Source organism: Lonchura striata, chromosome 2 (genome assembly GCF_050655825.1).
Source record: "Lonchura striata isolate lonStrDom1 chromosome 2, ASM5065582v1, whole genome shotgun sequence".
Classification (NCBI taxonomy): domain Eukaryota; kingdom Metazoa; phylum Chordata; class Aves; order Passeriformes; family Estrildidae; genus Lonchura; species Lonchura striata.
In genome coordinates, this window is record NC_140704.1 from 125879953 (window position 1) to 125952041 (window position 72089).

The window sequence follows — 72089 nt, forward strand, 5'->3', positions numbered from 1 at the left end:
AACATCTCTACTAAGCTACCTACCTCAAGTGTTCCTAGTAAGAAGTTGTAAATAATTTCTATTAGATGCTGTCACATTAATAGTCAGCACATTTGCTAATGAAGCAGAAACCACATTCCAGGTATGACTATTTGACCTTGTGTTAGGAATATGTGTTCTGAAATTGTCACTTCAATTCACATAATTAACAAATGGATTATTTGTGCTATTGCTGATAACTAGGTCTAAATAAGGTTATTGAAACAAATTGACTCTGCTGTGTGAGGAGAGTGAAAACGATGCTTTCCAGTGAAAACATTAATAAGTAATGAAAGGACAGAATAAGACTTAATTAAAAAGGCATATAAAAGAAGGCAGAAAGCCAGAATAAAAAGACAGAGAAATAGTACTAACTAATAAATACAAATGAGGTGTTGTATTCAGCAGTCCAGGAAGAAAAAGAGACAGACAGAAACAAGAGTGTTTCACTTATTTTCAACTACAAGGAATTACAAACTATAATACAGCCCTGACATGGAGTAAAATATTTTTTGTTGTAGGCATGAAAAGATGACAATGCAATTAATGGTTTTCCATTAAAGTGCTTAAAAGTAGGCAAACTGTAAGTCCAGATTTGATTAACAGTTTTCTGATAAATCCAATTAATTCCCAAAAATCAAGTGTCTGTCTCAAACTAGATCTGCAGAGATCTAGGATAGTCTTTTAAGTAAGGAGGATTATTTTACTAACAAAATATTATTACAGGCTTTCTTTTAATGGGAAAAAACAATGAGGTTCATTAAAATCACTTTCCTCACCAGGAAATCTTGGCTTACAAATAATGTAATTTAATTAATTATGGGTTGTTTTCATCAACTTCTTTTTCATCAGCTCATCAATTTACCTGTGCTGCATCAATGTTTCTTTTAGTGGATTGAAATGCTTACCAAAGTATTACATTTTTTATCAATCATGTTTTCAGAGCTTGGTAAGACATCTAGGGACTTTCTTCAGAGACAAATCAGATTTAAAATGGTTACAATTAAATGGCATACCTGAAACTCAAAGCAATAGAAACATTACAACAAACATCAGTTTGTTACGCTCTGTGTATTTCAGAGAGAGTAACAGATAATTTCAGACAATGAAGAGAAAATGTGGAAAAACCAAGGTAGACTACATTTTTCAGTTCCTTACAGAGAAGTTAAATGCTTTTGGTAGTTCTTCACTCACTGATATTCTGTAGTATGTTTAATAACCATAAATTAACCAATTAATTAATCAATCAGTCAAGGACCGTAAAGTTCAGATCCATATTGTATTCTGTAGCCAAGTGAGAGACTGAGGAGATGGGACTGTCACATGACAGTGTGACAGTCCTAAAATCCTTTTTGTTTGTTTGGTCTATGAGCACCCCAGGAAAGCTGAGACCCTTGTGGCTGATCCGTGTGTGTCCTGTTATGGGCACACTCCACTGCTGGATCAGAGAGTGGTTTGAATAATATGTTCAGGGTCACAGCATAAGAGGCACTCCTCCATGGTCTCCCCTCTCAGTTGAGTATGTCACCCACTGCCAGCCACTGCCATGAGCACTCACCGTGCGTGGAATAACACATTGTTATTTTTATTTATACACACTGTTAACAGGAAATTGAGACAGGTTTGAAAATTTGAAAATTTGAAAAGGTTTGAAAACATTTGGAAAGGTGATAGTATGTGACTGTAAAAATGTATTCAAAGTATAAAAACATGCTCTAATCACCAATGAAAGTTATCTCAAGGTAATAATTTAGCAAGCATAGAATATGGTTCTTACCCAATAGACATCCCAATGGGGGAGAAGACAGGTTCAGCCCATCAAATGATCCCAGAAGTTAGAATGGATTCTTCCCTTTCTTCTCCCCATTCTTAACTTACTCTTATGCATTTTCTTTACGTTAGTTGGAGGTTGAGGGGCTCTAGTCATGCATACCTTTGTTAATGATGGGTGTAAAATTCTCTCGCTTCACTCTTAAAATGATAATCAACAAAATATAGAGCGTGTGCTCAGTGAAATGTGGTCGAACCTTCAATGAAGGCAATTTGGGATTAGTCTAACAATTAGATTATAATGAACCTAGTTCATCCAAGGAGACCCATTTCACCCCACTTTCTGGTTCAGCTCCATACCCTCCCTACATACTGTGAAGCGTCTACTTCTGCTCCAGTAACTATTTTGTAGCAGTGATATTCAATTGGCATTGTACCGTATTGCTACTTGAAGGGTAAAGATAAATGCAGACATTGAAAAAAAGAAAATACAGGCACTTGCCATTTAATAATCAAATTTTTTCTGAAAATTTGATCTGTGCAACAGGACCCAGCTGTCTTCTATCATTCCTATATTTGGCATTTACAGCAAGAGGGTTTTCCTCAGTCTCATCCAATGGTGTAGCCTGACCTACCATGTCAGGCTGGTGGAGTATGAGGAAAAGACAGATGGCGAGAAGATGAAAAAATGAAGTCAAGGAAAGGGAAAACAATTGTTAAGAAGTTGAAGGAATAGAGACAAAGAAACAGATGTCTGCTCTATTCCAAGAATGAAAAGAAAAAGACAGTGAACATAAGAAAGGTGACAGGGAAGAGTTCAGGCTTGTAAAACAAACTCTGGAATGAAATAGACTGAGAAAATTCATTATAGCAGGCAAGAACTGTCTGGAACAATATTGTGGTGAGCAAATAGTGGGAAATATTTTAAAAGGGCTAACTGGAGAAAAATATGGAATGTGAATAAAGATGGTTGTAAGTGCACAAAGTATAGTGTATAATACTGAACACTGCACACACACAATAAATGCATTCCAGTAAAACTGAGAGGATTCTTTGTATTCAGTAGATGGTATGTAACTATTTATGAGTTATTTATACAGGCCCTCTGGAAAGGCTTCAAAATGTATCAGTCCTGGTTAGACCTGTTTTAGGTTCTATCAAGGACAGATGGTTGTCCATAAGACCTGACCTGGCAGATGACCTTCCTGGGGGTTCTCCAGGACAACTTTATACTTTCTGTTTTCCTAGGAAATGCAGTTGCAGGAGGCAGTGTCTTGGCTTGTCTTGGCTTGTGTTACCAAATGTACCATGAGACTAGGGAAAATGTTGAGCCATCAGAAGTCCAAAGCATGATCTGAGGAATATCTGCAGTCCAAGGATGAATCAAGGCTTCCCAAAGAGATTTGGAAGTAACATATCATGCAGAAGAAAAGGTTGGGTGCAGGCACAGAAGTACCTCTATGAACTGACAAAGGCACTGCACTGAGAGCAGCATCCTGGAAGGGTATGAAAGTTGAATAAGGAGTTGGTTATGGGAAATGTGAAATAGAATAGAAATATTTTCACTATGATATTTTAAATAACTCTTCTACATGTGAAAATATATACATTATAATTAAAGCTACTTATTACGAGCTTTATAATTAGGAGGACTTTGGGCTTTAGTTTCCTTACAGAAATTCCTATAGACATTACCATTCCAAAACATCTTTCTGCACTTAATGCTGTTTATTTTACATGCCTTTGTACCTTAAACTGTCTTAAATGTTGGAAGAAACTGCTTTCTTAGCATTTTTTTAAATAAGCATGATATTTGTTATACATCTGGAAATAATGCATTATATAGCTCCCTCAGTACATTTTTTTCTAAAGGGTATTTTGGGAACCTTATAAATTTCAGTTATTTTTATCATAATTTGTTAAGTATAGATGTTGAGTCTTGCTGACAGGTCATTTTTCAAAACTTTATCATATGTCAATGGGTGGGTGGTCCTAATGTCAGGAAGTGATTGTGGAGGGAAAGCTGGCTGAGGTGAGAAAACATGTAAAGTTAAAATCTGCCCAGAGGCGGGTGGGTCACCACATTAATGCTGTATAGCTTTTCATTGTGATAGTAATATTTTGAGTATGTGATAAGCTATCATTCATACATAGTAATTCCATTGTAAATTAATGTGATATGAAATATTTAGGAGAAAAAGGCCACAATACATAAAACATGTCATCCAAAAGTTTTCACCAAAACCACAGGGATCAGTTTTCACAATCTTCCAAAAAATTTTTCTACTTCTGAGAATAATCTGAGAAGTATTTACCCCAGGCCAAAGCACCTTTTAAGAAAACCTCCTTAATATGCACCCTGACAACTTTGCACTTAAGTGGAAACATTTTACCATTTTTACTATTTTTCAAAGTGTTTTGATGAGACTTAAAAAAAGCATAAGCCCAAACCAAACTGCTGTACACCTCTCACAGAATATATTACAAACCCCCAAGTATTAAAATGTCACTGTCCTAGTAACAGACCAGAGACCAGAAATTTTGTGCTATTCTATTATGAGACTGACAAGCAATAGCAAAAGACAAAAACACAGCAGTATTTTGATTTGCTAACTGCAAGGGACATACAGACTATCAGCAATATGCATGAGATAGCTCCTTTTTCCTTCTCTTACTGAGTCAATACGATTTGCACAGAGGAAATGAAGAAATCAAACCTTCTCCTTTTAACCATGCACTCACATGTGGGGAAGTTGCACATCTGGTGATATCAGCAGCAGATGGTGATATCTTTCCCAAGCAGCCCAAATGTCCCACTCCATGACATTTCCAGGTACACATCTCCATAGCACAATCATATTGTGACAGCCACAGATACTTCAGCATCCTCTTTGATGTGTGGCAAAAGGCTGATGTGAATAAGCCTTTCAAATCCCTGTCTCCTGCAAGACCCAGACCATGAGGATCTTGAGTCCTACCATAGTTTGAACATTTCACACCTCCTCTCTCAAATAGTACCAACTAATTAAAATAAAGCCACATCAAGTTTCTTTCCTAAAGGAAGCAGGCTTTGAGTAAATGTTTTTATGTTGCTTCGACTTGGCTGCACTGAATTGTATAGCATCCTTTGGAGGATCATTTGCAAAAGACCATATGGCTCACAAAGTTTTTCATCAGATTGGTCAGGTACTTATGCAAAGATGGCAAGATCCCAAAGATCTCCTCATCAGGAAAGACCTGTCCCTTTCCCCCTTTTTTCATGGCAAGAAGGATCTGTGGTGTGTAAATATTGCTGTCCATACCCTCTGTAACAGTCTTGTTTGCACATATGAATACTGCTGCTTTAAGAAAAACAGACACTGGCACCAGTGTAAGAATGTATGTTTTAATATTTGCACACATACAGATATCGGTCTGTTTAGAGCAAAAAGGCTGAAGAACAGGCACACACAACTGGCACAAAAGGGGAGCTGACCTTTCAGTGTTTACCCTGGTGGTGTTTGCAGTGGCACCTACCTGGCTGACGTTGGCGACGCCGTTTTGGAAAGCACCAATAGACTTTGCAAACCTGAAAGCTTCTTTGCAAAGCTTGTACTACACTGCTTGCTTGAACTTCCTCTGCTGAGGCCCCACATTCTGTAAGCAGCTAATTATGTTTTATAACATAAACAGGTCAGTATTTTGATGTGTATATCCTGCTCTCCTTTAAAGGTTCTATTCCTTTAAAGCAGCAGCTCAAATCCTCACATACCCTCCTGTTGCTGAGCAGTAGCAGCAGCTGTGGATGCAGCATTTTCCCCAGTCCTTGGATGTGGTGCTCTGTTTTAACAGTGGGCTGGAGGAAAGAGGAAGTTTGGATTATGGGATGCAGAACATCAGAATATGGAAGACTGATGAAATGGGAGATTCCTAGGAAAAAGCAGCTCTCTAATAAATATTCCTTTATATTTTTCATCCACCTGTATACCCAGGCCCATACTGTTTCTGAATGTAGGATTTTTTATTGCAGAGCAATTGACTGTATGTATATGCTATACAGTCAAAAGAGGTGGTAAATAAATGACATACCTATTTTGAAATGTGCACAGTTATTCTGAGTGGTGAGGTAGGAAGTTAAGGAATTGTAAAGACATTGCTCCTGAGGAGTAGTCAGATTTCCCAATATGAGGCAGGTAAGTAAATGCAGTAACAAAATTGAAGAGGCATAAAATAAAGGGCTGGGTCTTTCTGTGAGAGTACAGAGTCTTGGTGATTGTAGGTGGAATGCACAGCAGATATAGGGAGGGAGGAGGAAGTGTGGGACTGGGAAGGAAGTAGAGTGGAGAGATGGCTGATTTCCTTCTATTAACATTTGACACTGTTTAGTTTAAAGGAGAAATGAGGGAAGAATGGTTCTTCCTGCACCACCTGCACTGGAGGCACAGAGCTGAAAGCTGCTGCTGCTGCTGCTGAGGGTGGTTTGCCCATCCACATCATGGTAGCCTTGCAATGGTTTTATTCTTCCATGTTCATATCTGTATCTCCTTGAGACAACCAAATGTGCCACATGGATCAATTTCCAAAGCCATCTTTGCCTCAAAAAAGACACGGCAGCAGACACCTTTTCCTGTTGCTGGAAAATAATTTACCCAGCATGAGGAATGAGTATTTAGAGGTGCTAACAGTCAGGGCTATGCATGGAATTGTAAATGACTGGCAAATAAGCTATTAATTAAAATAGAAATTGATTCCATCTTGTGGGATTTAAGGAGAAATAAGATTCTCACAAGGTCCCTTTTGAGTGCTCTTTTAGTACAGCTGAAGGCAGTATTTTAATTTTCAAATAATCCAACACCATAATTAAAGTTACATTTTTTGCCACAAATTTTAAAATATTAATGAAACTTGAATAAGTCTGGCTGAAGTGCTCCCGGGCAAAATATAGAAATATGCTAATGACCGCCTTCTTCAAAGATCTGTTTTGAAAGAGTCATATTCCTTTATGAAAGAGTCATATTCCTACTGACAAAGTTCATTGCATTCATTGTCCTTCATAATTCTAATTAAAACTTCCTTTATAAATCAATTTTAAACCATTCTTTCCTCTTGTGAGCTTTCGGAAACTTACATTTAATTACACTTATCTAGAAATTTACAGGGAATACAATAATAATAAAAACTAATAATATTAAAATCTTTGTTTTAAACATTGTGTTGATATTTTGTCATTTAGAATGAGTTGGTATTAAAAACTGAGGTGATATGTTGGATGACATAAATTAATTCTTAATAAGTTGACCATAACTGCCGATACTGGTATAATTTAAAATGACCGTTTTGCACAGCAGGTTATGAGTGCTTTATACAGAAGGAAAAAAAAGGATTGATAACAACCCATAATAGTAGAATTAGCATGCTTATTCATGCCAACAAAAAATCAGAATTTAATATTCTTACTGATTTTGCCCACATTGAAGAGACACATGATTAAGACCAAGCAAGGCTTGAGACTTGTAAATCATACTGGTTTTTACTGCCTGATCTGATAATGAATATCTGTACCTACAGAGATGTGCTGGATGTATGAGATCTCTAGAAGGGTGCTGCCAAACAGACACTCACTAGGGTGGCATGGCTGGTGTGAGATGTTACAGGTGCTAATGCAGATGATTCTGTATTGGCACCTGAACATGCTTCTCCCATGAAGAGGCTCTGCTGGTGTCACTGTCAGCTTAGTTTGTTGTTCTCTTTCAGGTGCAGGAAGTTTGACCTAGGTAGGTGGGCAGGCTCTTCTCCACTTCCTATCCTCACCATGGCACACAGATTTTAAGAACCAGGATGATGCTGGAAGAAGATGAATCCAATACAGGAGCACAGACATGGCAGAGTCTCTCCTGGGGTAAAAATGTGTTCTTTAGAGAAAGATTACTCCTTACTAGTCAAGACATCTGAAATCTTCTGATTATTCTGCAGGAAACTGTGGGTAAAGAAGAGCACCCCATGTAGAAACAGTTCTATAGGTCCTTTTCCATATGTGTTTGATTTAAAAAACAAACAAATGACACTTAGGGACATGTTCTAGTGGTGGACTTGGCAGTACAACGTTAACAGTTGGCTTGATGATCTTAAGGATCTTCCCCAACCAATGATTCCATGATTCTGTGAGTATGTACATAACAGGGACAAAAGCACTTCTGTCAGCAGGAAACATTTATGCCTTGCACCATTTCTAGCTCTGGGGAAGGGCAGTGCCATTTCCTATACTTCTCATCACCTCACCCATGCATCTCTCCCAGCTTAATTATAAGAGCTCTGAACCTGCAGGGTTTGGAGCACTGATATCAGTTCAAGGTACATCACAGTGCTGGTCATTCCAGTGCTGTGTAAGTGCTGCTTTTGACAGAGACAGGATGATAGTGCTGCTGAAATCACACAAATTCACATGAAGTTATAGTTTGTAACCATCTGCCTCACTGCTACCATGAAGGACAAAGCACACAAAAAATAATAGGACATCAAGTGAGACACCAATACATCTTCACCTTCCTTCCAAATAGCAAAATGCATAGTTCACATGCAGTCACACAGTAAAGGTCAACCTTGAATTTGCTGGCAATATACTATTGCCTAAGATATTAGAATCTTAAGATGGTGGCTTCTAGATATCCACAGCATCTTCTTCACTGTCAGTGGGAACCTCTAGTTTGTTCAGTGGTTGAAGTAGTTCAGCACAGATGCCTGTATAATTTTTCCCACACAATAAAGATCACCAGCCATTTGTCCTCCAATATTCCCAACCATTTTCAACATGGAGTAGAGACGAGGCCCTGTGAGGTGTTAGATCACCATGGATAACACATGGGAGGCTGATATTTGCAGGCTGTGTGTGCCATGGCTGTGCACAGTTTGAGCAGTACAGGCCATGCTGGAAGCACTCCCAAAGAGGCTACACCTCTTCCTGGCAAGTTGCTCTTGCAGAACTGTTCACTGGGTTGAACGATCAGTCTCTTCACATTTAATATAAAATATAAGAAAAATAATGACATCTGACATTAGGTTTTGTTCCAAACTTATCCTGACAAAATTCCTTTGTTGAAGTACAAGTTAGTTTTGGGCAAAATGCTCCAGTCCTGTCTCTGCAGCAACACTGTGCACAAGAGCAACGCTTAATTCAGTTAATTTTACAGGACAAATAGCTGGAGACAATAACCTCCAACATAGTTCTCAGTTGTATTCCAAATCAATCAGTGGCAAAGGGATTTAGAACAAAATGTTTCTGCGCTTAAGGCTTGAATTTATTGAAGCTGTCTGGGTGTATCTGTCTAGGCAGAAAAAACAACATTCTCATAAGTACCCTATTCCCCCAAAACAAAAAAAGCATATGGTTGTGAGCTTGAGAGTGAGCATAAATGTGAGACTACATCAATAAGAATATATATGGTACCATAAACCTGCCACAATTAGTTCTTTATTTCATGTAGATTAAATGTAAATATTGGTTTTCAGTGTGACTTCATTTCCCCAGAAGTGCCCTCATCACTGGGTTACAGAAGTGTTGCTACACATCCTTCTGGCTCAGAGTATACTTGATTATTTTGTGAAATAGAAATGACAGAGAGAATGTTGTTCTGACTCACTCTAATGCACAGGCTGGGGAAATTAATCATGGGCAATAAGGCTCAAATTCTTTTAGAGAGGGGTGGAAATGCAAACCTACTCCTTCAGATGCTGGCTGATGATCTCTTGTGATACTGTGTATAGGAAAAGACAGTATGTGTCTTTTATTTTATGAACAGCCATATTGAAATAATAATTCTATGTGCTAAAATCTAATATCTGAGACTATTTCAAAGGAGTCCAATTCTTCTTTATTTCAAGAGCTTTTTTGTTTGATAAACAAAATACTTTTTGATCTTGATGCACTTAAGAGGCAAGTGGAGTAAATTAATCAGTTATATAATAAACTACAGTTCAGAAATCAGAAGAATTTCCTGAATTTTTCTTTTAAAATGTATCTTCAGAGTAATTTAAATAATGACATTTTTCTATTTAATAATATCCTGCCTTCCATTCACACCAGCTCCCCTGTGGCCTGCAGCTCTGACATTTCTCCATTGGTTATAATCTTTATTGGATTTCATATCAGTTGAAGAATCTTAATTGATGATAACTTTTGTTCATTGTTAGTCTTAGTCAAAATCAAATCAAAAAAAGAAACAGTTCTTAGTCTCAATTAGAAGCAGAGTAGAAGCTCCCCTTGGTAGAAATAATTGCTTCCAATCCCTGTAAATACACAGGAATGCCTTTTTCAAAGTGATACAATGATATAAAATAATAGTTCTGTCCTCATGCAATCATTGTATTAAAATTTTGAAGTGAAACGTTTAAAACTAGTAACAAAAAAGTAAAATTTTAATTCCATCTATTAATAACAAGGATAAAATATTGTGTTTAAATAATTGTTCTAGCAATCATTGCATGACTTTATTTCAGAGATTTCATGTATCTTTATATATATTTATATCTATATTTATATTTGAATATTTACTTTTAGAGATTTTTATTATTACTTTTCCAGTTATGTTTGTGAAATACCTGGTGAGGATGGTGCAGAAAAACATTTCTGCCAATCTTGCTCTTTATCTTAGCAATGGATAGTACATAATACTAGATATGGCTACTTTTCCTGAAGGCAAGGAATTGTGATGTGCTACAAGGATCTGGTAAATGCAGTTCTTTTAAATAGTTTTCTGAGAGACCAATGTGAACTCTGCTGGTATACCACCAAAAGCAATGGATACAAAGTTTTCTCCATGATGTGACAATGTCTAAAGATGACCAACACTTGAATGAACATCATGTAGCACAAACTTTACTAGGGAATGTACAGTAGTACTGAAAGGAAAAGGTATGGAAGATAAAGAAAAATGCATGGAAATGCTCTCTGGTAAATGCAATATGTCCAGGCACTCATACAACTGCTGATAGATGGCACAGGAACTTAATGAATCTTTTTATTCTGGTAAATCTAAATCCTCAACAATGGATGTGCCCAAGATATCTGTGTCTGAAATAATCCATCTATCAAAAGATTTTTGCAGCACAGTAATAATGTTGCGCAGTATTGTAATCACACCCAGAAGAGCAGAGATACTGACACCCATCATCTCTTTACTTCATTTGCTGTAAAAGACCTCCTCCCCAGAGTTCTTTTGCCTTTGTTTTTTTTTATTTTTAATCTGAGCAGAAAATTAAAAAAAAAAAACAAAACACAAAAACCAACAAAACAAAACAATTTTGAACAGTTTAGGCAAAAGCTTAAACCAAGGCTTTGAGCAGAGTTCATCCATTTTAGTCATCAACTTTCTCATGGATATATTTACCTTCTATAGCTCTATGAGTATTTAATTGTAGGAAAAAAAAAAAAAAAGAACAGATTAAACAAGGGTCACCAAAACCAAAATCAATTCAGACCACTCAGCAGCATGGCAGGCATATTAGATTTCAGCAAAGGAGCATTCAAGAACCTGCTCCACATTAGGAAGAGACTAAATCTGAAAACTGGTCTCACCATATAGACATCTCTCTTGAAATGTCTCCTGCTTGGCCATTTTTGTGTGAGTCTGAAACAATTGGCCACATTGCTAGTCCAGACTGGCAGATGGGGATTCTGATTTGGGAGTCAGTGGAGCTTATGTATCTGATAGCAGGTTTGTGATATACACAGCAATGTACACTTCCAGGGGTTAAACATCAGGAGTACAGCAGATCTTTCTGTCAAAAAAAAAAACAAAAACCAAAACCATTCCAATAAGTATTAGTTGCCTTTTTAGTCACCCTCAGGACCAGGTAACAACTAAACACTGTTTTTGTGAGTCTAATTTTTCAGTAAAAAACAAGATGTTTCCAAATTGCTGTAATGGATCAGACTTTTTCATGGCTATTTTAGTCAATACAGTGCTGTGATGTTATGCCATCAAGCAGAAAATCACAAGGTGGATTAACTAAGGACACCTAACATCAACAGAAAAATGGCCTGGATTCGGATTCTTCAGTTTTAAATTAAATTCCAGCTTTTACAATTCAGCAGATTTGTTAAATATCCTTTATATGTATTACAGTCTTTCCTTGTCTTCCTTAATTGGTGGTGTCACTATTTCTTAGCCCAATTATCCCTATTTGAATACTCCACGTATTTTTTCTATTATGAAACTTGATGATGAAGTATCTTTCGTTCATAACCTTGTCTATTTACAATGACTGCTGGAACTTACTGTCATCAAATGCAGAAAGATTCAGTCAGCAGAAGATTCTTTTTCTAGGATTTTCTTAGTGCTATATTGTCTGTGTTTGTGCAGCATGTACCTGGTGACTATTATGATTTCTTCAAGTGGGTTTTTGATTGCAATTTTTGTTGTTGCTGTTACAACTATTCAGAAAACAGTTATTCAGTCCATCTATTTGCACTGTCTGCAAGTGCCTTTGATAAGGGAGGATACTTAGTTTTAGTTTCAGGAGATGTAATGGGACTTAACTGTTTGTTATAATAATTTTAAATTGTGCATGGCAGTTATATATCCAGTGGCAGAGGTTTAAATCAATCCAGAAAAACAAAAAAAAGGAGAAAAGGGCCTCTCCCATTCTGATTCAGAAAGGAGATCCAGCAATGTTTAATTATATTAATACGCAAATATTAGTGGATGTGTCAAAATATTATTTGTCAAAATCATAACACTTTTATGTGGCCACAAACCATACAACCATAAATCAAACTCAAAGGGCACAGTCATGGAGTACAAAGGGTTTATTCATTTGCTGAAAAATTAATTGATAACCAACAAAAAAAAAATTAAATGAGGCCTATCTTTTTTTGCATTAGTATTTATTTTAATGAATCTGAAACTTGCATCATAAAACAATGTCTTCAATTTGACAAAGACCAAATATGATCAAGTACTTTCAGGAAAAGTATGATGAATACTCAAAATCAAAGACAGTAAGTGATATTTGATGTATATTCTCTTTGAAGCCCAGCAACTATCCAGTGCTGATGGAAAGGGGCAACTAGTGCAATTTCAAATTGATGTGAACCCCATAAATATCCTCACTCTTTTAAAATTCAGTTTCTTATGTGCAAGAATTACTGGGTTTAATAATACTGCTATTCTGCTGCTTTATAATGAAATAACACTTATGCCCATACACAGAATTAGAGATGCTTTACTAGGTGATAATGTTAAGCTATGCCTTGATGGTACAGAATCTGCATCTTGGCCTCCAGAGACCTAAAGAGGATGGAAACAAGATTTAGCAATACAAAGGTGATGTGAGTTAAAAAAAAACATCCAGATGTGATATAAAGACTCCAGCAAATGCTTCTAATACTTTTTTTTCTTCCTGTTTCTTTAAACTCTTCTGCATGCCCAGTCTGTAAGTATGGCTCACTATTCTGTACCCAAAATGACAAGTGATAAGTTATCCTGGTGCATAAACACTCAAAAAACTTGCATCTAGTCTGTCTGTGTATGCAGCTGCAGAATGGTGTTTTACCTCACAGTTTTGTTATAAAAAACGTTTAATGCCCAATACTTGAGCACAGAAATCCAATTCCAGTATTGCAAAAAAAAAAAAAAAAAAAAAAAAAGTTATATAGATCAACCAATATGGAGCATAAGCACTTCAGAATACCATAGTGTATAAGAGCACCTATAGCATCCAGCACTTAGTTCCAAAGTCTTTAGGGAAATCATAACTAAAACTGAGAAAGAGAGAGCACAAGAAGCAGCAGTGTGTTACTTGCATGGCATTGTTTCTCTTGGGCTCATGAAATTTGGAAGCATTTATAGAGCTGGTCTAAAGCCAGCTGGATTCTGATGAATTTTAACCTCAGCCTCTCAGTTTCTGAAAATGAAAATATAGAAAACTTTTGGAAGCTGATACAGCAGTCCTGTGAAGACTGGAAGTTGGTCAATTCAGCCGTTAGCTCAATATAACAAATTATACTAAGTAAATGAAATGTCAACCCCATCAGCTTGCAAAAAAATTTCAGTCTAGAAGACTTCAATACAACAAAAAGTATGTATCTGATGCCTATTCTTGCTTGGCACAGAATGAGCGGTTACAAACTTTTAAATTCTACTTTGTGAAGAGAAGTCTCATGTGGCTGTATTGAATCCACAATAAAATTCCTGTCCCGATACCTCCAGGCATATTCACATGTTCAGGACTTTTGCGGAGCTCACAGCTTTTACTCTTTCCTGTGTCTCAGCAGGAGCAGGCCGGCTTAGCATCCTCTTGCCTGCTGCCAAGGATGGAGGCGGTCGGGGACGGGGCCCCCCTCGACTTGGCGATAGCTTTTGCAGGACCGCGGCCAGCTTTTCTTGAGGCTGCGGAGCCCTGGCTGCCCGCCGGATTCCAGGTATCGCCCCCGGGTGCCGATGGCGGTGCCGGGCGAGGGTGCGGGGGCCGGGGCCAGGGGCGGGCGCGGTGCCCGGAGCGCGGCCGTCCCGCCCCGCGGGATGCCGGGGAGGGGTGTCCACCGCACGTCACGGCCGCCCGCGATAAATGCCCGGCGGGGCGGGAGCCGCGGGGAGAAGCGTGGAGCGACTCGGGGCGGTGGTGGCGACCCGGAGGCGGGCGGGGGAGGCTGCGGCGGCGGCTCCGCTGCTGGACACGACCGCGCCGCTCCCAGCGCTGCTCCGCCGCAGCCGGCGGGGCGAGGCCGTGCCCGCAGCCCCCGGCCCGGCGCGGGCGTGGCGAGAGGAGGCGGGCGGCGGAGCGAAGCTGGCTGCGGGGAGAGCGGGCAGCCGCCGCCGGAGGGGTAAGGGCAGTGGCGGGGGCAGCGTCCTCCCCGCAGCATCCTCCCCGCGGCCGCGGGAGGACGGGCGGCGGCGGCAGGCCCGGCGGTCGGGTCGGCTGCGCTCGGAGCGCGGGGCCGGGCGGGGCGGCGGCGCTGGGGAGCGCTCGGCTCGCTCTGCCCTGCGCCTCTTTGTGTTTCCCTCCACGGGCTGGGTCCGGCGTGGCGGGATTCGCGCACTCACCCAGGCTGAGGAGCGACCTCGGCTGTCCTGCCTAAAGCGCTCAGTCGTGTAGGAGCCGTTGTTGGAATATCGCATTCTTGGAAGCGGTGCTACTCTTTCTGAGAGTTTTCAGTGCTTTCCTTTGCTTAGTGACTAGAAAAACACCGTCTCCCCTGTTTTCGTGTCCGTTGAACACATTTAGCTTCATTAGGGTTTTGGAAATCGTGGAAGTCGTAAAACAAAAGCTGTAATCAAGGTCATATTTTGAAATTCACTAAGAGGGCATACTTTGTATCAAGTTAATTGTGGATTTCAGTTTACACTTTGGCAATGACTGGAATCCTTTAACCTTCTTTTGTTAAGTTTCAATACTGGAAGACCTTATCTACAGTCTAATCTTCATTGATGTCTGGCTCCTTTTAAGTAGATATGAAAAGCATGCTTTTTGCATGCAGGCATTGAAATGTGCTTGTCAATGTAATATATAAAACCACTTGAACAAACTGAAGTCATAAGGCTGAAGATAAGCTATCTTCCCAAATCAACAGTGTGCACTTTTAGAGTAAAAAACGCAGCATCCTGCTTTCTCCCCCTAGAACAACAGTTACAAAATCTGTGTGAACTAGAGATTTAGTTGCTTAGTAAGTCCATACAGGCCAGTCCTTCAGTTTACAAATTACATTACTCTCTCTTATGCATTTACAGCCAGCAAACCTGGAAGAAAGACTTTGTCTTGGAGTTAACTCCTGAGCATTTTGAGATCATTCATCATGAAGTATGTAGTACAGGAATGGCTCAGAGTAACTACCTTGCTATTCATAGCTCAAGCAGTTTCTGCAATGGTTCTTCCCAATGCCACGCTCTTAGAGGAACTTTTGGAAAAGTACATGGATGAAGATGGTGAGTGGTGGATCGCCAAGCAGAGAGGGAAAAGGGCTATCACAGACAGTGATATGCAAAGTATCTTGGATCTTCATAATAAATTACGGGGTCAGGTGTATCCACCAGCTTCCAATATGGAATATATGGTAAGGAAAAACGGATAGTGACATGCAGAAAAAAATGTTCTTAGAATAGTTGCTATCACTTTATAAAACAGCATACTTTCAGTCTTAGTTTGCTTGTTTTCTTATTTAAAACTTGTGACTTGTTTGTCTTTTTTTTTTTTTTTTTTTTTTTGTACAGGTATGAACTGTGAGATAAAAATGCCTGTTTGTGGATCAAGTGTCATGCTCTACTTACATTAATGTGTTTAATCTTGTATAGCTCTCCTAAATTTAAATGACTTCTTCAGTTAGGGGCCAGTTTCCAAAATTACAGTACTCAATAAAGGTGATTGTAATTGTGGCCTAAAAAGTTACCATCTGAGAAGAGTACTGAACTATGAAATTTCAAGATAGCATGTATGTTTTCTTTCCCATGCTTCTAGGATGGAATTTCTGAGCAAAATGAAGGTCTTACAAGAAGAAAGTCTTCTATTTAAGTTGGCACATGTTACTGGAGTGCTGTATACTTCTGTATTCAAATTAATAATGTAATTTCTGATTATTATTTTTCTTTAAGAAGCCTCTATATTTAGATTATTATTAGTGGCATTAAGTCACATGTTTCTGAACTTTGTTTTTATGCCATAGTTCAAGGCTAATTCTATCTCTTCTTGCTAAGTAGATGAAATCAGGACATTAGAGCTTTTAAGAAGTCTAGAGGTTTGACAAAAATGGGCAACTTTTCTTTTTTCTGCACTTTTTTCCTCTGTCCACATGGTATATTGTTGGCTTATCTTTCTCTGGTTCATGCACCAGAGAAAGAGTTTTGGTATAGGTTGAGTTGTATCAAATATTGTACAGGTTTCTTGACACTTTCCATGACAGAGGTTTATATTAACACACTTCCAGATCAAAATATCTTTCCTAGACTGGAGTGATGTCTTTCAGGTTGGACATCTGTTTGAACAAAGCATATATGGGTCCTGGAGAAACCATGCTTGCTTAAACCATCAGTACAACCATAGGATGATTTGGGTTGGAGGGGACTTTTAAAGGTTCTCTAGTCCATCCCTCATTAAAGGCAGTTTAACTTAAGCTTACCTATGTGAGTGTTACTGTATTAGACTAAGAGCCATCAGAGAATTAGTTCATGGAATCACAGGAGGTATTGCCACATATCATCTCAGAAAAATGATAATACCTGAAACCCCTTTAACCTGCTCAGTTAAAATTGTCTCCACATATTCATGAATTTTGTTTCCTGTTGTGACTTCTTCACACTTTGCTACAACAGAGGTTAACATTTTGTTCCCAGTCACTCAGGCTGACTTTTTTCTGGAAAGCTCAAGAACAAGCTATTAAGCTTTTTTGTAAAATAATAATTGGGACAACTGTTGCTTTCCCTTGTTAAAATACTGCAAGACTTTTTCTTGAGATTCTGTGAAAATGTAGGTGATTTGTAGTTATGCACCTTTTTCCATTCGTAATGCCATACTGCATTTGCCTGTGTTATATATCTTGGAAAGAAGAATTTGGATATCCTCACAGAAGTAAGGTTTTTGACAGCTTTATTCAAAGATTCCTCCAGCACTGCACACACTTGGGCTTCGACTGTGTGTTAGGTCTACATCTGGAACAAGTTTTTTTGGTTTTGTTGTTTTTTCTGTGCTTTCCAATGATGCCTGAGCCAGAGAGTACAAGTAGCATGGAAAAGCAATTACCCAATTTTAACATCAAGGATGTTACTCAGAACAAGGCAGCAGCTTTCAAGAGGGTGGGACTCAATTTTGGTGTAATATCCAAAAGAATGAGGGATTAGGATAGGCAAAGGTTTGAGATCTGTGAAGGCAAAGAGTCTGTGTAAAGTGTGTGGGCAGAGAGATAGATGCTGTGGAGGGACAGGGACCCATGAGAAGGGTGTGGAGAGGGCCTGAGTGGTCCAGAAGGTGTTGAGAAATCATTGTGGAGAGAAAGAGCATTTGAGAAATAGAGATGGTTAAGCTAAGACCTGTGACTGTGATTTGGATCAGAAGCTTATGGAAGGAGGTTAAGAACACAAACCTTTGCCAAGAGGCTATTTGAAAAGTCTAAACCTATTAGTAAGTGGGGAGGAAGAGTGTATTTAGAGGAAGCAGGTGAGAGTTGGTATTGGGAATGGAGAGAGGAGGGTTTAGAAGACAGTGGGAACCACATGCTGCTTGAACAGAACAAGGAAAGGACAGAACTGCTGATTGTTTGCACCTTTATTTTTATGGTACTCAGAGATTTTCCTTTCAGTGCTTAGAAATATAATTATTAGTGCTCCAGGAAAGGGAAACCATCCATGTAAATGCTTGCCTGATGTTTAGTGAGATAGATGAGTGCAGCTGAAATACTTTTGTATACATTTGATTTATTAATATAGACAAACAGGATTTATTAATACAGGCAAACAGATCTCCTGCTATTGGCACAGTCATGTCCCTGAAAACTGCCCTTTGTATCAGTATATCCTTGTGAAGAGAGCTAGTTCTGCTTGGGGGAGAGAAGTTTTATGTCTCACTGAACCTGAATGGAGATTAGCAAGGTTCAGGTGCCTCCCTGATAAACCTGTATCTCTATAAATCTGTGATATAGTTGACAAGTTTATGACATCTAAGAGTGCTTGGAGCTGGGAGAAGTATGTGGGGGCTGCATGCTTTCACTGCACTGTTGGGTTACCTAAGATGTTCCAGCCTAAAAGGCAGCTCTGGCTGAAGTGCCTCTGTCCTGCTCCTGCCAATGGAACACTCCTGAGTTGATGATGAGACTGATTCAAGTACTTAAAGAATCAGATTTTATTTTAAAAAAATGTAATTTAATTTTTTTTTCATTCTGAGTCATGACACTACCTCCCTGTGTGGCAGAATCAGATGAGTACTGGTGCTGATAAAAGAACATTGGAATACATAACAAAGGAATGGGTGGGATGGAGAACCACATGGGGTAGGAGCTATTGGTTTTGTTATTCACTTAAAGTCCAGCCTTACCTTTGAGAGAAGGTCTGCAGCATAAGATCTTGGTTCTATTAAAAACAAACAAAAATCCCAGAAAAACAAACAAACAAAACCAAAACAAACAAACAAACAAAACCAAACCCAAAAACCCCAAGGAAAATGAAAAAATTGCATTACTGAGCTGTACACTCTTTCCATGTGCTTTGAAAAAGCAAACATTACTGGGCTGTCATAGTTCAGAGACCTAAAGTTACAGTGCAGTAAGATTCAGTAGCAAGGTCTAATGAACAAAGTGTTCTCATGGCTCTCTGGCTGAACTTACTGGATGAAAAGTTCATCTTCCCAAGTACTGAGTCTCTGGTGGTGAGCAGTAATGGATTCCTAAGATAGGAGGATAAGAATAAAGCATGTGAAAAGAGAAACTTCTGCAATGAAGCACTCCAGCTTCCAGCAAACAGCAGCTTAGGGACTTCCTCAATCTGCTGTTGTACTTTTTGCATCAGATGGAATATTGTCACATGGAATTTTCTTTATGAATCTGAAAGCTTCTGAGTCCACTTGTATTGTTTGAATCTATGGCATCAATTTGCAGAGCTCTATAAATTTAATTATGCAGTGGGTGAAAAAGTATATTTGTTTTCCTTTAAACTTGGCCTTCTCTTTGATTCCTCGTTTTTCTTTATTGTGAGAAATAATTATTTCCTCAGTGATCACAAGGCTTTGAGCTGAACAATTCTAATTCCTTTACTTGAAAACTGTTTTGTCTGAAAAGCTGTTCCATTTTGCTATGGTTCTTCTATTTTCCTTTTAATGTAAAGGGGACAAATCAAACTGTGGATAGTTATGGCATACTGCAAATTGTTATAGTTGTATTTATTTTCTTCTCTCCCTAATAATTTCTAACATTCTTTTACTTTTTGACCTAGTGTCCTGCAGCTGACATGTTTCATAGAGTTATTCACAATGACTTCAAGATCTTTCTAATGTGCTATGAGGTCATTTACTACACTACTGTGTATATATATTTGGCTTTTATGTCCAGCAATGTTCCTATTACTTTGTATTCATTCACTTTGAATGCTATAAATAATTTTGTCTTCCAATCACTTAGCATTAAGGAGTGTCCTGTCTTTATATTTTATTTTTTCCTATCTTGTTTTTACCTATCTTAAATAGTGAATACTCTATTACATTCTCTTTTCTTGGGCTATTGTGGAGAAAATGTGCTTCAGAGACCATGGACACATCTTGTGAGGAAACCGAAAAATGATTTTGTATTCTTAAATCCCTTTGCTGTCATTTATCACTTCTTCCTTTATGTTATGATAGCTTAATTTTATTTGTTTGTCAATTTTTAACTAACTTAGGAACTCTGTGGAAAACTTAACTGTGCTTAACCCTTTTGTTGACACCTTCAAGGTGCAATATATGTGCGAGTAATTGTCTATATATTTCATATTTTTTTAACTTATCCTATAAAATCAGCCCAGTGGAAATTGGATTTTAGTCTGTGGTTTCTCAGGATCTTCTAGAAGCTTTTAAAAACATTATCAACCGTGTGCTGGTTTTTGTTAATGTGATAACAAGAGAGATCGTGTACTACACAGCAATTAGAAGTATAATGAGCAAGTTCTTCCAGGTTTTTGAAGGATATTGTTTGGTCCTGGCAATTTGATGCTGTCAGTATTTTCAGTTGAGGATTTTGTTTCTTAAGGCTGATTTATATCCTCCACCTCACCTTCTCTTTCTTTTTCTGTATGGAAGAATTGTGGTGTGAGAATATCCATAAGCTCCTCTGTAGGGAACAGTATTGCAAAAATTCGTTAAACTCCTCTGCAGTGGCCTTATATGACCTTATGACTGCATGTTAGATCATTCTTTCCTAGACCTCCTCCTTCAAAGCTGAGAGAGTTTTTGGGTTGTTGACATTATGATTTAAATAGAAAAAAAAATTCTTTTTTTGATGTTATGATGAACAGTGTGTTATAAAGATGCATGGCAAATGCATGTTGTATATTTTTTTATCTGGATTGCTTCTTTTTAAAGAAGGATGGAAGGAACATTTTCTTTTTGTTACGCACATGAATTTAACAGCACTGGAAAGAGAGGAGAGAGGAATGAGGTTTCCCTGCTCCCCTTCTAAAGCACCTGAACAGAGCTTAGAGCACTGTGTCATGCTTTCAGCGTGTCCCCCCGGGCTGTTCCACCAGCGTGGCCTTCACACCATGTGTGCACTTGGGGTACATCCATAGGAAGAGACATACCGGGAGCTGTGGCCAAGAGCTGCTGGCGCCGTTCAGTCTGACCAGAGCAGGGGGGCTGCAGCTCTGCTGCTCTGCAGCTGCTCAGGTGTCCTTGCCTGGTCCTCTGCTGGGCTGGAGCTGCCTGTGCCTGCCCATCCTCTCTTGCCAAAGGCCTATCCTGTAAGGAAAAAATGGGAACCATCATGATTTGTCATATACTTGTCAATGTGGATTCATGAGATGTAGTCCTCTTATTCAGTTAGAAAGGGTTTGCTGCATCTTAACCAATTCTTACTAAATTTTAAAGGCTTAATAAAAGTTAAAAAACTTCCTGAACTCCTAATATTTTTTTTTCTGGAAGCATTAGTTGTGTATCATGAACTGAAATTGGGAAAACTTGTTCCCCAATAACTTCATTGGTAATCGTGCACCTTAGTAAATCTGAGTACATTAATGAAAATTTATTTCTTTCATGATCATTGCAGTCAAGGCTATAAAAATAGTCATTATTCTTTGGATAGTAGAAGTTGTTAATTCCTCTGTATTCCTAACAGTTGTAGCTTGCAAAATAAAATAATTCACCAAGAATAATATTCACAAAAGTCATTTTGGTTAATGAATTTATATGCACTCTATTTTTAAACCATTCTTTCAGTATTCATTCCTTGACTTCATACATATTTTCCCAGACAAAGAAGTCAAATGTTTAATGTGAGATCCTCATGCCATGCATGTAGCTTTGCTGTACTTAGGAGTATTCAGGTTTCAGCTTGATAGATAGCAGAGCATTTCAACCTGGTATTTCTTGGTCCCGAGCCATGCACTGCATTTTGTATTACTGTAATTGGAGACACCAGTGTCTTATAGGGCAAGGAAGCCTTTGCTTACTTTATCTCTAGTCTTTTGGCCAGATCCTGCCAATAAATACCAGGGATGTCATTGCAAAACCCATAACATTCTTCTATAAAGTTTTACTTCAGAAGACTTGTGAGGAAACTACAAAGTTCTAGAGGTGCTTTTAAAACCAGTTCAGATTAGAATATTAATTTGTGTATAGCTGTACATATTTTGTTTATAGCTGTGTATATCTGTACATATTTTGTATATAGCTGTGTGCTTCTTCAGGAAAATTCTGGATGATTATCTGGCAGCAGTGTTGCACCCATATTTTGTTCACTGAGGGGAAAAAAAGAAATATTTGTTCTTAATTTGGTATAATGTTTGGTATAATACCGCTGAAGTTCTTAATTTGAAAACCTTGCTAGTGATGTGTTGAAAGAGCTAATACTATATAATTCCTTTCCAAACCATGACTAATTCATAACTTCTATGAAGGGCGTTATATTTTGGGAAGCTTGAAGCTCTCCATTTCATTAGCTTCAGGAAGACTTTAGAAGAAAAAAATTTAAAAATATTGCTTATTTAGATTTTTAAAATTTTCCTGTAGGCAATCCTCTGTTATAATTAAATAGAAACCATTGGACTTAGGACTATATGAACCCATAGTGGATAGAGCTCTTGCGTGATCATAAAAGATTTTTCATGGCATCATAGTGACTGAATAGCGATCAGAATAAATTTTATTGCTATTTTGTGATGCATTTAGGTTCTACAATCAGTTTAAATCAGGAAATAGCAGCTCCTCTCTATGTGTATCTGTAAGTTCCCAGATGAAGTGTTTTTTTTTTTTTTGTTTTTTTTTTTTTTGCAGTATTCCTAGGAGAATTGAAACAGCATTAGGAAACATAAAGGAAGACCTTGTAATGGACATATATGTTTTGTTGAATTTTTCTATTCTGAAGTGCCCTTTTAAATTTCCTAGACCTTTCTGACAAAACATTTTGATGTCTCTGTTTAGTGTATCTTTCCCATCTTGCCAAAACTCTTCAGGAATGCTTGATTAAAAACAATTCCTGTTCCTTTTGAGCAAGGGCTTTGGTTTGTGGAATTGCCTAAGTAGCTGAAGAGCACTTTGGATGCCAAGAACAGAGCAGCTCTATTCAGAGTGAACCTGCCCTCTTTCCCTCTGGTTTTCCACTTTTCTGCTTCACTTCAAAGATTGGTGGAAGTGCTTCAGCTCCTTTGCCTGTGCTCAAAGGCTACTGACTGCATCAAAGGACACAGTGACGTTGACTTACCCTCTTATTCTCCCTGGCAGTTTTAGCAAAGGATTGTGCGATGTCAAGTGGCCAAGGAAAAAAAGTGGTATGACTTCTATTGATGCAATGCCAATAACAACTGAGCAACTCCAAGTAAAGAAACTGAAAGTGGAAAGTAGCAAAAAGGCTCACTGTCTCAAAGTTTAAGGGAGCCTTCCCAAAATAAAATAATTAGCAACACAGGACAGACACTGTTCATCTTTTATTTTTGCTGTCAGAGAACTTTTTTGTCTCCAGAATAAAGAGGATCATTAAATATTAATCAGTAGTAGCAGAATCTAAGCTTAAATACAAAATTTGAACCAAACACAGAAAGGATCAATGAAATTTATAAAAGTAGCTCCCTGTTGCCTGTCATCTTCATGACATTTGTCTCAGACTCTTCCTCAACTGAGTTTTTTCTTTTTAATTGAGGAAAGATACTTATTTCTTAACATTATTTCACTGAAATGCTAGATATGAAGTTATCCTGTTCTATGTAAATACAATCAGCCTTAGATTTGGTGTGAGTCACTATCATAGGAAAAGTGTGATTCAAGCAAAAGACTGTCCTCTGGTAATATAAAGATGGACAAATTTCACTTTATTATGTAAGAAGATAACTGTCTCTTAAAATGAGGCTGTTAAATCCGTAATTTGGCTGCCTGATAAATATCAATAGATTTGTCCTGAATTCTTTGTTGGATCTTCAAGTAGTCAGGGATTAATTTAGTACATTTTCCAATCTTTTTTTGAGTTTTTATTTGAAAATATTTCTGACAGTAGAGCCAGGTCACATATGATCAATGGATGCTTTCTGGCAGTAAGTTCAATTCACTTATGTCAGAACACAGTGGTCATCTTTTAAAAGCATTTAGTTTGACACATATTTGAGATACCATTGCTAATTCCTGTTCAAAGTCCAGGAAATTGTGTAACATGTCTAAAACTGCTGTATGAAAGCAATCAGTTACAGTGAGTTTAACCTGGTAATCGCTACTAGGATTTGAGGTAAGGACCTGTGCTCTGGTCAGTTTGTGAATAGCTATAAATATTCATGAATACTATTTGTAATGAATGTATGCAATTCATAATTTGACAATGGACAAACTAGAGAAATCAAGATCAGCTTTCATGCTGTTGCTTCTCTTCCATTCCTGATAGAATATAGAAGTGAAAGATGATTTTTAGTCATGTTCTAATAGACAGTCTCAATGCACTCCTTTTCAAAAGTAGGAAAGAAAATGCACTATTTCAGAACACCTTGGAAAGCTGAATATTCCAGTACGGTTTTTTTAACATGCTTAGAGTACACAGAGAATTAAACGTGATTAGTCATGTCTACTGGTTCCTATTCCTGGTTTTACATCTTCAACACAAAGAGCTCAAACACATGAAGCTGTAATAAGGAGATACTTCTAAATACTGGTGCAATTTTTCAGTGTTTGGGAACAATATTTTTGGCTTTATACCACTTTCCTGTTTCCAGGCAAAAGCCACAGTTTTCCTGCTTTTTACTCTTTTCCAAAAGAGTAGCTGAAACCTCAAGGTCTATTCAGGGATCTCTGCCCAGTTTAAAGCTCTATAAACTCCAGTCTGCCCCATGGTAGCATGTAAGTTCTTTACATTTCACTTCTAGCCAGGTAGTAGTTTTCCAGCAGAAAATGCCTTTCTTAATTTTCTTGGTAGATGAAAGTTTAGCAGTTTTAGCTCTTCTTTCTTTTGCTTAAAGAATATATCAATAGTAGTTAGTATTAGGTTTTTATTTCCAAGGGAATTTTGCCTGGTGTTTTTGCCTGAGTTACTGTGTTTGCTGCTGCATAAGGGACCTCAGGCTGTGGGGAGACCACATTTTTTTCTGACTCAAATGACTGGAGGTAAGTATCTCAGTTGAGTGCAAATTATTTGCTTTCCAGATGTACTAATTATAATTTGTTTTCATGGACTTCCTTCAGCATCTTTGTACTGGTGAAATTGCCTCACTGAAGCATGACTGAAAGGCAAGCTGATGAAAACTGCCAATGGCTCTTCATCAAGAAGAGATCATGTCAAACCAATCCATTTTACTTTTTTAATGACCCAACAGTTAGGGAAGTGTTAGGTGTCATATTTTGACTCTGGAAAGATCTTGACACTCTCTACCCTGATGTTTTTGTGTGAGAAAATTGACAGAACCTAGTTTTAAACAGGTGGAAGATTGAAGGTGTCAGAGCCTCTTCTGTTTTGGTTAAACACTTAGGACTTGTGTGAGCAAAGAATACACCTGAAAACTGCAGTGTATACACACACACACACACGGACATATATATATATATATATATAAAATGTGGGCACAGGATGGGGTTGTTTTAAAGAATGGGATCAAAATTAGCACTTGAGAAGTAGAAGTAATGCAGTTAATGAACCTTAACTGCAAGGTATGGAATGAGGAAGAAATCAAACTGGTGAAATACAAGGGATAAAATGTAGAGGTAAAATTGCAATATAAAGATACAGGAGTTGCACTGACTTAAAAAATAATATGGGGCACCAATCTGTAAAAGGAGTTGTCCATGTGTGAAACTGATGGGAATTTTTCTGAAATGGAAATGTCCAGTTTTGGTAATTTTTAAAGAATGGTCTACTCATTCTAGAGAGAATGAAAGAGACTAACAAGATTGATTATGAAGACAGAATATGTGATTTATGAGATGATTTAAGGAATGAAGCAGCTGAATTTGGTTAATCTGGGAAATAACTACAAGTAGTTACAGGAAAGAAAGAGATTTCTTGATGTGCGACAACAAAAACATCAGCTAGCATGGCAGGGCAGGAGGTTTAGGTTGCATACCAAGGAGATCCTCTTTATTCTTACAATTATCAAAATCCAGAAGGAAATAAAATTAAATATTATTCTGAAAATACTGTTACTAATTTAAATTATAAAAATGTGGATAATTCACATATATTTGGCTCAGTGGAATAGGCTAGATAGACTACAGTCAGGATTAGTCTCTTGAAGTAATTTTTAAGAGCACATTTCTGTTTCCCTGTGTTGGTGCCATGCAGGTGATTTCTACTTTTCAACTGTATTTCTGGCATATTTGCTCATGGCATTTCTCATTCTGTGTTTCATCTTTACTTTTTTTTTCCTCCTCAGTGTCATTAGTCTTAATACAGTGGATTCCTTTAAAAAGTAAATAAATACCCATACTGTACTGTGGTATTTACTTTACCTCTTTCCCTATATTTAGAATGTATACAGCAATGAGGTATTTATACTATGCCATGGTAAATGTTTACTTTCAGTGGTGCCCACTGTACTTACTTTTCCATCTTTACTGAGCTTGAATTTTAGCTCTTCTTTAATTTCCGTATAGTCTCAGTCCATATGATTTTTTCTGCCTTCCAACATATGTGAAAATATATCCAATTAAAATGTTACCACTGTTGAGGTTTTTTTTTAATTATTTTTACTGGAAAATGTTTTTTGAGCTACTGGCCTTTACAGTTCTGCTGCAATACCTTTTAGTGTAATAGGTGGACTTGTTCAAATACATCTGCTGGTGTGCCTTGGATGAGAATGCACATTTTTGATTTAACACTCTTGCAACACAAATGGTGGGATTCATCTCACAAAGCTTTTGATGTCTGTGGTGTAGATGTCTGCATTTGAGCCAGTCTCCTTTAATTAGTAGAGAAAAATGAGAACCTACAACACACAGTTTATCTCAGTTAAAAGTGAGTGGCTAAAATTATCTCCTTCTATAGATGTTTATTTGTCTATGTAACTACAAAAAGTTTTTAGATATTTAGCTCAGATGTAGGTATCTGCTTTGAGACTGTTTAAATTCAGGGTACATTAATCCCACCTCATGTGATATGTTTGGCTGTTGATGAATTTTAATTTAAGATGTGGTAGACTCACTGAAACAGCAGCTCCTCCAATAAGCAGAACATTGGTTTAGGTCCACACTGTACTTGAACCATGTGTTGACAGAGGTTAAATTCCAAAATTTGTAGTCCAGTATGTAAAGCTAAACTGGCATTAGTTGTGGTTTATTTAAATGTGATATGGTGTAAACCAGAACCAGTAATAAGATCCATATTTTCTGCAACATCCCTGCTGCAAAATGTGGTGGAATCTTCTGGGGTAGAAGAGCCAGCAGCTGGAGTCAGTAACTGCTGCTACCATTCAGTTTAACTTGCCCAGCTGGGTTTTAGCTTCAGCCAGGATAGTGTTTGAGAACATTTATGAAACACTGATAGTGCCATATCTGTGTGTCTTTGATAGTGCACTAGTTTTAACAGAATACTGATGAAAGAAATGCCTGTGTTAACAAGTGTTGTGGTGCCATTCAAATAGATTTGTATAGCAAAATAATTGATGCTGAGAACCTGTCATTCATGCTAATTGCACTTCAGGGTTTGTTTTTTTTCTGCTGTGTTTCTCTGTGTGGAATGAATACCCATGAGCAACTTCAAAGTGCACTCTAGCAGTGTTCTGCAAAACAAAAGGAATAGTTACAGGGAGGTTCATACCGCCAAGCAGTTTGTGATATTTTCAATGTGTGCCTATCTCAATGTAGATAGCCAGCCCTGATGATGACGCCTTATCCAAAAGACAGATCTCATGGTAGTTTTCTGACAAAGTGAGCAATACTTTTTCTTGATAAACAAGTTGCATTAGCTTGCATGTAGTACCAAACAATTCCCAGTCAAAGTGCTTGTCAGACCTGGGAATCAGCTGCCTTGGTACACTTCTATCTTCTTGTGCTCCCTTCAGTACCCTGTATTTACCAAGGAAATGTGATAGAGTGTTACAGTGAGCTCATGGGCACTCCATTTCCCCTTCCCCGGGACCCTGTGACTCTGATCAAGATAACCCTGGACCCCTCCTTCCTGCCCCAGTGGGGTTGGTGTAGAGCCAGGGAAGCCCACCCTGTCCAAAGTCTATATAGACCCCTGACATTTCTTGTTCGTCCTCTTTTGCCCCCTCTCCACTTGGACACCACAGAATAAAGAGAGCTGAACCAACATGTATTGGGGTAAGAACCTCTTTTGGAAATCTTGGCCATCTCCTGATATTCCTCCCCTCACAGCCTGCTTACCTCTGAGCTAGCCTAGGATATTTGGGGGGCTGTGCGAGGTGGGGAACGTCAATAGAGCAAAGTCATTGAAACCTGGTCACATCAGAGCATGGACGAAGGAATAAATGGATGAAAAATCAGGTGCTGTACACACCTGTTTTTCAAAAAATTATGGTCTCCCTGTTTATGAAAAGAAATTTCCTATGTTTTTAAGTAATGGTATTTGAAGATTTAACTCATCCTTTGGTAAGCAAAAGGATCCTTGCCTATAACCATGCAGAGATTTCTTTTCAACTTTACCATTTCTTTCAGAGAGTTGTTTTAGAAATGTCCTTAGTTTAAATATGTAAAATACTGACTCTTTGTGAGTATTGTGAAAGAACTTCTTGAATTAAGCTTAAAGCTCAATATATATTTCAGTAGCCAGATTATAATATCACTAATGACATTGTGGTTAAAATCTGAGAAATGCATACTTCTGGTAGGACGTAAAATAAATAGATTGCTGTGACTCTTCATATTCTTCCATTTTTATTCTGGCTTCTTTTAAAATCCCAAGCATCTTGGCATTTTAAACATCACTAATTAATTTTGTATTTGAAGTTCTTCATTGTGTTATTTGATCTGAATGAAGATGAAAACTTTGGTGCTTATCTATGTTTATGGAGATGCTTTCATTGTTTGAAGCCCAAAGCTTGCCATCATGTAAGTGAAACAAGGGAATGCTATTAAAAGCCCAAAAATAAAATTTGTATTCCAGTAAAGAGGTATATTTTAAATACTTAGGCAGATTATTTTACCTGTTTGTTTCACTTAGCTTGCTTTGTGCATGAAATGCATTATATTTAGAACTAATCTGACAGGATTAGCATGAAAAACTTTAAAATAAACAGTCTTTTATCCTTAAAATTAAGATGCACAGCTTTTTTTTGTATAACTTCAATTAGAATAATTAGTTTAGGAAAGAAATTTGGATCTCCTATTTTTATTACTGGAAGAGAAGAACAAAATTCAAGGTGGTATCAAAAATGTAAAGTGGCTCCATCCTATTCTTGATCCCATCTCTGAAACATGTTGATAATTCAGTAGAAAATCTTCAGAATTCTTCAAATTTCACCTACATGTAACTGTAGAATTGGCCTTTAAAAATACCTTTAAGCTAATTTTCTTGGAGTAAGCTGTGATATGTCATTGCAGTCTTAGAGATTTTTTTGTACACATCTTTAATTTGTTTTCAGAAATTTCATATGTATTCATGTTACTAGAAGCTGTGTATAATTTTTACTTTACTGGAGTAGTCAGGTATAAATAAAAGATAATTTTCCTAGTGGTTGCGTCAGGAATTAGGATAGCATTTATGGAATCACAGAATTGGTAAGGTTGGAAGGCACCACTGCGGATCACTGGTCCACCTCCCTATTCAAGCGGGGTTATTCTAGATCATATGGCAAAGGATAACATCCAGATGATTCTTGAATATCTCCAGTGAGGGGGATTGAGAAACATCTCTGGGCAACCTGTTCTAATGCTCAGTCATGCACACAGTAAAGTTGTTCCTCATGTTTTGAGTGGAACTTCCTGTGCATCAGTTTCTGCCCATTGCCTCTTGTCCTATTGCCTGACACTACCAAGAAGAGCCTGGCTCCAGTCTTTTGACACCCTTGTCCCCAGATGCAGGAGCCTGCATTTGCCTTTGCTGAATTTCAGATGGTTCTTCTCTGCCTGTCTCTGTGCTCTGTCCATGTCCTTCTGAAGGGTGGCACAGCTCTCTCTCTGGTCTATTGCCAACTGCTCCCAGCTTTGTGTCATCAATGAAACTCCTGAGGAGACATCTGCCCCTTCATCCAAGTAATTATTAAAAAAGTTAAAACAATATTGGGTCCATTATTAAAACCTGGGGGACACCACTATGATAGGCCTCCAAAATAGACCCTGTGCCACTGATTACAACCCTCTGGGATATACTGTTCAGCCAGGTCTCAACCCATCTCTTAAGTTCACAGTTTTTGAGTTTGCCTGTGAGGATGTTGTGCGAGACAGTGTAAAAAGAGCCTTGCTAAAGTTGTGGTAGGTAATATCCACTGCTCTCCTGTCATCTTGGCTCATCATAGAGGGAAATGGGGTTGGTCAAGCATGATTTAACTTTTGTGAATATGTGCTTACTACTCCTGATCACCTCGTCCTTCATGTTGGTAGAGGTGGTCTCCAGAATGTACTCCATTGCCTTTCAAGGGATTGAGGTGAGGTTGACTCTGTGGTCATTTCCTGGGTCCTCATTCTTGTGCTTTTTGAAGACTGGGGTGACATTTATGTTTTTTCAGTCCTCAGGCACCACTGATCTCCACAAGCTTTCAGACATGATTGTGAGCAACCTCACTATTGCATCTGCCAGGTCTCTCAGCACTTGTGGATGCATCCTGTTAGAGCTCCTAGACTTGTTGATCTCAAGTTTGGATAGGTGTTCTCTGACACAATCCACCTTGACAAAGGGAAAGTTCTCCTGCCACCATTCCATTACTCTGGTCTCCTAGATCAGAGATCCCTGAGGGCTGGTCTTGCCAGTGAAACCCAATGCAAAGAAGGTGTTCAGTAACTGCCTTCTCTGTGTCAGGCTACCAGGGCCCCCCTCCATTTAGTAACATGCCCGCACTATGCTTAGTTTTCCTTTTGTTATTGTTGTATTTGAACAAGTCCTTCATTTTGTACTTGTCCTTGACCAGATTCTTGAAGAGCCTTGGCCTTCCTTCTCTCATTTTTATTTACTCTGGCAACCTCTCTATGTTCTTTCCAAGAGGTCTGACACTGCTTCCATCTCCTGTGGATTTCTTGGCTATAGTTGAGTAATGACAGGAGCTCTTTATTCATCAACAGAGGTCTCTTACCCCCTTTGCCTGATTTCTTGCTCATCAGGATGCCTCATCCTTGAGCCTGGAATATCTTTCCCTCTTTTTATGAAAGGTCATGAAAGTGATCCTGGAGATTGGGAAACCTTTTAATTTCTACGTTGATTTGGATTTGTGTTTTATGGCTTCTGTCTTTGCAGGTCCTGGAGACACAAGTAACTGTGACTTCTAGCACTTGGATCTCTTTTTTGTCTACTGGCTGTAGGAGATTAGTTGATTTTTTATTCACATTTTTTTTCTTTGAAGTCTCTGGTAATAAGAAAGTGACTCTAATCTAGGAAATTCTTTGGAACTGAGACATTTGGACATTCTTCCAGAATGTTTTATAAAATTTATGTTCCTTAGTAGAGAGAGGTTTTTTTTTTTGTTTGTTTGTTTTTTTTTTGGTTTTTTTTTTTTTAATTTTAACTTCTATTGAAGCCATTTCAGGAAGTGGAGGCTTTGATGAGAAAATGAGCCCATATAACAATAAACACTGCACTCAAGGAGTTTTTTCCTCTTATAGTGAAATTTACACTTGACTAATTTCTTTTACATCTGAATATGTAACACTTCTGATATTTACTCCATCACATCTCAAAATATACTTAAGCGATTAAAATGAGAAAGAAATTACTTATGTTTTTTTACTCATAAATGAAGCTGCTTCAAGGAAAGTGCATTATGGTGAGGCCTAGAAAGTGGGAAGTGTGCTTAGGTCTGGCTAGGTAAGGTAAAGGGAGTAAAGACAATATTTTATACTGTGGATGAAGGCAGAGAAACAGTTAAAGAAGACAGAACTTTTTTCAAGACCATATCCAATTTCAACAGTACTTGGAGTGTGGGTGTTCATCTGTCAGAAGGATTAGCAATGAATTTCAGGTTTTCATCGAAAAGCTGTATTTTCAGAGTTCTGGATGGTGCTGTCATGCATAGCTTTCATCAGTCTTTAAAGAAAATTTTGTTAAAGGTAATTACTTCACAGTCTTGAAGAGCTGATTCAAGCAGCTACTATTGGTTGTGTAGCTCTAAACTTAAAAAAAAAAGTATAATTATTTCAGTTAAAATAGCTGCATAAAATATTTTTAAACTTGTGTGATGAGAAAAATAGAATAATAGTACAATTCCTTTAACTGTGTCTGATGTTTTAAAAGTGGAAAATGTGGGGGCATGGTTTACAAGAGAATATCTTCTGGCTTTCTGAAGGTTGTAAGAGCTATAAGAAATTGTAGCTAGCCTTGGAGGTAGGAAGTTCTAAAACTGAGCAAGTGCCAAAATTTTTGTTCTATCATAAGTCTAATTTATTATAAATTTGTATTTTAGAGTCCAGTTGGCAAAACCATTCTTAATAGCAATTATTCAGGAAATATTTTAACTTTATGACTTGTTCATCCTAAGAACTAAATCTACATATTATAAGATTTTGAGGTGACTTAGTACCATACAATATATGCAACAAAGACAAATTGTAGTGGCTTTTATTTTAAAATATTATGGTCTTGTGATTTTGTGGTAGAAGATGAAGCAACTCTACTACAGCCTATAAGAACAAAGTATAAATGGGGAGGAAGTGTGTTAATCTTCATGTGTTTTTACAATGGGCACAATAGGGAGAAAAACATTTTATGATGGTGTGACAACTAAAGGGAAGGGAAAAAGAATTATACAAAAAGTCATTTCATTATTTAAGATTAGAATATTTTCTTCTGGAGGTTAAAAAAGTTGTGGTTTATGACACAGAAATAATGGCGTAGGAGAATGAATGGAAAATTTGTACAATTTTCTAAAGTCACTGGTCTTTGTATCCATAGGTGGATTAAAAGATTTATTCTGTCATTATTATATTGTTTGAGTATTTCTGTAAAAATAAATGTTGCATTTTGGGAGTCAAAATATACCCTGCAAATTGTTTACTTGCTGATAATATTAACAGACAAAATGTAATCTAATGCATTACAGATTTCTGAAGAAGAGAAACAAGAACAGATATTCTAGGATTAAATTGAGTGATAATAAAGTTTTTACATAATAATGGTCTTGCATAACCAAGGACATACTTGTTTTTAAAGAGTTATCTGATTAATAATTTGAAAACCACATGCCAAAATCCATAGAAAAATAAATTTTAGCATGCGGAATTTGTCTGTTATATTTGTGCAATCTTTGGCTGTGTTTTCTACCTTTTATCTGTGCCAAAAATGAGTAGACATGATCTCCAATGTCTACATGGGAATTTGAATCAGAAAATATTGAATTACTGTTATTTAGATAGCATAGTCTCACTTAATGAAATTTAGTCTGAACATATGATGAAATTCTTCAGGTTCTATCAAGAATGTGTTTCTTTCCTGGAGGCATTCTATTTTCCTAACCTTTGTGTTGGTATTAATCAGGTATCTGGAAACTATTTCTGCAGCTCTCAGGAAATTCAAAAAGCTAAACAAAATTATGGATACTTTGCACTGGAGCAATGGACCACTTCGAGCAAACCCCAGCTTAGTGCAGTAAAAGCTATGCATTCACAGTATGGTACGACTTTTTGCAAGAAGAGTATGTCTTAGTAGGCTTTTGAGAGAATGAAACTTGGATTTACCTTTCAGCTGCAAGCTTATTCTTCCATCCTCCTTAAAGAATAAAAATTAAGGATAAACAATAATTTATGATATCTTTTTTTTCTTATTTCTTCTAAACATGCCTCTTTACTATCATGAATGTCCCTTTTTTACCAACCTATCCATAAAATCAATGAATGACAACCTTACTCTAGTTTTAACAATTTGCGTTGGAATTGTGTATTCTTTCAACAAAAGGTGGTTATAGAAAAGGAAGAGGAAATCTCATTCATTTCATATAAACTATTAGTTTAGATGAAATAAAGCCTTGTTTGAAAGCAGGTTGGATAATACCCCCTTTCAGTTAAAAGAATGCCCAATACTGAAAAACAATTTCACAAGACAAAAAATGCACTTAATTTAACTTGGAAAGTTGAACTAAGCCTTTGAGTTTTGTATTTGTGCTTTATTCACTGCAGCATGGTTGCACGTGATTTTTAAAGGGAATGCTGTGAAAGGATTAAAACTTTTTCTCTTGGTGAAAGAATTCTTCTTTCTTATGAAGCACAAATGCAGCATACATTTTTCAATTCTTACTTTTCAGTCTTCTGCCTCAGTAAAATAAACTTCAAAAAATGGATAATTATTCTTTTTTTTCTTTTTTTTTTTTTTTTTTTTTGAGAATAAGACATACACCAAATATTTTTAAGAAGATTTCCCTTTATTTTCTTTTAAATTTCAGACATGGGACACAGAACTGGAGAGATCTGCAGAGTCATGGGCTGAAACCTGTCTGTGGGAGCATGGACCAGCAAGCCTTCTTCCATCAATTGGACAAAATCTGGGGGCACATTGGGGAAGGTAGTTTAAGATACTATTTTATGCAATATACAAGATTTTTAAAAATCTAACAAAAGTTGCTTGTTAATAAAAGGAAAAAATGGCAGAAGCTACAACTTTTGAATGATCTAATGCATGCTACTGGCTTTCCTAGGTACAGACCTCCAACATTTCATGTCCAAGCATGGTATGATGAAGTGAAAGATTTCACATATCCCCATCCTCATGAATGCAATCCGTATTGTCCATATAGATGCTCTGGTCCTGTTTGTACACATTACACACAGGTATGTAAGGTGTGCTTGATTTTAATCACATATGAAAAGAGTGGCAGAGACTTCCAGCTGTGACACTTATAGCACAAAAAATTGCACTACATACCACAGCACAGCACAAAAGCACAAAAAGGGCTTGTTTAGACTTCACTGTTACAAGCACTGGGTATCAATGACAAAGTAAGGTGGTCATACAAATCTTTAAATTCATCCTCATAAATATCAGCAGGATGGAGGAAAAAGCTCACAAGCTCCAGTGTTAAACTGAGTGTTACTGCTCAGCGCATTCTGCATAATTTGGATAGCCCTTCCCATAATAGGTTGAAGAAAAAGCTCATTAACAAAAAACCAAAAAGTTTTCTTAGGTACATTCCTCAGATCAAACAGTAGTCTTTAGGACATTGCCTTAACTTCAGGAAGATTTTGAAATGAGTGATAATTTACTTCCTATTTCTGAAATCTGTGTATCTAGCCTGAAGTTTTGTTGAGGGGTACCAGTCATGCTTTAAATGAATAGGAACTACATGATCTTCAGATTATACTATGGCCCACATATAATTCTTGATTTAACATTGGAAAACTTAAAAATTATGAAATTTTAAACAGTTATGTTTAGTAGCATAATTTACAATTGTATCTCATTTAAAAATAAAGCTACCTCTATATTCTTATTTACTGTATCTATAATCTGTAATTACATTTACTATTACATGCAAGATAAATACATATAGACAGCTTTTTGTGGTACTAGTTCTTCACAATAGTTATCTCTTTCAACTCTTATATCCTGCTGGATCTACAGATTTGGCTTACATTGACTAAACAAATTTTCAACATTTGTCATATTTTTATCATTTGAACAATCCAGACTTTGTAATTTTGATTATTTTTAAGATCTGCGATGAAATGTGAATAAAAAGTGCAGCCACCTTAGGTTGCAATGACATAAAAGAATATTAATTTAAAATCCATTATTTGGGTCTATTCAGTGTATGAATATTTTTATGAATGTTTCTATCCTTTCTTACCTCCTTTTACTGCTGAAGAATATCTGTTGACTCAGTCCAATCAATCCAAATCCCTCTGGGCCTTTAGGTTGTACTGGGAACTCCAGCACACAGGACCATAACTTCTAGCTCACAATTATCAATTAATTGTGATTCCTAGAATCAGATCTTCAGATCATGTTTTGTAAATGTTTTGCTACACTTTCAAATATATGCTTATAGCATTTGTATAAAATGAGAGTCATATCTTTACCATCAAGGTAAAACTGGCAGCAGTTTTTTAAAACTGGCAGAGTTTCTCTCTAATTAGGGTATAACTGAAATGCCTTTTGACAGCTGTAATTAGACCACTTCAAGCCATTTATAACAGAGGGGAATACATCACTTTGGTAATTTGAGTTTTGTATGTTGGAGATAGTTTTGATTTTAAGATGATCATCTTTGGTTTTCCTCTTTTCTTTTCCGTAGGTTGTTTGGGCTACAAGTAGCAGAATCGGTTGTGCAATTAATTTGTGTCATAACATGAACATCTGGGGGCAGATTTGGCCAAAAGCAGTTTATCTTGTATGCAATTATTCTCCTAAGTAAGTAGATTGACACCCAAAAATATCTTGAGGGGGCAAGATACTTTTTAATAGTTCAGGAAATAATCTGCAAGGAAATCAGTCTGGATTTTCTGGTTTTTGTACCATTACATAATAGAGCCTTGTTTCCAAACAGCCTTCGGCTGCACAAATACTCTCATGAGTTTTCTGGTGCTTCAGCTTTCTGGCCTGTCTTTTAGTACATATACAACATCAGAGACCTTTATTATAGTGTGATATTTTTCTGAAAAATAAATGTATTTCCGCACTGTGACTTAAAGGAATGTGCAACAGGAAGCCCATGGTTAAGATCAAACTTCATAGAATATTCCATCTAGGTGAGAGTGGAGCCCATTCTCATGAAGTGGAGGAATTTAGTTTTATGGTGCTATACCACTCTGAAAAGATTGTACAGTGATTTATGTCAGTTTTTAATTTTTTTTCTTCATGGACTTTTCAACAAGATCCTGTGAATTTGGTGTGGAATCATAGAATCATTGGGATTGTAAAAGACCATTAAGACCATTGACTCCAGCCAGTAACCTAACGCTGGCAAGTCCACCACTAAACCATGTCCTTGAGTGCCACCTCTACACACCTTTTAAATACCTCCAGGGATGACAACTTCACCATTTCCCTGGGCAGCCTCTTCCAGTGCTTGGCAAATCTTTCAGTGAAAAATGCTTCCTAACATCCAAACCTCCCCTAGTGCAACTTTAGGCCATTTCCTCTCATCCCATTGCTTGTGACTTTGGAATATCAGAAGAGTGTTGTCTATGTGCCTGCTGGTTTTCATAATTTATTTCTTGATATATTAGGTGCTGTTTAATATTAACATGTTAATGTGCTCATTGATTAAGGCATTTTTTGCTTTTTTTTTCTGTAAAGGGGTAACTGGTGGGGTCATGCTCCTTATAAATCCGGCCGCCCCTGTTCTGCATGTCCCCCTAGTTTTGGAGGAGGTTGTAGAGAAAACCTTTGTTACAGAGGTATGTACTATTTCACCATTACAGCTATAAACAGGAATAGAAATGTAACTTTTCTTTTGATTTTTTTCCTCATTGTGCTTTAACATAGTGGAATAAAATATATTATGTGTGTGTCCAAAGACCAGTTAGGCCCTAATTTGCTATGCTGAATGGGATTATATGCTTGTGATGAGTGAGGCTGAGTTTCACCAGAGGGAATGGAGTGCACTGAATTCCTGCTGATAAGTGCTGATTCAGGGCTTTTAGTAGACGAAGATGGAGACTCACTGTGTGCTCTTTATATGTCTTTCTGTAATTACACTGGAAGTCTATGCAGTAATTTGTTTATAGGGAAACATTATCTCATTGACATAGTCATGTGTTGTGTGTGAAAAACCAAGAACAAAGCTGGAAGACATTAGTAATTAAAGAAAATGTCAGCTAGGATTATTAGTTTACAATGTTTGGAATAGCATTTATAGCATTGAACTACAGCATATTACGAAGCTGCTACTTCTTTTTATTCTACTCCGTGAACAACTCATTTAGCAATTTTTGCCAATAACTTCTGAGACTTCATATGGACCATGTGAAAGCTGTATGTGTGTGCCCAAGTAGCTTCCTTATGGTTCTAAGTACGAAATGCAGATACAGTTAGGAGTGTTTCAGAATTATTTTCACTACGTATGAATAGAAGGACCTCATTTTCAGGTGTATGTTACTGTGAAATAAGCTTTATTTGCATGCTATGAACTTGGTAATACTTTGCCCATGTGTAACAGAGATTGTCCTTGTCCAGTTGGTTTTCTGATGGCATGAAGATCTGAAAACAAGTGTGTTAATAACAGTTTCATGTTTCAATTGTGCTACACATGCTGGGAAAAAAAAGTATCATGAACATACTTGATGTGTTTTATTAATCTTGAGTTCTCCAGCTTATGAAGCAGTGTAGAGTTTTCCTTGCTTTCTTCCTTTTGTCCACCATTTTATGAGAACAAAGCAGTTTTACTAAAACATGGTAAAGGATTTACATTCCACACAGATTTTTTTTTTTTTTCTGAGAGATTATATTTTTTTTTGCCCATTTTCTGAAACAGAGGATTCAGAAAGACTGTATTCCCCCCATGAACCAGAAGAGGAAACCAATGAGATTGAACGCCAGCGATCCAAAGCCCAGGATGCAACTGTGCAAAGCCGGCCAAGAACACATCAACCTTCAGCCTCCACAGGCACTGACGATAATGAGAAAAATGAAGTGATAAGCACACAGCAAATGTGTAAGGAATTTACCTGATTTGCAAGTGGTCAACAAAATTGAATTATCTAGCATCAAATTCATTGCAGTGAATTTGCTTTTTGCTTGTTTTAGCTCAGATTGTTTCATGTGAAGTAAGGCTAAGAGATCAGTGCAAAGGAACAACTTGCAATAGGTACAGTAAATTTTACAATTGTCATTTTGAGATTTTTCTGAAAGGCTATATTTGTACATGAGCTGGAATATTTCCCCTTTTTGTAATCCCAGGATTTAAAACTAAGTTGTATTTAATTCTCTTAGGTATGAATGTCCTGCTGGCTGTTTGGATAGCAAAGCCAAAGTTATTGGAAGTGTACATTATGAAATGGTAAATACTTTTAAATTAGATTTTGTAGCAGTAGATTGTTTGATGAAATGTCTTTTCTGTTGGCATATTAGTTAAAATTATATTAAGAATGGATTTTGAGGATGTCAGCATTCACCAAAACTGAAAGCTTACACAAAATGTTTAAGAAAGCATCAGACGACCTAAATTTTCATCTGCTACTCTGTGTGTACTGTACAAATGTACTTCATACTTATAGATACACAGAAATAGAATTTTTGTGTCCACATATTTACATGCAAATATGTGAAGGTGTGACTAAAGGAGGAGTACAGCAATTTTTGGGTATGCTTGTATAAATTGTTTCAGTAAGATGGACCTGCCTGTGTATAACCTTAATACTAGCTGAGAGTATATCATTTACTCTGTAGAATGGGAAAACAGTATAAGAAATTACATCTACTGTGAACCAGTGAACTGTAAATGAGAATAGTTTATCTCTGAGTAAGGCAAAGTGGTGGTTTATTTGCTTGAAATAACACCTACGTGAGCCAAGTCAAACATAAAAGTCTCTTTACCAAGTTTTTAAAGACACGTAATTAAAATCTGTTTTTTGTCTGACATGGATCTGCTTTTCCTGCTCTGTTTTTCAGCAATCCAGTATTTGTAAAGCTGCCATACATTATGGCATCCTAGACAATGAAGGTGGTTGGGTTGATGTGACTAGGCAAGGGAGGAAAAATTACTTTATCAAGTCTTACAGAAATGGTGTTCAGTCAATTGGGTAAGTTTTTTCTTAAAATTAAAATATATGAAAAGGTTTTAATCTGTTTATTTTTATTTAATACAAAATATATCACATTTTTAATAACATTTTGCTACGCCTTTTTGTCATAAATAATATGAAAATGCTATAAAGAGGCATGTGGATATAGCAATATTGTATCCATTCTGAAACTTTAGGCAGTGTTTAATGGTGGACAGAGTTGGCACAATAATAATGTGAAAGAAGGTTAAATAATGTACAGAGTGACTTGGGCAATAACTTTGTTTTTGTAGCTAAATAATGCTGAGAGTATTCAATTAATTAATTGGTAAGAGTATATATTTATTGTCAAAATCTAGCACATACTGGCAGATTATTTTATGTGTTTTGGACTTGGACAGAGCAATCTATGACAGTTAACAAAGCAGTAATATTACAAGTTCATGTTTGTAAATGACCCTCTGGTAGTGTGCATATGGAAAAAGAAGAAAAGACATCTCTTCCTGTATGCTTTGGTAATTTCATCACAGTTCCATAGTTTACATATGACATTTTTCACAAATATTTTGCATGATTTCTACATTGGCCAGTGATAGAATAATATTCCATACTGTGGAAACTTAGTTTGGAGTTGTACTGCATTGCTGAGGTGCCTTCCTTAAGACTGGTATGTGAAAAGAGTTCCAAATTCTTGTAGACATGCTAAAGAAAAGCCCAGAAAAGTAACTCATAGAAATGGAGAATGCTTGGCTGTTTCTTATATAATTATCCAATGATAGATGAAGAACATCAATATTAATATATTTGAATCTAAGATATTATTGGTATTTTCAAATTACATTTCACAATTTTGCAATGTATTCTTCAGAACTTTACACTGAAGTCCTTATTTCTGTCTGTAGTTAGTGGGCATGTAATGGTGGTATGCGTGTAGCTCAAAGGAGTAATATTGAGCTGAAAGAAAAGAGGATTTTTCTGAGTGATATATTTTGCTCCCATGTAAGCCCAAGAGTCCAGGAGACAGGTAATCATCAGCAGCTGTGCTCTCACTCTGTGCAGTGCAAACAAATAATACAGGCTATGACACCTGTCATCATTTCTCTTTTCAACAGGTATGTCGAATCCTCCATAGAGAGGAGCATTGGCATGGTAGCCTTAATTGAGTGGCCTATAATTTGGACTACCTGGGTAGCACTTAAAGCATTGATATAAATCAGTTTCTTTGGATCATCGGATGACCAGACTCTGGTTTGATTTACTTGCCTAAGAATGAAGATACAGGCAGACATTTTTTTACTTGCTTTGATGCAAAGAGAAGTAGATCTTGATTATATCAATGCTAACATATGAGGAGCCAGCTTGCTTACAAATGTAGGAGTAAAAAAGCTGTAAAAAAAAATCTTTAAACTGGAACCAATTGATTTCCCATCAGTTGAAATCTCTGAATTTCTATGCTACATGAGACAAAACTGTATGATTGTCCAGCCTACAGAGTGTATTTAGCACCTATCCTCTGAGAATTGGAACTCAGGGAAAGTTATTTTGGCTATGGGATAAATAAAGATTATTTGCCAAAGTTTCAAACCTTCAAAAGGCCCATCAATAAGGCAGGGGATGCCTTGCAGCTACCTGACTCTCACCAGTGTCTGTAGATGGAGCCTTGTATAAAATACTATTTAGTCTATTCAAGAATAGATGAAATAAAGTGAATCTCACCTCTACTGTGTATTTCAAACCAGAATACAGAATACAGAAAAGTAAGTGTCAGGACAGCATACAGCAAGTGTTCTAATCTTCAGCTCCTTGGATTTCTAATCAGGATGGCTAATGCCAGTGTTTTTTCAGCTGTTGGATTTTCTTAGGATAGGGTACTGTTCTGAATATCTTAACAAGCTAGTCAACAATAGAATACATATTCCTACATCAATGTTTGACAATGCTAGGGCAACAGCAGTATGAGCTACATTATTGAAAGTTAATTGGGACCCAGTAAATGAGCAATGTGAAATTGATGGGTCACACAAGTAAATAAACTGATGCAGGCAAACAGTGAGGTCCACAGGAGAAATTTGCTCCAAAGGTGAAGAGGGAATAATTTCCTTGGTTTTTTTTTTGTTTTGTTTTGTTTTGTTTGGTTTTTTTTGTTTGTTTGTTTTTTTTGTTTTTTTGATAAGTAACTTTATGGGTGCCAAAGCATCCTCAGTTTCTTTGTTACAGATGAAAAATATCACAATCACAGGCATATCCTAGGAGTCAAAAGAGAAGGAAAATAGAAGATTAGGGGAACAAAATAGAAACATTCATCAATTTGTAACAAAATAACATAATCTAGGTACCTGACTTTTTATAACAACAGGAAGCAGGTACATCTGAGTGCTGTATAATTACTGGGGGAAAAAAGAGCTCTTACATGTTATATTGGGTTTTTAATGATGCTGATAATGACAGGAGATGCCAAGTCCAAAAGTAGAATTTAATTAAACATTTCAGAAAGGCAGTGAGGAGAAACTCTTCTCAGTGTTAGGTTTGCTTATAGGAACGAACCTTTAGCAAAACCTGAATGACCTCTTCTGGTAGATGAAAGCTTCTGAGCAACCACATTTTACATTATGAGGGACCAATATATTGCTTACTTGGTTCTTATCACACGTTCTCTTAGCAAATTAAACTCCTGAAAGAGTTTAACACACATTCCTGTTTTTGAAACAGATTCACTGGGAGTACAAAGCAAATATGTCATTGCAACTGTGGGGGAGGAGGTGCAGTGGCTAAAACCTGATCATGGACATTCTCTTGGGTTTATTTCCATATTTTCTAATAAAAATTATTCTAGCTAAAAGAAATCTGTTATATATAACAGATATATATATAACTGAAATATGTTATTTACTGATAATTTCTAATATTTCTTCTTCAGAAAATACCAATCTGCTAACTCCTTCACTGTCTCTAAAGTAACAGGTTAGTATTTATTTCTTACAAGCTCAGTACTACTCTACTTTTTCTAAATAGTACGCATTTACTTGTTGGTGTTTTATTTTCTTCAGTTCAGGCTATCACCTGTGAAACCACAGTGGAACAACTGTGCCCATTTCAAAAACCAGCTTCACACTGTCCGAGGTAAAATTCATAAAATGTTTTTAATTTAAAGTGCTGCTCTATTTTCTGCCATTTAGTAATTATTTTATCTTAAGTTGTTGAGAAAGGTGACAACAGTGGCTGTAAAAATAAAGTAAAAAATGTTCAAGTGATAATTTAATCTTTGGTCTCAGTAGAAGACAGGGTAGGTAAAGATCATCTGCAGGATTTTTCATTAAGAAAATCTCTTTTATTCGTTAAGATCCTGTTGCTGATCTTAGTGAAATCCTTACACTAAAGACTGTGAATAAAAGTGCATTTTATTTTTTATTGTCCATTATTTTATATATATGCACTTTGGGCAAAGTACACTTTATTTCAATTTATTTACCTGTAATGCAGATACAATAGAAGGATAAAATTCAGATAATTGTCATGGAAGTTACCCATTTGCTTGGGAATTCTGGAGAAACTGGATTAAAAAAAATTGAAACATGTCTAGTTAAGGTAAGGCCTGGTCTTTAAATATCTGTGCCATTTCTTTGAAGGCTGTGTTTTAACTCTTCAAAAGGCACCTGTATCACAATATTTTGACAAAGGAGTTTGGTAACGCTTCTTAAAACCATAGATGAGTCAAAGGTAAATACACTGTAGCATGATTTACCACAAATTAAGCTGGAGATATCCACAGGATTACTTTCATAGCAATCATTCAGCCAACACAGGAAACAAGTACAAAGCCAAAACTGCTAGGAAAACATCCCTTCATGTAGCACTTGGGTCCATGGACTTACTTGGTGTTTGGCTATGACTCCTGGCTTTCTAGCTGGAAGATGTGGAGAAGTAAGCTGAGGACTGGAACACAGGAATGGATGGCTACAATCTCTTATCTGTTTCTTTTTCTCTTTATTATTAAAAACTAAAGCTAGCTTCATTAACAGAAAAACAGGTTTTGTCTTTAGGAAAATTAAAGAATAAGTACAAGAATAAGTACAAATGACATAATTCTGATGTGTCAACTTAAGGAACTTCACAACGGCAGTGATTCATTCAAGATTCCATGCATGGTCTTAATTCTGAAAATGTGGTCTTGGAAATTACAAGCAGTAATCAGTCATGGCATTGATTACACAACCTCATTTTTTCCTCTTACTCCCAACTCGTAAGTCAGCAGGTCTTCAACATGCTTCTTCAATTCTTTCTTCCTTCTGACAAAAATATCTTTCCTGACTCTTATCAGCATGTTTTAGTTACCCATCTGGCAAGACTCTAGCATGCCCAAGTGATTTGACTTCCCAAATATTGATTGGAGCTCTGATAACATTTTAGAAAAGAACACTTGCCCAGGTCTGTCCATGTAGGGTGGCTCCATTTTTCAGATGAAGTTGCTCAGAGTAGACCTAGAGTCAGACAATGATTCTTGCTTGTAGCATATCACAGTTAGCAAATAAAATGCTGATACTTTCTGTACTACACTTAGCTTCCCACGTGGTTTTCCTGCGCATTTTGAAGGTATAGAAGACATGAACCACAGAAAAAGTTTTCCTCAAATGTTAACAAAATGCTGTTAATAAAGACAATGTTTGTTTTAGTAGGTTTCTGACCTCCCAGAATCAGCTAGATTCATCTAGATGAAAATCCAAGGTTTTTCATTCTAGCCACATATGCCAATGCTCAGCTTCATTATAAGTTGCTAAATTGACTTGTGTCACTGGGTCATCAGTATCAAAGCAGGTCCTCAGTCAGATCTGCCTCTTCTGAGACTGTACATTTTATGTAGGGCACGTAGGTAAATTATAGAGTAATGAACAGGCTGTCTTCTCACTGATGTTTGTACTTGCCTCACATGTGTTGAACAAGAACACCATCTACTTATCCAAAGGAAAGAAGACCAGACTTGTTAAAGTATGATTTTAAGCATGACATGTGAAATTCAACACATCAGCAATGCTTTCAGTTGTATGGTCAAAGCCTTGAAAACTGACAGGTTTTAAATAGCATTATGGATCCATATGTATAGACAATCAGCTTGATTTATATTTAATAATGCTGTCATTGAACATGATATATTAATGCTCTGATACTCTTCCTAACTGTATGTGGCTTTGTTTTTGATCTTTCAGGGTGTACTGTCCTCACAACTGTATGCAGGCAAATCCACACTATGCTCGTGTAATTGGTACACGAATTTATTCTGATGTAAGTATGGGGATTTACATTGTGTTATAAAATGAGATATAAAATTCTATGAAAAAAGTTATAATGTAACTCCAAGATAGAATATTGATATACAGTTTTCCTCCATATGATGATTTTTTACAAAAAGAAACCCTTTGTTTTTAAAAGATTATTTTCAGAGGCTCCTATTTAAGTTAGCAGTAGTCAAAAGCTGAAGATATTGAAAGTTATTTGAAAACTCATTGTAGGCTTCACTAGACTCTGGACCCATACTTTAAATTTTTTTCAATCAAAATTCCCACTGTTCTATATTTGTTCAATATTAGCAGTGTATACTCATTTAAACCCTTGCACTTTAGATTCTGATGCAACCATAACTCCTGCCAGACTTTACAAAAAATATTGCTCTTAAAATTAATGTCTGCAGTCTTGTTATTTTGAATATTTCTTATGTGTGTGGATACTAAGTATTTCCAACACAGTTGGATATACTTACGTAAAGTATCTCACACGGTCATATTATTTTAACAGACTTTTTTTTGTCATTCTGTTTGCTAGTCAACTTTTTTCCCTGTCTTTTCTACAGCATGTTTAGTTCTGAGGTGGGTAGAAAGTCTGAAAAGAGATTTCTAATTTATGCCCCTCCTTTGTCATGTCTCTATGAAGGACCCAGGATGTAGTGGCAGAGAAAGCAGTTTGTATTTTTGGCAGTAAAATCTGGGGTTTGACTGCCTTATGGATGTCATAAAGAATAGTATGACAACTACTGGGTCACATGATGATTTTTACTACTTTTCAGTTCTTTGAAATGTGTGAAACCAGTATGTGAGTATTTACTCTTAAGCATTATGAAACTAACTGAGTGTTTTGTCCTGGAAACACTCTTGTCCATAAGTAGTATCATGGTGTGAATAGTATTTCCAGTTTAGAAAGATAATTGATTTGTGTACTGGATCCTTAATGTACATAAAAGGGGCAGTGAAAATAGATTCAATGCAAGTCCAGTTTGTGAAAGATGATTTTTTTTCAGCTCTGTGGTTGCAATAAAGGGCTACAGACCAAGTTTCCCAGTGAGTTAAAAGAGACTGTTGTAGGAGAAATAAGACATTGTGTTTAATCTTGACAGGGGGAATCTCATAATATGTATTTTCTTTGGCTGGAGAAGTTCCAGATGACTTTAATTAATGTTATGGAGGCATACTTTAAAATTTTTTTAGGTGTCCTATTTCATTATTCATCTCTATTATGTAGAAATGTGTGCAGCCATATTGCTTTTAGGAAAAAATGGACATAAGTACAGATAAAAAATCAGAGATGGGAGTCTTATCAACTTCAGATGCTGTCAGGGTAGACATTTACACTGAGGGTGCTTACCTATATTATGCATTCAGTAGTTTTTAGTACAGAGAGTATAGTGGTAAAAGAGATATATACGTATCTGCAGAACAGAATTAATTTGAATTTTTCAGCCTCCTTATTTCTTACAGGGCCTAGAGACCAACAAATATATTTTATCTAAAGAGTTCAATGGAGTTGTATCATTTTGTATCATTTGAGGACTTTGGTCATACTAATTTTTGTTTTAGTAACCATATATGGAAATATTCCCTGAAACTTTTGCAAAAGTATTCATAATTCTCTGTTATGGGAAAATATAGAAAATATGATGTAGAAAGCTATTAAATAGCTCCTATGATGGTATGTTAAAGACACTTGTGGTTTAAATGCCTTTGTAGAGTAGTGCTATGCTGTGGTAGATACTGGTATTTGTTGAGTATCTGAAGAAGGAAAATAATTAACTTGGTATTCAGATCCTATGACCTGTTAAAAATGCTAATAAAATTAGGAGTGTTCACAACACAGTAATAAAGCACGACCACGTAATGCTGTATGAAGTGTTCATGCTAACTTAAAAATACTGCCTTATACATCCTTTGGAATTTCTTCATCAAAATGAAAGAAACAACAACAAATCTTTGAAGTTTTCCAGAAAGTGACACAAGGATGCTAATGTAAACCACAAATAATATGCTGAAATTTGTGATAGACATAGTGAAATCCTGTTTTTCTTAAATTAAAAGGAGGCTTGCCTTAGTGGCTCAAGGATGTGTGATCTGGATGACATAATATTGAGCATAGGAAATACTGTGGCATCACTACTGGAATCTGATTCTATTTAGATGCATGTCTAATAGTCTCATTTCAAGACAATGAGAAGTTATTGAGAGATAAGGACAGATAATACTTTGTAAAAAAAGATATTTTGTATATGTTTATAAAACTATGTGCATCTATTTGTAGCTATTCCTACAAACTAGTTTATAATTATGAATTTATACTCATGTAATTGTTCATTTATTCAAAAACCATGTGCATTTGTTCTCTAGTCTCATCTGGAATGTAGCATCAAAATATCAGTTTATTTTTCATCTGACAATAGCTTCTGAGCTGGCTTCATGAACCCCAGTCTTCTGACCTCTCCTTTTTCACATATTCCATTCAAGGGTCTTGCCTTCACCTTTGAAATGTAGTGCATTAGCCCAGCCAACTTGATTGGTTCAGTTGTGGTGGCAGCCCTAACAATGGCTCCATCCTTTGCTGGAGATAGTTTCCAGCAAGCAGTTAGCCTGCTCTGTCAAAATCTCCATCTCTTGACTTTTCCTTTCCTTTTTACTTGACTGGAAACTTCCAAATAATGTTGGAACAGCCAGTATCTTAGCCACCCTCATATGTAATTATGAAAGTATACCCCTATATCATGATGTAAAGGGTGAGAGATTGTACCTCCATCCTTTTTTTACATCTCCAGTGAGAACTGAAAACAAAGTTACTGCTGTGTTATTGTACTAGGAATGAATAGAGTGGTGTTCTTCTAGTTCTTCAGTGTAGTTAATTGCTTGTAAATATAATCTTTTATTTCTTCTGACTGTAATCCTGTATTGCAGAGGCCATTATTCCCCCTGGGTATTTGAAATTGCACATGATCAGTCTACTCTTTTGTTACTCCACAGTATGGATAAATAAAGTGTGCTGAAATCTTAACAATAAAGCATCTATTGGTGTTCAGGGCATAAAAAACCATTTTGCAACCTTGGGAGGAGGAAAAGTAGAGAGGGGTATAAATGGCATCCTTTCTGGCATGTTCAAAAACTGCACCCAGCAGTGTGGAGAGAAAAACTCTAAAGCATCTTTACAAAAGATTATTTGCATAAATTATTTCAGATCTTTACTGGATAAATATTGTAACATTAATAAACAATAAATGAGTGAACTATATATGAGTGAACCTGGCAAGTCCTGTGCTTAGAATGAAAGTAGGAAGATCATTGCTTTTTAAATTCTTGATTTTATATAGCATTGAGATTGAAAATGGCTGTGATAACATATAAAATATTCCAATTATAACTGGAAGAAATGCAGTTTTTTTGCTTAAATCGTGGCCTTTCTGACCAGCTATTTATATTTCTATTGGCTAAATTTTTAAGGTTGCTTGTGGAGAAACTTATTGCATTGAACACTTTTCCCACCAAAATACCTCATCTTTAAGTGGAGAGATACTGAAGCTGGAACTGCACTTTACTGTGCTGTCTTTTAAATATTGGGACCTACCTTCTGGAATATCTTAAGAAGTTTCATTCTTCTGACAATTGTTAAAGTGCTGAAAGACTAATAGAGTAGTGCAAGTTTAAATCAATTATTTAAATAAAAGTTATCAAGAATGTCACTGAGAAATCCTCTTATGGCTATTGTTTATTCCTCATGGATTTACAAGGGGAATTTGTGACCAGAAAATAGAGATTTCAAGCAGCTATAAGTGCTGTTAATTTAACAGAGAACTTTCACTTTAGACCTTTATCTTCTCTCTGATGCTCCCATTATACCCTTTATCTAATTAGCTTTTAGTATTTACCCATGCCTGGATAGAAAACTGTAATGCTCCCTTTAATTATGAGTCATTTCAGTAATGTTTGAGATTTTGGCTGATAGATCCTTTCATTTTGAAAGGCTGAAGAATTCAAACATGTTCCTGATCTTTGAACTGAAATAGCCTGAAATAAATTATTTTTGCATCATGGTGAAAGCGATCTGAAATCTCTTCCTGAATTCCTGATGTAAATATTGTAAGACTAATAAAATTAGTCATGCAATAAATATTATTATTTTATGTTTCTTAGACTTGGTTTAAATACCTGTATTTGTCTTCTGTCATGGCTTGACATGTCAAACCACGACATTTCTTCTTAGATAGGGTGAAATCAAAGGATGAATGCAAAGCTAATCTGTGTCTTCACTCCTCAGATCTCCAGCATCTGCCGGGCAGCAGTGCACGCTGGTGTGGTCCGCAACCAGGGCGGTTACGTTGATGTGATGCCAGTGGACAAAAGAAAGGTCTATGTGGCTTCCTTTCAAAATGGGATATATTCAGAAAGGTACAGAGCCCATTTACAAAGGCTACACTTTACTCTTGGCTTTGATAACGTTCACAGTCCTGCATTGTGTCTGCTTGTACCTGGGGCAGTGCTAGAAGCCCAACAAGCAGGCCACAAGGGGTGATTTACAGGGCTTGTGTGACAGCAGCTGGGGTGACTTTGGAGAAGCTGTGCTGGTGGAGCTGCCTGCCTCCTCTAAGCTCGTACATTACCCTGAAAAGCTGCTTATGAAATAAAGTACACCTCTTGTTTGCTTTGCTGGTTCTCTTATTATTTATATTTCTCTTAATATTTATTTGATTTGCTGGTTCTCTCTCAATATTTAATAGTAAAATTGCAGTTACGTCTTTAAGGATTTTTTAAAAATTAGCATTAATGATGCAGGTTCATTGGTTCCTGATGTTCATTATTATGTTCATTGTTCCTGATTGGTTCATTAGTGATTTACATGGTATCAAACCAGTGATCCTGAATCATATTTAATACTTACAAGCATTAAAATTCACAATCATTTAAACATATTATTGATGTTCTCTTTTTTAATAATTTGTTGTTAACAGTGTTTTTTGAAAGACAGGGAGATGCTGTGAAAGTTCACTGCTTGTATTGAATGTATTTATACATTGTGTGCTGATAACACATTGCTATATGTTGCAGATTTAATTTAATCCCTGAAAGGGTTCTCCAGGTTCTATAGCAAGAAAGACAAATTACTATAAAAACATTGTACCACTCTTTTTGTCCTGTAAAGCTAAGAATGTTTCTTAGACTAAAAATTATGGTTACCTAACCAGACGATAGTCTTTCTGAGAAATTTGAGTGGGAAAAACTTCAAAAGGTTTCTGTAAAAAACTCAGAAGTAGGAAAATAATGAGTATTTTTGTCTTGTTTTTAATTGTGGGTAGGATAATGTCTTCTCTCTCTTCAACAGTTCTGAAAGCTTGTAAAATACAGATTTTCTTTGCTCAATGGATGGCTTATTTTACATATTTTTTGATTTTTCTCTGTGATCATCTAATTCCCTTAGAGTGCTTCCTTACTGACACTTTTGCTCTCCATATAAATTTTCTTGAATAGAGAGGCAAATAGGAAGAATGTTGCCAATTTGATATTTATGCTTTAATATAGGTATTCTATCCAATCTATAAATATACATTTAAAACTATGTATAAATACACATATATTTACATATTAATCATCTTGGTAAAGTTTGGGAGGTCAGCAGTTTGGAAAAGAGTCACATGCAAGTTTTCTGTGAAGCAGAAGATGATGAATTCTCATGCAGTTACAGCCAACCTGTTCCATCGTGCCTTTCCTTGCTTCCACCTCCATTTCCCTTTCCTTCCCAGATAAACTTCAGACAGGGTTGCCTGAAGAAAAAGCAATGAACCATTAAATAAGACATGCTGGTCCAACTTCTAAGGCAAAAATACTCATTCTATCAACATTTCATTGGAATTGGGTGTTTTTGTTTCTTTTCTTTTTAAACCAGATACTTATCCATTCAGAAGGCATTCCCCTTGGTTTTGTTAGATATTAGGTCTCTGTAGAAATCTATTCTTCATCTTAAGAGCAACTAACAAACAAGTGATCTCCTGAGTCTGCAAGTTCTCTCCAAATAGAGTTGCTAGAAGAGTAAGCATAAGATGTATGTTTTCTCTATTTTCAAAACACTTTTAGCATTTTGCTTCAATTCTTTAAACCAGAATCCCTCATCACAAAGGATTACTTGAATTTTTTTTATGTTGGATTTTGTTCCAGTTAAGCTGTTTGGAAAAAAAAAATCTGAAATTTATATAGTTTTTATTTGTAGCAGTTTTAAAGAAATCCTAAATAGATAAATTTTAGGAGTTGTCACACAAAGTGCTGCAGGATACTAGAATTAACAATTGAAAAATTTTAAAAGTTGTTATTGGAGTGTTTTTGTCTTAAAAATAACATAAAAAATGTCTTTATATTTCAGTTTACAGAATCCTCCAGGAAGCAAGGCTTTCAGAGTATTTGCTGTTGTTTGAATCTAGCAAGTAAAACATCAAACAGGCAAGTGAATACAGAGCACTTGGAAAAGATTAATACAGGCCATTTCATGTGATTCCTAAAATTTGTATAAAGCTGTAACATTATTGTACAGAAGATGTATGCTGCTTTCCACCAAAAAGTTTAAATTACATATAAATCTTAATGAAAAAAATTGTAAAAATAAACATGGGAGAAAAATGCATTTGAAAATCTATAATGATATATAACATTACTTTGAATCCTGTGTTAAATATTGCTATATTTTCTTAGCAGTTACTCCTATACAGTTAATTCAAAGCTCATAAATGTTCTTTGTTTTCTTTATCTAAATATATTATTATATGGTGCTTTATATATGCCACTAACAGTAACCTTAAAACTATACCAGAGGGAGGCCTGAGTTTTTATTTCCAATGTACATAAGTCATCCCAATATTTTGATAAAATAAATCATGCCTTAAAGTAAAATAAATGCATATATAACTTTTTGATGATTTAAAGTAGCATTAGCCATGAAAGCATCAATGAAGAGCTAGACTGTTCTCAATTTTACACTAATCATAACAAGTACAAATACCTATTTTGAAATAAATTAGGAAATATAAAATGTAGGAAGAAGTCCTGGGTCATACTAGCATGTTTTCCGTTAAAAAGTATTCTTAAGAGACTGGGCCATTCATGTCAATTATTTTTAAAATAGATTAATAACAGATTTATTGGATGCTGCTAAGCTCTTTAATTCAAATAGCCATAGTTCATTACGGTCCAATCCTTTGCAGATATCCCATTGTCTTGGGATGGGTGTGTGAAACAGACATACATAACCTTGAAGGATCTCGTAAAATCTTTGTATTGAGAAGTGCAGTAACCTGAAATTAATGAATAAGCCTGAAGTTCTGCACAAACACATGCTTTATTTTTGCTATGTGATTCCTTCAATTTACCTAAATTTGAGTTCAGAAAAAAATGTAGAATTGTACACATACAAAAAAATTTGCAAGCTTATAGCCTTAAGCTGTACATGTTATCAATATGCCAAACATGAATATGGGAGTAAATGTTCAAAAAAACCAAAGAAAATGGTAACAAAGGCTAACCTTGCTCCTTGTGACCTGGCAAATACTCCTGCAGGCCAGGAAGTATAGTGGTATGAAGCCCAGTGACAATTAGGTCATTTGTTGCTTCACATTTTTAAAGAATTCATTTATGGTGAACAGCTTGGTACATTAATTTTACCATATTATGGTATATGAAGAACATGTAGTGGTGATACTATGTTTCTTTCTATGAAAAGTATATTGGTGCTTTAAGACTAAAAAGCTGTTAAACTTTATTTTTGGTATATTTTGTTTCTGTTGTTGAATTTATTTCACTCCAACTTGTAAACTTATTCATATTCTTCATATTTCAGAATACCATATTCTGCATTCTCTTTTGCTACATGTACTACCTCATGTAGTTAGGCAAGCTTTGTTAGTTTTTTAATCTGTTTTGAATAAAATTAATTTACATTGTAAGAATACCTTTCACAGCTTTTTTTTTTCCCTCCTGATTCAAGAGAAAGTAGCAGCCACCCTAAATATGTCTTTGTTTCTTTTTCTGCCCTAAACATTGCAAGCAACCATAATCTGAGATTCTAAAACTGTAAAGGCAGTTTAGACCCAAAATTCCCACTAATTACATCAGAAATCTTATGGATAAATCTAATTTTTTCAAGTTTTGACCAGGGTCAAGTCGATGAAGGAGACTAAGAGTCTTTTATATATAACCTTATTTTCTTCTGCAAGTGGTGGCCATTGAAAGAAACACTTATATAGATTTTGCAATACTGGCATTAACCATTTTTCAGGATTGAAACCAAGTTCCTGCACAATGGGGCAGGGGTAGACCCTTGGGGCCATAACAATAAAATTAATGTTTGGTGGAACGAGAGAGCTCCAACATTCCATGTTTGAATAATTGCTGTGAGCAGCTCTACTAATCAACAGAGTGCCAAGAAGAAAGTTACTCACCATCCTTTCTCCTCATTGCCCAAATTTTTGGAGTTTCGTTGCTTTCCCACATGCAATGACTATCCTGTTCTTATGTAAATATTCCAGCTTCCACCAGCTTTTTGAGAGTCTTTCTTCTGTATTTACTGTAAGTATAAGGCAATGAGTAGGCATTTCCAGAAAGTTGTAGAATGGGAGCTACACTTTGGTATTTCTTTCTGCAGCAGAAGCAACTGTAGGCCAGATGCTCACAACAAATTCACACAAAGCCCAAAAGAATAACTAACAGTATTAGAAAACTTGACTGATGAAAAAAACATACAGAAAAGTCATTTTTTTGCTTTAGTGAACTTGAGACATATACTCATAATACTAGCTGGACAGAAACTAAGGGAATGTAAAAAAAAACATTTCCTAAAATGTGGATGCTGAGGAATTTTTATTAAAGGGCTCACAGAATTTGTTGTGTCTTGAGACACAATCACAGAGAACAGTCTTTTTGCATAGAGAACAGTCTGATCTAAAAATTTTGCATAAACTGATTTTTGAAACCAAACCTAAAACACAGGTTGGGAGAACATTTGTGTAAGTTTACAGCTTTTTAACTGAATAAATAGATTCAAGTTTTATGTAAATGTCAAGAGTGTCAGCTGTCTATGGATTCTCAGTGGATTTGAAAGAGGAAAATAACATCAGCTTTTTTTGCATGTATTGATATGTTCAGGACAATGCATGACCCTTAACTTCATATGGCAGAGATATAAGCAAGTTACTCACATTAACAGTGTCTTCTGTGTGGCAATTGCTTTTGAAGTATGTTTTGAATTTGGTTTAAAAGCGAGGTAACCCAGATTCCTGTGAATACACAAGGGAGGGTTTATTTCCTGCTATTTCTGCAGCCATACAAAGGACAAGATTTAGAAACATAAATATTTGGAAGTTGCAAAGATTGTTCATACAGTGCAATATTCTGTTCAGAAGTGTATATAAATACTGTATGAAATACTGTTCGGTCACAGTTCTATGGCTTAAGGGTTTTTATAATGTCTGTGGAACTCTAGGGAATTATACAAGGAGTGAAAAGCCTGAAGATTTTTGTTTCATTCACTGTATAATATGCATCTTAGAGAGCTTTAGCTATACAAATGACAACACACTTTAACACTCAGGAAGTTGCATATGAATTTATAAAAACATACATTGTGAATATAGGAAAAGAAGCCATGCTGTCAGTCTTAGCTTTAGCCTGTCTTTGCTGTCAGAAATAAATGATGGAGATAGTGTTGTATATATGGTCATTATTTATATTACTGATATTATTCTTAGTAAAGCAGAAGTCCTTGACATGACAAGTGAAAACACATTAAAATGTGATTCCTGCTCCATGTTAGCATAGGATGATAATGTGACACCTGAAATTTGCCATCGGCTGTTCAATGATCTGTGCTGTCTTGCTCATCTTAGCCTGTTTGCTGGGAGACAGATTCCTACATCATTAAACCATCATAGCATTTTGTAAAAAGTGCTGATAATGAGTGTTAAATATTCAGAAGCTAGCAAAGCCCCCCAGTCAGGCCAGCTTGGTATGGTAAGGCACAGGAAGATATAAAAGATGGAAGATATAAAAGATGGAAGATATAAAAGTCAAGGACATGCAACAAAAATTGCCACAAAGCTCCTATGTGTCACTATCTGCATTGATTACTGCAGTAATCACCCCAGTTACTCAATTCAATATATGCCCCCAGTGCTCTATCCAATGTGTTTTGTCTTTGCTAACAATAGGATTAGTCTCTGAGGGTTGGCAGTAAAACTGTTGGTTAAAAACTGAGATATGCTGGCCAAACAACACTATGTCCTAGTAGGCAGAGAAAAGACTTCAGTTGCCAATAGCAGTAACTCTTGGGCTTTTAAATCTCCAAATTTAATGTAAAGCATAAGCATTTATAAAAATATTAGCAATAATACTGAAATTTAACATGAAGTCTGATTACGCAGTTTTATTTGATGTGTTTGCAGTTATTTCTGAATGAGTGATTTTCTATGACAATATCCATATTAAGAGTATAATCTTAAAATAAATACAAGAACTTGCCTTTAAATTTGCTCACATATCTGCATTCTGAGAAACTCATAAGACTTCGTAGTAATACTCATTATTTTTAGGATCCTCAAGAAATTAGAAATGCTAGGAGGTAGTAGGGCTTCCAAACAGCCTACACAGCTTGAAAAACAAGTACTTCAGTGGCTTAATTATTCACTTAGGCTTGTTTATATGCAATGTAAATAGCAAGTTGGCTCTGACTTCTTATAAATTGCTGCTACTGTACATCTCAAAGATAAATTGGAAACAGTTGCTAAATAAATCTCCCTGTAGTCAGTTCAATCTTCATTCTGTATTTATCTGTTGAAATCCATCTGTTTCTTGTTGGTGGTTGTTTGCCTACTGAAGATCATGTCCTCTGAATAAGTATTTCTTTCATTGTGTCAGAACAACTCCAAGACCTTTGAGGCTGCAGGCTGCACTGAGCACAGAAACAGAGCAATCATTTTATGCAAAAGGACTTAGTCTCAGATTTTGGATTTAGCTCAGTTCAGTACACAAAGAAGTGCATTGTTTGAATTGATTTAGTGCTTACTGTACTGTACTAGTCCTGTTCCAGCACAGCCATAAAACTGAGGCAAGGAATAATTTTGTGAAATACTCTGAGCCCTTCTCTCTTACCCAATAAGAGCTGTGGGGTAAAGTAGATCAGTTTGCCTTTTTAAATAATAGGACTAGCTAGACAGATGGGTTAGGTGGCTTATTAATAAAGACATGCCCTTCTGCCAGTGATTGAGGGTTTATGCATGTTATACCAAATATGTTCAGTGATGTGCAGATGGTGCAGATGCTGTGATTTTTTTGCTTGGCACTAATATTAAAATTATTTAAATTTGGACACTTCTCCAGTAGCTTTTAAAGCATTTTAAAGCAGTTTTCTAAAGTTACAAGGCAATTAGTTTCTAATTTGTTATTCTTTTGTAATATGTAAAGATTTGTCCTAGAAATAAGGAAGTCACACCTTGACTGAGATGCACTGTTGCATCTACTACACAATAAAAGTATTGTTCTTTCTTTTCTGCTAATGCTTCAATTCAATTTGTAGTCTCATTACAAGTCCTGGAAAAGTACAAGACTTGAGGAAAATCATCATCTCTACCAAAGTCTCTCAGAAGACATTAAGCTCTCATTTATCTCACAATCAGTACAGCATCCAAACAGTAACTCAGAACCACTCCCATAAAAATGTCAGTCTATGGCCCCTGAGAGGCTGAGATTCCAACCCAGCTTATAAATTAACATAAGTCAAAGGCATGGAAAAAGGTTTAACAGGTGATGGGAGACAAATTTGCAATAAAATCTAGAATAGCTGAGATATCAGAGATTATGAGAAATGCCTCTTAAGGAAAGCAGGGCATTTTGATGTATTAGGAGATGAACCTATGTGCTTGTATCTCACGATCCATGCATAGAACTGGTAGATGCTACTATAAAACAGAGTAAATATTAATAAAGTTTTATCTTAATACCTTAAAACTGTCTACTTACTATCCCAAACTGAATAACCTTTAAGTAACATCTCAAAGCTCATTAGGTTTGTTTTGGTTTGTAAAATTAGGCAAATAGCAAGGTCAGGGGGGCTGAGAATGAGAATTTTTCTGGAGTTTGACTGGTAGGGGAATAAGAACTTGGTGACGTATACTGATGCACAAAAATCTGAAGCAAATTTTCAAGTTCACTCACAAGTACTCAAACTCTCAGAAAACATATTTCCTGTGACCTTTATTCTTTCTGTCAACAAAACATTTAAATGGGTATCCATTTAAGTTACATTTCCTTGTTTTGTAGGACTGGCAGAAGAAATTGATTTTCAATTAGTTTTAACAAATTTGGGTCTGAAGTTATTTAGTGATAGCTGCAAGATGAAATAAGAAACAACCCTCATTGTATTTCAGAAATACTTTTTTATGCCTTTAAACTGCTTATAATACAGAGCTACAGCTTTCAGTGTTCTCTGATGAAATAAAGACTATTGTGGAACTTTGACTTTTAAGAACTATTCTAAGAGTCTGGAGGTGATGGATGAGGAAGATGGGGTGGGGGAATTGTTTGTTTTATAATTTTGTCATAATAGGTTTCCCAAATTACTTAGATTAGGTAGCAAGTACATCTTCCTGTCTTCTAAACTGAACAATCTCTTAATTTCTGGAGTTAGATATTTAATTATTTAAATTTGTAGATACAGAGGTTCCAACCTGTAATTTTATTTTAAATAATTTACAAGAACTTAAAACTGAATTTATATTCCTGTAGTTTCTTCAACTCAAGAATCTTCTCTTTGCTTGTTTTTTCCAATCTTTTGTTCACCATGTATCTCTGCCAGTTTGGTCAGTAATACTCTTCTGATATATGTATTTCTAGGCAGCAGTGTGTTAGGAGTGAAAATCCAGAGAATATGCATAGGTAAATAGTTGTAAAACTTGTAATAATATGTGGGTTATCCTCACAGTGCAAGGAAAGTAATCTGCTTGTGTGGAATGCAGTTTGTTTTTCCCAAAAGCCAGTGTAAAGGAAATAGTATCTTTCAACCTACTGACTAACTGATATGTGTTAGTGAAGGACTTATTATTCAGTAAAACTTTTGGGGTTGACCCCGGAGTTGCAAAAAGTATCTGCACAGTTGAGGTTGCTACCCAACTCTCATAACTCATGCCTAGTGACAGAAGTGAGTGTGAAATACAGGCAGTGTCTCTCCTCCCACCTAACCCAGGTGCTTTGTGTCTCAGCAAGAGCATAAATGCCTCTTTTCCTTCCTAGTCAAAGGTGTGAGTTTCAAAAGAAGAGAAAATCTTGAGAGGATGTCTGTGGTGCTATCACTCTGCACAGCAGGGCTAGAGGGATCGCAGACTCCTTGCAGGGCTCTGTCACTGGAAATGCTCATGTGAAATCACAGAGAGAGGAAGAGAGAGAGAGGGAGGAAGGGAAGGAGTCCTTCCATAGCAGGAGCCCGTACAAGGAAGCATGATAACAAAGACATCTTCAGCATCGTAATAATAATGACAACAGACTAGAAAATTTAGCAAAAAGTATTATGAAGAAATCAGCCTCTTTATTGCTTGATATAGTGTGCAAATTTGACAGAATAATCACACCAATATCTGTGATGATCCTCAAAAAAAAAATGGAATAAGGGTAGCTTTTTCTTTCCATAATAATAATAATAATAATAATAATAATAATAATAATAATAATGATACTTCAGCTGTTAGGCAATTTTTATTATGATGTCATGATTTTTTATGTTGGTGTTTCAAATGTTTCTAGTGGAAGAAGGGTCAACATTTCCTATTCTGAATGATGTATTATGTTGGTACTAAGTGCTTTAATATTGAGAGATTTTTATAAAGGTATCCAATCCACTTCACTGGGACTTTCACTGATCATGATCATGGAATCACAGAATGGCTGTGCTGGGAAGGTATCTCTTGATATCATCCAGGTCAGCCCCCCTGCTCTAGGAGGGCCACCTGGAGCTGGTTGCCTATAACCATGTCCAGACAGTTTTGGAGTATCCCTAAGTACACCACAGCCTCCCTGGGCACCCTGTGCCAGTTCTCAGTCATCCTCAGAGTAAAAATTCATTTACTGATGTTCAGAGGAAACCTCTTGTGTTTCAGTGTGCGCCCATTAACTCTGGTCCTGTCATGGGCACCACTGAAAATAGCCTGGCTCTGTCCTCTCTTCATCCTCCCTTCAGGTATTTATGGACGTTAACAAGATCCTTCCATGCCTTCTCTTCTCTAAGCGGAAGAGTCCCAGGTCTCTCAGCCCTTTCTCATTGGAGAAAACCTCCAATGCCTTAATCATCTGTGTGGCCTCTTGTTGGACTCTCTTTAGTATGTCTGTGTTTCTCCTATGATAAGTAGCCCAGAACTGGACCCATCGCTCCAGGTGGGGCTTCTCCAGTAGAGGGTCAGGAACACCTCTCTCCATCTGCTGGCAACACTCCTCCTAATGCAGCCTAGGCCTTCTAATGCACCAGTGGCCTTCTTTGCTACAGGGCACACTGCTGACTCATGTCCTACTTGGTGTCCTCCAGAGCCCCAGGTTCTGTTCTTCAAAGCTGTTTTCCATCTGAGTGTCCCCCAGTATATTCTGGTGCACAGAGCTGTTCCACTTCAGTTGTAGGACTATGATGTATGACCTGGCACTTCAGCCACCTCTCCTAGTTCGTGTCATCAGCAAACTCACTGAGAATATGCTTCATCTAGACTGTTAATGAAGATGTTGAGCAGGCTTGGACCAAGTACAGGTGCCTGGAGAACACTGCCCTCCAATGAGACACTGTGCTGCTGATCGCAACTCTCTGGGTACCACTATTCATCCAGGTTTTAATCTACCTCACTCTCTGGTCATCAAGGCCACAATTCATTAATCTGCTCTGCAATGGTCTTAAGGCAAACAGTGTTGATCTATTGATAGAAAGTGTCCTCTTTATGCCTTACTTCTAGTGATTTTTACTAGTCGGCAACTAATCTGCTCAACCAGGGGCTGCAGGATCAGGAAGTTTAATGCAGGGATTAATAGAGATTAGTTGATGCTTTTCATTCTTTAGGTGGGGGCAGTCTACAGACACTGGCAAACACTATTCTTAATGTTCTATATAGATAGATATATTTATATATATCTAGATATATATACACACATGCAATCATATTTTCATATTATTTTCCAAAAAAACCTTTTCAATCTCATTATATGACTCTTCAACCTGGATGTATTTCTGTGACCTTCATCTCGTTCTAAGAAGTGTCCCAAATTTCCACTTTGAGGAGCCCAAAATACCCACCTCAGAACATGTCCTTTACAAAATGGAGCAGTAGGCTGAAAGTGATGACCAGTTTTGCTATTTCAGGTGGCTGTTATTCAGTCTTGTAATCACTGACTTAATTCAAACTTAAAGCATTGTGCCAGTCTATTCATGCCTGTTTGCATCAGCTAAGGGCACAACTCAGAAGATGATGTAAAAATGGGACGAGTTACAGTACCATGAGATATGACAAAACTCTGTAAAAAGCAAATGTTTATTTCTACATTATGTCTATAAACAAAGCAGAGAGATTTGAGTGTGATGAATGAACTGATCTCAAAAAAACCTTTTATTTATCTGATTTCTCCAGAATAGCTCTATAGGGAACAGAGGAAGTGAAGCACTTTGGCTTAGAAATGTTTGAGGAAGTAGCATGAATTACAGAACATTCAAAACAGTATGAAATTATCTTAGAGGGAAAAAAATATTAACAAAGAAGAATGCAAGTTATTTGAAATGCTTTGCTTCTCTATCACATAAGAATGACTGACTCTGATTTTGTTTCTAACAGCCTGAGTAGAAATGTTTATAATTCCACGAGGAGGCTTAATCTTAGATCTCACTCCTTCCTCTCCACTACACACATTTTCTCAACAGTCTTATGCCTGCACGTCCTTTTGGGGTGCTTTGCTATGATCCAGTTTGGTGTATCTCTCTGTATGCCAGCTTTTTATACATCAAGCTGACTAATCGTGTTACCCTCTACTACTGTGAATAGGAATAGCACACAGAGGCACATGAGGATGTTCTTCCAAGCAAGGTACAATTTACTTTGACCAAAGGAATGAAACAGGAATGGTCTCATTGCTAGAGGCCTTTCTGCCCCAGATGAGCCTTGAGCTTCCCTGCCTTCTCTTATGTGGGCTGGTCTCAAACTTGGCATGCTAGGTTTGGAGATGAAGTTACAGTTCTTTTGACTTTCAGAAAATCTCTGTGCTTGACATAGCTGACAGCTCCCTTGATCTCTTTCTACCAGGGCATAAATGCTCTGGCATAATGAACAGGATTTATTGGTTTAAAGGACACAGACATAGTAAAAAAAAAAGAATTGGCTAACTTTACTGTCATGTGGAAGAAGCAACTGCCTGTAATGGCTCATTGGCCCAGCTGTCTTTGAGCTGCATAGCTGAAACTCTTCTAGCCCTGGAGCTTTTGCTTCATTTTCCACTTTGGCAAACAATCGTAATCAATAAAAACAACACCAACATTTTTTCACAGTGATTTTTAAAAGCTCAAGTCAAATTTTCAGCTGGTGTCAATCAGGCCAGCAATCTTGACTTCAAGGAAAATTTGCTAATTTATATGAGCTGATGGTATAGTTTAGAATTCTAAAGCTACAGCCTTCAAAAACTCACAGAAAATAAACATTGGCAAAGCTTTTTAAAAGGACATCTAAATTGGTTTCATAGCCTGTCACCTCCATAAATTCATACAACACAGCATGCATGATTTCCTGTTCCCAGGCTCATTTCCCGGTCAACAACACAAAATGGTAATGCAGAGAAACAAACAAAACTCTCTTTAAATTGATGGTATTTTTAAAGTTACTGCTTTTGAAATAAATATTTCATAAATAACTGGTTATACAGTGGAGTATATATCTTCTAGCATGAAGGTTTCAGGAAATAAAGCAGGAGAGAATTGGATTTGCTGCATGGATGGGACAGAAACTCTAGCTTGCACCATGAAGTAATTTTACTGTCATTAATTTTCTTTGAGAGAGAGGCTCTTTTGGCAACCCCTGCAGAGCCCCCAGCACATAACCTGTTTTTGCAAGCTGACCTCAGAGCCAGAGTTTAAGCTAAGCACAGTGAAAATAATGGGTAATCTAAAAAGCCAGGTGTTTGGAGCAGTCTCATACAAACTAATAGGTATTTCTTTTTATAGATGTGTCCTGGTGAGCCAGTCCTAAATGATATTTTGCCAGACCCCAAAACGTGACAAATTTCATGGGAGTGCTCTGATTTTTTTTTTTTTTCCCTCTGCATCCAGTGAATATTTAGGGGGACTGAATAAGAAGCTCTTTAAATTAGTTTTGTGGATTTAATCTTTGCTATTATTTGGTGGAATATAGATTACATCCTATGAATATGTATGGTATTGCAGAACCCAAACCTCTCTTCCTTAGCATTGCTTCAGGAACACTCAGAGGAAAAAATACACGTACCTCTTGTTTTCTATTAATCAAGGCAAAAATCTGATGATACAAATGGTCCTAATTGAACCTGAATGAAATAACAATCATGGGTTTTTATTTAACATGTACACATATATGGGTACTCATATATGTTTGTTGGTACATAACCTGTACATTTATGGCCAAATTTTCTAGAAAATCTGATTTCTGGAGTACAGGGTTAGAATCTACAAGTAGGTGCATAAAACAATACTTAATGCACCTATTCTGCATAAAACAATAGGTGCATAAAACAATACTTAATGGACCTAATCTGTCCCTTGGAGAAGGCACTAGATAAGATCAGAGGTATTTTGAAAACCTAATCATTTTAGTACATGATTCTGGGGAAAAATACCTAGTAAATCATGAACATATTTAAACTACATTATGACACCATGTAATAGTCATATTTTTTCTTGTTTGTTTCCATCAGACTTTTAGAAAACCAGTGTATGCATATGTGTACATGTATATATATGCAGAAAATATTAAGGAGTAGGGAAAGGAAGAGAATATGAGAAAAAGAGAAAAAAAAAGGAACGATCTGTTTTTTAGATTGGGAGATTTATTGCTATATTAAAATAGGTGTGATCAGTAGAGACATTTTCTAACCGGATAGTAAGTTAAATGTGCTAACAATTGGCCTGGCAATTACTTGTTTGAAATCAAACCATTTGAACACTGGAAAAATATTATACTATCATCTGCCAAGATGGTTGTCAAATTTCAGTAATAACTTTTTACATGGAATACTATAATTCATATAAGCACAATTAATGTCACATTTCACAGAATCATAGTAGGCTGAGCTGCAAAGGAATCTGTGCAGGTGTTTTGGTCCCCTGCTCAAGCAAGGCCATCAAGAACCTGTGGCCCAGGACCATAACAGCTTTTGAATATTTCCAAGGATGGAGACTCCACAGCCTCTGAGGGCAAACTGTGCCACTACTCCATCATTTAACACAGATATACAATGGAAAACAATGTATGCCGCATACCACCACTTTCAAGGGGCAAAAATAAAAATTGTCCCGCTTGAGAAATAAGTAGGAGCTCATGATCAATCTTGAAATAAAATTTTCTTATTTCCTTTTCCATTAGTGACTATACCCCCATGCCAACATTTGCTTTTTCTCAAATGTCATCGCTCACACAGTCTTTGTCTACATAGAGGTTTAGCATCTTCTATATTTGGAGGGTCCTGAAGGGGTAGTTTAAATTGCAGATGATTATTTCTATCCCTACAGGCAGTGTTTCCTTTCTATTTGAATGTATAAGCAATCCAATATAATTTTGATTTTGTTGTTGCCAGACTCAGTAAAAAAATCAGAGCTACAAATTTGTATGCACAGCAAAACCAGGTATATTAATATGAGAGTAAAAGTGAATAGGCAAATTTGAATGAAGGCAAAATCACTTGTCAATGGGGTATGATGAGCCTCCAACAATGTCTGAGGGGGAAAAAGTATGCTAGCATTTATAATAATCCTTTTAAACCCCTTAAATTTTATACAGAAGAAAAATCTACAGTTCCTTCATAAACTATTACTTACTATTGAAGAAGAAAAGTAATTGAAATGAAAATTGACATTCAACTGGAACTTAGCTGGGTAAAATTTTATGGGCTAGAACAGAACACTTATATTGATATATTTGAATTACTTAATGTATTTCTGCCATCCTTATCTGAGAATGAGATCCCCGAATTTGGCATAATTAAAATTATCTTCAATAAATTTAAAAACAATACCTTTAAAGAAGCTTGGGCAGGGATAATATGTCCATCAGGTGTGTCATTTGAAGACACACCTTCCCTTATACTGGCATAACTCCTCCAGTTAGAAAAGATATCACACACTGGTGGTGGGTCAAAAGACTGCCACTGGTGTTCACCACTCCCTTTTATCCAACCACTTGGAAATCATCCACTTCTGAACTATCAGGCTGTTGGCGACCCATGAGCCAGAAGATTCCTTGATCTGGGAAGCTGAGGGCAGCAGGGGCTCCTTGGTGGGGCGGGGCAGGGCCTGAAAACCCATCCAGGAGCAGGCTGGGCATGGTGACAGTGGGGCTGCAAAGTTTCTTGCACCATGCCAGACCACAGCTGTAATGATCTTGAAGCTGTCTATGAAAGGATCTCAGCAGTTCCCTAGAGACTGTGCTAAGACAGTGTACCACAAATAGGCAACAAGCTCATGGGTAGCTGCAGCAGTTTCAAAATGCATCAGTTCTAAAATTGAAATATTTTTTTCCTGCCATAAGGAATTTCCTAATAAAGATTACTCAGTAAAAATAAGTGTTTGTTTGTGGATATTGACTTTTCCTATTCTATCTGATACAACTTCTGCAGGATATAATTTTCCAACAGAATCCCTTGAAAAGTGCTTTTGTTCTGAAACTGAACCAAGTATGTTACTAATGTTTAACTTCTACTATCTTCTTGTACTTCACGCAAGACAAGGAAACTTTTTCCATATATAAATCTACACTTCCTTCCTTTCTCTCTTCTTCATTCTATCTACACTCTAGCCTCCTGTGACTTATAGCATTAAAAAAAGGGAGGATATATGAGACATAGAATCAGGTTTTGCAGAATGCATTATGCTATGAGAGATGCAGTTACTTACTGGAATGTAAAAATATCAGGTATTCAACCAGGCCCTTCTTCAAGAGAGCCAGCTACTTTCAATGTCATTTTCAGCTAGTAGAAGAGGGGGAGTTTTTTAAATGCTTGTTGAGTTTTCGCTGAATGTGAAGTCTCTCAAAAAAATTTTATGTTCTGGTCCTTAAAACCCCTCTAATACTAACGAAACTTCAGTAAATAAATAAAACCATCTATCAAATTGCACTGAAGTAAGTGGTGAAGTAACTGGGAGATAGATTAGACAGTACTGCTAGTTTTTCTTTTCCCTTCTTTGGTACTTTAACCCATAAGGTTGGAGAGTGTGCATTGAGCAGGCATTCAGTTGTGTTCAGCTCTATTGCTTTGCAGTTCTGAACAAGCCAGCTACTGAAAAATCATTGAAATTCCTGTCAGATTCATAACCCTTTACAGATACAGGGCTGTACACTAAGCATTGAACACAGTCTGGGGAAAGAAGAGTCTAATATTGCCATGTACATTCATTTAGTTGTAGTAGAGTTGGTTATCACCCATGAAACATGTAATTAAGAACCATTTTTCATAAGTAAGTCTTCTTGCAGCCCAACAAATAGGGATACTTACTGATTATTGTGCTCAGTGCCTGTTTCAGAGATCTTTTAGGGACAAAACCAAGCATGCAATACCTTCTAGTAAGACCTGCTTGTGATATAAGTTTATTTAGAAGTCATGAACAGGTTTCTTGTTTAACAGATAAGGTGTTCAGAGTGAGTTAATAGTACAACACTTACTGCCTTTAGTTCAAATATTTTTGAGTGGTCTGAGGTGGCAGTCACATTACTAAATTGGGCTTTTAAACAGTAATGTGAATACTTGGGGTGGGGTCAGTTGTGGGCAGTTGCTTCTCTTAGAGATTTTAGTTAGCACTAGTTAATGGAAAAGCAGCAGCTGATCTTTGCTTTTGAGGAAGACATTGACCTCACTTTAAGCTCTTAAGGCAAGACACAGAATCTTACATTTTCTAAAAGAAATGTTGAAAATTATCTATTTGAATCCATGTGTGGGCAATTGAGTGATTTACTCAACGTTCACTGCTGTTGAGCACTGGGGGTTCTTTGTGAATTTAAATTTTTATGAGAACACAAATAAAAATAAGCAAATCTAAGTAAACATTTATTTTTCTTTGATTTTTTGTAATTTACATTTGTTTTGTGTATTAACATTTGTTGTGTTTAACTCCAATAGGCAGCTATAGCAGCACACAGCCACTTACTCACTCCTATGCATTGGAATTAAGGACAGAATCCAAAAAGTGAGACAACTTGAGGGTTGAGATAACGTCATTTTAGTAAGGACAGCAAAAGCCACAAAAGCAAACAAATCAAAGCAAGGAATTAATTCACCACTTTGATCTTCATCGGTTTTGTTGATCACTTGGGACAGGAGAGGTGATGTGTTGCCCTAAATTTATTAGGCAACAAAACCAGTTCTGGTCAGGTCACTGCTCTTGCACTGCTTCACATGAGGCACATTCTCCACTGGTGTCCACTGAGTTCTGTCCACCAAAATAGAACTTCACAAAAAAACCCCAGAATTCCTGGCCAGGAGACAGTAGTTCTTGACCACAATAGATTTATTCTTTATCCATCCTCTTCCTATAATGTCTGCTGTGCTTTTAATCAGTTTTATAGAACACCATATTTACATGTTTGTCTGTAAACTGAGAAACTTTCCCTTGGAAAGTGAAAGGCACTTACAAAGCACACCAAAATATAAAATGCTTGTCTAGAAAATTCTACTTCTCTTTCTAGGGAGAATAACAGAAGTGTAGAATCATTAAAGTTGGAAAAGACATCCAAGATCATCAAGTCCAACCCTTAATAAAAGAAGAAATTATGCAAACAAGAAGTTACTGATAGCAGATACTAATTGTATCAGTTAATGCTCAACTGGAAGATACTCAGATACAATGAGCAGGGCATCATTATAGAACCTGTTTGAAACATAACAGAAATGTAATTAATCAGGTGGAATTCATATTTCTTAGGTACACAGAGGAGATGACTTAGAAAAATTGCTTATTTTGTGAATTTTGTGCAATTTTATCCAGAAACCACCCTTGAACACTAACCATTATTGTTTATGACTAACACATTGCCATGTAATTTTTAATAGCCTCTGTTCTTGTCAACAGCTTCATTTAGTAACTGCCTCATTACTTTTCAAATTACAGGAGAACGTAATTCAATTTAATGAAAGCGACTATCACTTTGAAGTCAATATTGATGTAAAGCTGCAGGGGAAAAGTAGCTAAATTTAATAAAAGCAGCGGTTTCTAAATTAAACTCTGTGGCATCTATGCTTTTAAATTGTGTTATGCTTATTGTAGATGTAAGATCAAAGATATTTTTCAAGTACACACCTGGATGCCATCTCTGGAATAGAAAAATTCTAAACACGGCACAGTAGTGCTGATTTTTCTGGGTGAAGATTCTAGATGGGATTTAGTTCATCTATAAAGCTCATATTTTATAATAATATAATTGCTAGTGCAAAAGGCCAAGTCTGCCCACAGTTGGAATTCACCCCTGTTTAGACACGAAGCATAAAGACTCCTCTGCTTGCAATCCTGGTCTTAATAAGCAATACAATCATCTGTGGTCCTTTTCTTGTCCCATGAACAAAGGTGAGCAGTGTTAGAAGAATTCACTTCATTGCAGTTATTGAACATTTTGATTGGAGAGGATAATCAAACCATGAAACTTTGACTTTGCCTCTTGCCCTTTTTATATTAATGAAATATAGACTAAAACATCATTGAAATCTTATTCATTCCAGAAGAGGAATGAAAGGACTGTTATAAAAATCTGCCTCCATGAATCTATTTTGCCTCTTCATGTGCTGTGGCTAAGTTAAAAGACATAATAAAAATTATTATTCAATACCTGACACTAGACAATTTTACAAAAGCAGTCTTTCACACTGTTTTATGTATTTCTTTGACTATAACTAAACAGATTCTAGCGTAGGAAAGAAAAGTTATAAGAAATATATATTTAAAACTTAAGCACCCTCTGTGAGATTTACATTTATTACTTTTCATACCTCTCAGCATAAATCTTTACTAGTGATTGCTTGTATGCCTGTTTGTATGTCTTTATATGAACAAAAAAACCAAAGTGAAAACAGGTTTTTATTTCAAAGTATTTTTTCTTGTTTTTGTATGGGAGACAAGAAAGAATCATTTAGTTTATGTAATTTTATTTGCCTATTTCTGGAATTTTTATACTATCTAGTCCTTTGGGGAGTGCCTCTGCCTCTTATTTTGTATTGCTGGTAAAGACTGATAAGCGCAGCAGTTGTTTTCTTTTCTGTATTCTCTAAAGATGATGTATTATACATTTTAAGTGATTGTGTGGCAAAATCAATGTATATTTAGATTTGTGCATGAAATTCACCTTTATCTACAAAAGTATGAGTGTCCAAAGCCACTTACCTTGTATTATCTGTTCTGAGGCTGGTCTTTAGTATTTTATTGGTCTTAGACTAATTTGGTAGAGTGATAAATGTTGACATAACTCTAAATAATCAATTCCTTTTGTTTATCTACACACTCATGCATATTCTCTATACAGAGGGATAAGGATATTTCCAGAAACTTCATTCTTAAATATCTTTCTGTGAGAAGTATTTATATAGCAAACTGTTCACCAGTCTCAATCACATAATAAAAATATACTGCAATTTAAAAAAAAAAGTGTTTAAGGATCTGGTGTATGACACAGATATTGTTCTTTTCATATTAGAACTGTCTCCACATACATATAATGGATATATAGTGCAGAGAGTTTTAGTTAATTATTAAATTTTTAAAGAAGTTCTGCTTTATCTTTTAATTGCCTTAAAAGAGTTTCTTTTTAATATGGGCATAAAATAATTAAGAAAAACCCCAAACCAATATTTCTAGCAAGCTGCACTTTTCATACCATGTTTGCAAACATGCTCAGTATCCCCAGTAAGAGAAATAATTACTATGTCTGTTTGAACTCTTGCAGTTACCCATATGGCAACCTATTCATCTTTACGAGGCTTGAGATTGATATTAATTTAATTTAGCCTCACACAAGGTATAGAATTTCTGTGTCCAAAATTATGTATTAGGCTGTATCATTTTATTTCTTTAGACACTCAGAACGACCATGTAGGAGAAAAACCCCAAATTTACCCTGAGAAAATCTAGATGAATTGAGGAATGATGTACATGCATGTAACCAATTGAAAAGGCACCTGAACAACTGCAAATGTGTTTTCTTAGAACATCTTTACCGATGTTTGAATAAATATGAAATTTTTCAGGGCCAGATACACATAAGCAAGATGTTGAACCACAACATTTGAATTTGAATTGCAAAAGAACTGTAAAACAAAAATGGCTTACAAGCTTTATATAATCCTTGAAGTCCCCTTTCCAGTTGTCAATTACCAATTGCCTCTGCCATAAAACAGGTGTTTTCAGTCTGTCATCAGTATCAGTTACTTGGATATCCCCATTGCTGGATGGGGTTTGAACAACCTGGCGTCCTTGCCCATTGCGATGGGGGCTGGAACTGGATGATCTTTTAAGCCCTTCCCAGTCCAAACCATTCTAAGATTGTATTTTTCTGTTTTCTATTACACTTAACCCATACCTTAAACAGCTTGCTTTAGATCTTTTCAGGTATTTTTCCTCCTATTCTTTCTTTATTTCAGCTAACAGAAGACAATATCTATGTGTTGCTCATCATCTATAGGAGACATTCTACACAGAATCAATAATTTCAAAAATTCAAAGACCCAAATAGTTTGAAATTACTTTTTTTTAAGGTTTGATTCAGTTTTATGTTTGTGTATTGGATTGAAAGACACAATAGGAAGCAAAAAGAAGAGGAAAAAGAATGATAAAGAAGGAAAAATAAAGGAATGAAAAAAGAAGGAAAATAGAAGGATCTGTGACTATGTGAAAAATTGCTTGGTGTTCCTAAATCTCAGTTTCCTCAAGATTTCCCACATATTGTTTTCTGTATCATACATTAAAAATATCTAGCAAGTATACTTCACTAAAGTATTTTAATAATCATACTGGAAAACATACGTAATGCTACCGAGGTTGTTTGTTTTTCAGGTTTTTTTGAGAGCAAGGAGGACAACTTTAAGATTAAGAAAAATCAAAAGGTTCTGTAAATTAGATTATTAGAAAATTGTTCATATTACAGTTTGACACAGGTGGAAAACAGAGCAGTTAAGACTAGAACCACATTTTCTGGCTCCCAGTCTATGATGTTATTCTCCAAATCTTGGCCAGTTTTACATTCTAGTATGAGGCTTGACATCCCTTGCCAGTCACATTTGATTGAGTTTCATATTGCCCATCCAGAAGTTTCAAGGACCAAAAAAGTGTTACAGTATTGAACCTAAACACTTTTGAAAGGGTTTTTGAAAGGGTTTAAATTGAAAGAGTTTAATTTCTATCCATCCTTTTTCTATATTTAATCTATCTGAAAATCTACTGAATTGTTTCTTTCTATATGGCTAATACTGTTTGAAAGTTTTGTTAAAAGTTTTGAATTTTTTTCCAATTAATTCTTTTAGAAATTATGTTTTCAAGCATAAAATACTTAATTTCATTTTTTTAATACCTTAGATGTCTTTTTTTTCTATAGTTAAAGCAATTTTTATAGAGTTAAAGCTGATTATTTTCAAAGGATTCACTTATTTAATATTCCATGGCATTTGTGGCAAAGGTATGAGACTGGGAGAGACACAGATTCCTCCCACTTCCTTTTTTGATTCAGCAGCAGAGTAGTTTAGGCAGAAATTTCCCCAAATTGAGTATCTGCCAAACGTTTCCTCTCCAGAAGAATATATTGGCAAATCTTGGCTTACTCTATACTAATATGTTCCTGCTTGTTTCACTGGAAAGATTTCCCTTTGTTAATGAAAAGGTGTTTGACATACCCCATAAGACAGTGGGACACCCTACCTAGAGTGATAACATTTTTTCCTGATAACATTTTTTCCAGCTCCCTTACCCCAGAACGCCGTCTTTTTGAAATGTGTCTCATTATAATATTCTATTAATGCCCCGGTCCTACAGAAAGGCTTTTCTAGCAAAAAAGTGAGTTGCATTTAACTGTGGTGGAAGGAAATGGAATCAAACAGACTTGAGAGGCAAATAGGGTAGGGACAAAAGCTTCCCAAAGCTAGTATACCTCTGTTAAAATCTGAGGATGTAATGATATCTGAAATTACTCAGGCATGTTAAGATAGAAACCTTAGATTTGTGCATTTGTTCTCACACTAACAGAGGTGTCAGTTTCAGGACTTACCAAACTTTAGTTTTAGTAATTTTCAGTATTATTTCCTAAACTTTAAAACCAAAATAGGATTCTTTGTTGGCTTTTTGTTACTTATTTTTGCCAATTCCTAAGTAATAGTAGAATCAAAAGCCAGTAAAATGGAAAAGGGCTTCATCAGTGAATCAAGCAGCATTGTTATTCAATAGATCATTTAAAAATTGTCTGTTGATCCTTCTTTGCTACAAATTCTTCATTGAGAGAAGGAAAGATAGTCTGGGTGATATTTGAAATAATTAGAACTCTTACTATTATCTCAGTTGATCTGGTTTTGGAGCTAGCAGATGGAATATAACTGCAGACTGTCTTTTGCTTTTCACATCTATATATGCAGGGAGAACCAATGGTTGTGCTATTTGAAACCATTGTTTGTCTTCTTCAGTCATCTGGCAAAATCCCTTCCAAACTAATATGGTGGTTTCAGTCTATTCCATTGTCTGCATTTTTCTATTCAGGATCTTCTCTAATTTATGACACCATTTAATAACCAGTCTCTGTTATGAACAATAATCTTACTGTGTGCTGCCAACAATACACAAAGTCTTACACAAGCTGTGGGCTGTTATCACTACATAGCTACATGCCTTCCATTAGTCATTCTATTCCCATTCAGAGAATAATCATCAATAATAGAATCTTGCACCTTTTAAACCTT

General features: G+C 36.3%; 1 protein-coding gene across 2 annotated transcripts; it reads left to right on the plus strand.

Moving 5' to 3' along the window:
- The first annotated feature begins 14356 nt into the window (after positions 1 to 14356).
- On the plus strand, positions 14357 to 52876 carry CRISPLD1 (cysteine rich secretory protein LCCL domain containing 1). Of its 2 annotated transcripts, none has more exons than XM_085572264.1 (15): positions 14357 to 14587; positions 15492 to 15686; positions 34374 to 34492; positions 34626 to 34758; positions 36222 to 36337; positions 37226 to 37326; positions 38403 to 38582; positions 38675 to 38735; positions 38861 to 38927; positions 39539 to 39669; positions 42569 to 42612; positions 42699 to 42771; positions 44853 to 44928; positions 49207 to 49337; positions 51301 to 52876. In XM_085572264.1, exons 2-15 carry the CDS (start codon positions 15678 to 15680, stop codon positions 51350 to 51352), a joined length of 1293 nt encoding a protein of 430 aa, XP_085428390.1. In that variant the 5' UTR covers positions 14357 to 14587; positions 15492 to 15677; the 3' UTR covers positions 51353 to 52876. The 2 variants fall into 2 exon arrangements, with proteins under 2 accessions (XP_085428390.1, XP_031359901.1); XM_031504041.3 differs by having other exon boundaries at positions 14448 to 14587; positions 15492 to 15814.
- The last annotated feature ends 19213 nt before the right edge of the window (positions 52877 to 72089 follow it).

Coding starts and splice junctions, on each gene's coding strand:
- CRISPLD1 (XM_031504041.3), top strand. CDS start 15,557: ATGAAGTATGTAGTACAGGAATGGCTCAGAGTAACTACCTTGCTATTC. Junction 37,327..38,402: donor AGAAAACCTTTGTTACAGAG/GTATGTACTATT, acceptor TTTCTGAAACAG/AGGATTCAGAAAGACTGTAT. Junction 39,670..42,568: donor AATGGTGTTCAGTCAATTGG/GTAAGTTTTTTC, acceptor TTTCTTCTTCAG/AAAATACCAATCTGCTAACT.